This window comes from Gymnoscopelus microlampas (genome assembly GCF_963454915.1).
Source record: "Gymnoscopelus microlampas genome assembly, chromosome: 15".
NCBI lineage: Eukaryota > Metazoa > Chordata > Actinopteri > Myctophiformes > Myctophidae > Gymnoscopelus > Gymnoscopelus microlampas.
Window position 1 is genome coordinate 6,516,100 of NC_139952.1, and position 69,012 is coordinate 6,585,111.

Here is a 69,012-nt window from a genome sequence, read left to right on the forward strand (position 1 = left end):
CATCAACATGGTGTAAATGTTCACACAAAAGAAGCTTATTCAGCTGGTTTGGGTGCAGAGCTTAGTGAGCTATTTGTGAATAATAATTCTAATAATATAAAACAAATGAGCTCTCAGGGGGTTGGAAACCCCTGTTAATGTCTAACCCACATGTTCCTAACATGTGTCTGTCTCAACAATGTGTTTTATGTTCCTCTGGTGTTGTAATAAACGTCTACAGTAATGCATTTCCTTGACTGATAGTTCAGTCATTCCGCCAGGCATTCCAATCAACAGAGAAACAATGGTTTGTCTTGTTTCCCCATTTTCCAGCAAACTAAAAAAGAAAAACTGTATTTGTCCTCTTTAGGATTTGTTTTATCAGGAAGAGATGAAGGGCTGCTGCTCTCACACACAAAATGAAAAGAAGAAAATAACTGTGTATTTACAGAGTAATTTCTCTCCATGTCAAAGCCTTATTGATCCTGGGTTGAGAGAGAAGGAGTGGAACGGCTTGGAAAATGTCTTGTGGAAAGCCCTGAAGCTTAGCCGTAGCATTCCCACTTGAGAGGACAAGTCCTCATGCAGGAAACAGTGAAACTATGACTGTTTGTCAGTGCAGAGACCTGCAGGTGTAAACAGGCATCTGTCTGCTGCATTGATGACGTTCTGCTGTCACTACAAATGATGTACGGCAGTGATGTGTCATTTATATCCTTCCATCCTACGATGGAGTATAAATCAGGCTTTATGCCTTGAAGCATTTACAGCTAAATATTTATTTCTCCTTCTCTGTATCCAGTAGCTATGATACTGCGGAGGGAGATTGTGGAGGAAGATGTTCATAGTATCATATAACTAATCAGAGACAAACTATTTATATATATATTGGTTAATGATTATGAAATAATTTATAATAACATTGTAGAACATTTAAGAATCATTTAAACATTATTTAAAACACATTAAAACATGATTTATACTCGATTTTGTTCATCATTAAATAATGTCGTGTAATAACCTGCTGCAAACTACCTGGCTTTCATGAGTGACATGACACAAACATTGTGGAGACAAATGGCCACCATCAACATACCCCCTGGTCATAATGCTACTTAATGTGTGTAAGATTAGCCATTTTGTTACCTCGATCACCTGCAACAAGACAGCTAAAACACATATAAAACATGAATTAGACATATTTCTTGCCTTTATTTATTTTGTGAGGGAAATCCTGTCACTAGCGTCAAGAAACGTGTCTCTGGGGTTTAAAGCGAGTGGCAGCCCGATGGCACAGAACTTGGGCAAGTGGGGTTCGGGTTGGTCAAATTGATGAGAGGGGGAGCATGACATTCTGTAGGACATGTACAGAGTGTGAAAAAGTAGCGCCAATTCGCAAATCAGATCAGGGACTGTTGCAACCTTTACCATATGGCTTCTTGGTGGTGAAGATGATGGTGTGTGTGTGTGTGTGTGTGTGTGTGTGTGTGTGTGTGTGTGTGTGTGTGTGTGTGTGTGTGTGTGTGCAATTACATTGTTTCATTTTGATCAGATACTGTACATCTCCAACTGAGATTACATTTGTACATTGGATCCGTCCGTCCGTCCGTCCGTCCGTCCGTCCGTCCGTCCATGTGTGTGTGCATGTCTTGATTTGTCCTCCCCCGACAAATCAAACTCAGCTTCTTCTATGCAACGGTCTGTTCTCTCTTATATGGCAGTGAATGCTGGAGCCTGAAACCAACCCTGCCGAAGTCTCTAAACAGGGGCTATACCAGAATGTTGCGTGCAGTACTTAACATCAGCAAGATTGCAAATGTTACCAACAAGATTCTGTATGATGGAATACCACGGGTGAGCGAGAAAATAGCAGCCAAGAGAATAAGACTAGCAGGACATTGCCAAGAGAATGCACTGTCAAGAGCTGCCAGCCATCAAATTGGTGCTGTGGGAACCAACACAGGCCCCGGTCACGAGGGCATCCCACATTAACATTCGTGGATGTACTCAAGAAAGATGCAGAAGCGCAAAGCACCAACAAGCTGGCCAGATGTATGGAGAACCGGGACGTCTGGAAGCGACGATGGAGGGCTCGTCTGAGGACGGCTTAGAGAGACACCCTTGAGATTGTTGTTGTTAGATTAGATTTAGTAGAGAATCCCACAACAGCTTATACTCTAGGTGAATTAAACCTACTAGACCATACCCGCGGGGGGATATGCGCACATGATCTGGCAACCCGGGAGCCAGCGAACACAAAAACGCGTATAAACAGCTGAGATTTGGCAAAATTGAAAAGCGGGCTTCGCAGTTGTGTTCAGATGGTAGGCCTAATGGTCAATGGCTGTGTGCAAATGCAGATCAATGGCTCCAGCCACTGAGGAGAACCGGGCACACATTTTTGCTCTCACATTTTTTGCTCTCATCACGGTCGACTGACTACAGAGATTTGTGAAATTATAGGATGAGGATCTGAAAAGTAATTCTTAAACATTTTGTCATTGGGCTTATAACTTCTGGGGACTCCCTGGAACGCCCTCAAGGACCAAACCTTCCAAGTGGGCTGAGTTTGCACATAAAAATCCTGTCATTAATTTCATTAATGGCGGGCAGTGCTGTAGAGCTTTTAAACTTTAATCTTCCAAAGAAAAACTATGAATTGATAATATAATGGTGTTTCGATGAGCCTCCAGAGGCCTGTTCCTCAAAAGGTGAATAAATTAAGCCTGGGCTTAAGCCAAATCCAGACTTGACAAAGTCGGGTCCATATAAGCCTCGTTCATTCCGTTCCTCGAAGCAAAGCCAGGCTGAAAAGGAGCGACTTTGTCGAGCTAGGCCTTGTCAAGCCAGGCTATGTCCAGCCAGGATAATGAAGCCAGGCTTCACTATTTCTATAAAAGACCATGAAAGTCGATAGCAGAATCCTTGAACTTGGCCAATCATGGAGTCCAAAACCAGAGCGGCGTTGCTCTCTGTGGCTGAACAGCAGCATTGCAGCAGCTCATGAAATCATACAAGGAAGTAAAATGTATTATAAGCGAGAGGAAACGCGACCGCAATAAATAGATCCAGGGAGAAAGCGTGGCAAAGTACAAGCACACACAGAGTGTGTGTGTGTGTGTGTGTGTGTGTGTGTGTGTGTGTGTGTGTGTGTGTGTGTGTGTGTGTGTGTGCGCGTGCGCGCGCGCGCGACGGGACGGGACGGCAACGGGACGCACGGGACGGGGGGTATACCGCGACAGGGGGCCGCGACGGGACGCACGGGACGGGAGGGGGGGGGGTTGACCGCGACTGGGGGCCGCGACGGGATGAGCGGGGGACGGGACACGGGACACGCAATAACCCCACATTTGCAAGACCACTTTGGTAGAGGTTTGGGTTGTGTAGTTACCTTGCCATCATGAAGTAACTCCAAAGGTGGACAAGAAATAAAAAATAATTTCTCCATTGACTAGAAATTGATAATTTAAAATATGCTCCTCATTGACTTAATTACATTCAGTGAAGAGGCTCTTTTAAACCCGTAACTAATAATGTGTATATATATATATATATATATAGACATTTTTTATAATTTTTATAAAAAAATCTGTTATATATTATCAAACATCTAACAACAATATGAACTATAGTGTTAACAGAGTGACAATGACATCACATGAGTCATTGTGAAACAATTATGATTCATGGTCACACACTATTTCAGTAATATAATTAATTTGATTATATCTGATTGTATTTATTTCATTTTATTTGAATGCAAGGTCATTAAAATGAGTCCATATTCAAACACATGTGTTGAATTAACTGTGGAAAAACTTGAAGAACAAGGCACTGGATTAAGTAAGCTTGGCTGTTAGCCTGCTCCTGACCAGGCTAACTTCACAGCTAAATTGCCATGGTAACTAAGGTAGGCTTGCTTCAATTCTCTTTTGAGGAATCGGGTCATGGCTAAACTTAGCCAGGGTGAACTGGCTATAATCTTCAAGCTAATTCAGCTTTTGAGGAACCGATTCAGCCCTAATCCTGGCTAAATTAAGCCAGGATAGGTGTTAAAGCCAGGCTTAAGCTCTAATTCCCTTTTGAGGAACAGGCCCCAGGATTCATTAAAATCATCCCAAGACTCTTGAAAGGTGCAGGTATAATTATGAGTAAAAAAAAGTAAGTAATTTAAAAACCCACTCAAACTGTGCAGCTTTGAAGAGCAGAGGTTCTTCCCTGCCACTCTGCTGTACTGAATGCCTCATTAGAATGTATGGTCCAGTTATTTTCTTTCCATTTTCCTCCAAGTAGAAGAAGCTGCACAAGGCAGATAAAGTTATGAAAATGACACTTGCGTCTGCAGGTTTTCTTTTCTCTTTGCTTGAGTGAGAGTTATTATAGTGTTGCTTGCCAGGTGTCAACAGTTTTTCAGGATAACTGCTGTTCAGGATAAAAGTTCCATTGTCAGAGTACTTAGTGCAGTACCTTTTTTATCATAGTACTTGCAGGTCATCAGCACTATGACGACAGACAGACAGACAGACAGACAGACAGACAGACAGACAGACAGACAGACAGACAGACCCTCGGGTCCTCAGAAATACAGGCCAAGTTTGTACGACACATGCACACGCCCGCGCACATGCACACGCACACAGACAGAGATTCAATGTATTGTTTAAATACAGGAGTAATAATGGTGAATCTTCGTAATTTTCTACCTTCCGATGATTTTGATTTTGTAAAATAAATGTAACCATTCCATTTCTCACTGTCAAACTGTATGTGAACACCGTCCTGATCATATTGATCATCCTCTAACTGTAGTTGGAATAGCCATTCATCACATCTTAATATTATGCTGTATTGGCCTCTGAGAAATCGATAACTGTCATCCAAAGATTAATTCATATCTTTTTGATAATAGCTACTGTAACAAAGGTCTCAGCTGTAGTGGAGCTCCCACTGCTGAAGTATTGATCATCCCAAGGCTGTAAGAGGCATCTCTCTTCTTGTTTTTTCTTATTGTTCTTATCCCATGGCCATCTAACTATATAAATGGCGACCGACTTCCGCACCCTTGGTGGCGACACCCCACAGCTCTGTTATCGAATAAACAACGCACCGCCAGACCACATGTCGCCAACTGACTCGCCACGGCGCCCGCACTGAATTTACGCCTCGCGTAGGGGACATCTCACTGCTCACTACACCTTTTCCACCGCGCAACATAATTAATTCTACTCACCAAATGTCGGACAAAACGGAAGGGGAGGCAGCTTCGTACCGTTTACCGTGCGCACGACCTAATCACCACAACAGCAGGCAGCCGGTGCGGGGGCTTTTTCCTTTTTTTCCCACAAATTTTTTTGGTCACCATTTTCTCCAGGAACCATTTCTGGTGTAACGCCACCGGCAGCATGCGCTGGGTTGCCAGGTTTGCACAGCCAGCGCCAGAAACAAGCAACCACCTTCATGAAAAAAAAAAAAAACACCGAAATGGTCCGCAATGTTCCAGGGGTGTCCCCGCGCGTCCCAACACTCCACAGGGGGTCAGTGGACCAGCAGGGGGTCCGCGGACCCCCTGTGGACCCCCTGAAACATAACAAATATAATTTCTTCAAATGTTTTCCTTTTTCAAAAAAACTTTTCCACAGTTTTACTCCGGCGATTTGGGTCCCCCAATCTACACACGGCCACGCTGGGCCCCGTGCGCGGCTGGGGTTGAGGGGGGCGTAGCCCCCCGAAACTCTAGTTATTTATATTGGAGAAAAACTTAGCCTCTGCCTCATTAATCTCTCAAGAACAGATTCAGAGCTCCGCAATCTGAATCTGTCGGGACGGTCATTCAGAACGTATGCACATTGGCCTACAAGTGGGCAGGCCTTAGATCCGGAAGCAAGCCGCGTACGAATGTCCAACCCGGCGCACATTACATGCACGTCTTGTTGGCTCCGGCCCTCGCAAAAGGCCGGAGTCCCTGAATAGGCGTAAAGTAGATAGTACTCAGACCTGTGTCTTTGATGGTGTCGTATATTTTAGGTGCCAAGATGCGGGTTACCAGGCTGGTAGGTTGTATTAAAGTAGAGGAGAAGAGAAGACGTCCGGAGTCCATGTTCATGTTCATTCATTTATTCAGCATCAACAAACAGCATCATAGCAACAGCAGAAGTAGCCGAAGCTCCCCCAGCCTCACGGCGTGGTCAGTACTAAGTCACAAGTCACATTTCAGTTCACCTTTATACTGTAGGTAGCTCACATTAGAATACAGGCGGGTGGGGGTCAGAGAATCCCCCCACCAGTCGATCAAGGAGATCAAGGAACATCTTTGAAAATTGTCTCTCTAGCTGCTTCCTGCATCCTGCTCAAGGTGTGACCAGGATGAGAAGACAAAGGCCAGGCCTGTTGTCTCTCCAGTTAACAAAAGAGATGCAAATCGCCATTCACACCTAGCAAAGTCCCTGATTAGCAGACACTTCCCTTCATACAGGGAGCATGTGTAGACAGTAAGATTTCCCTTAATTATAACTCAAAGATGGCAACAGCTTTTCTCCTTTAAGGTGACTTCTTTATCGTGCAGAATTGGTTCCTTCTTCCTGTTTTAAAGCCCCAAGGCAAGGCCATGTCTTCAAATAAATTAAGGCTTTTGTGTTTCAACGGAGCCTCCACTGCTTTCCTTCAGAGGGAGTAAATAATGAATGCTGTTTTTATCCAAATGCAGGAAGGGTTTAAATGTTTGTTTTCCCCCATCCTCTTCTGGAAGTGATATCAAACATCTTTAGCTCTGCGTCTCTATTATCTGAACCTAGAGATGCAGGCAGTTATCAGCCACACTTTACATAAGTTATGACACTGGCATATATAATATATTCATTTAGACTGTACAATGTGCATGTACGCTTTGGTAATAACGATCAATTATATGATCATTCCCATGATTAATTTCAATTGGACTGATGTTTCAAGTCAAGAAAACAAAACAAAACAACTGTACCATATATTCAGTACAGTAGAGTGGCAGGGAAGAACCTCTGCTCTTCAAAGCTGCACAGCTTGAGTGGGTTTTTTAATTACTTAACACAGTTTCGTAATTACACCTGCAGCTTTCAAGAGTCTTGGGATGACACTTAAGAATCTGAGTCAGAATCAGAATCAGCTTTTTTGTCACATCACAGGTTTACAGAATTAAAACAAGTGGGTTAAATGTGTTTTTTAATCTCTCACTGACGCACACACGCACGCACGCACAGTCGAAAATAGCTGATGTCCATGCTCACAATGCCGGAATAGGGACGCTAGGGTTCATGTGAAATGGTCTTTGTTTGATGGTGACGTAGGTCTGTATAATCTCTACAGAAGTCTGCTGTCCCCATCACAAACATAACAGAAGCTCTCAAGCAGAACCAGAGCTGTTTGCTGTCTCCCTGCATCACAGCGCTGTCTCAGCGCAGACATACAGTGATATGATAGAAGCTGATGTTCATATGTGAACAGGTTGATAACTCGTTCAAACAACATTTACAGCTGTACTGCAGTATGTACTGTTCAGTGTCGTTACTCCTTCCATCACAGTGAGACCAACCATTCAAATCATGTCTTCATGAGGGCTTTCTGCAGAGGTCAAGCACATGACCTACTGTGTATGTTGCATGTTTCTGCAACAAACAGGTAGGTAGGTACTTTATTGATCCCGAGGGGAAATTAAGGTGACATTTGTATCATTGCTGCCCCTCCCTATGGGTGGAAGTGAAATCACTTTTGGATCTGTGTTGTTTAGAGGCCCCTAAATGTGTGATAAAACAATGGGGCAGATTCAGGATTTGTGGCAATTTAAAACAGGCCTCACCTACACAAGTTAGAAGCCAATCATAGCAAATGGGAACTGAATATGAAACATCTAGTCATATTGATCACATGACTCAATAGATGTGTACTGAGTTGTGAGAGTTTTGGACAAAATCTGTTGGATTGTTGTAAAAAGTAAGTTTAGAAAATCTAGTCAGATGGGCATGGCCTAAGAGGAGAATTGTGTCATGGTCCAAGGAAAATAAGGGGGAGGATATTTAATTGTACATATATGGTTCAAGAGTTATAGGCAAAACTGTGAAGCAGCCTGTCATAGTGCCACCATGATCCCGATTTGAAACATTTGGGCGGGAGGTTCTTCACTATACTGGGGGTGTGCATTCAAGGTTTCACACATATGGTCCAGCGGTATCTGAGATTAGCTGCTCACAGACAGACAGAGAGATTCATGGAGCGAAAACATAATCCCCACCCATTATGACCTGGCGGCAGGGCCGGTGCTAGGCAATTTGGCGCCCTAGGCCAGTGGTTCTCAACCTGGCCATTTTTTTTTGTGAATGTGAAAATAAAAATAAAAAGAATTAACAAAATATTTTTTATGTTATTATTAATTCATGTTTTATCAGTTAATTTACTAAATTCAAGATAAAAATATTTCATTATTAACATTAGGAAAACATTTTTAATGTAATATAATAAATAATTATCAAATAACCTATTATAATTAAATAACCTAACCCAAACCCTAACCCTAAAACCGAAATAACTCCTTAAAAATTGAAATAAATAAAAGTTAGGAACGGGATATTTAAATATAAAGAAGCTAAAGTGAAAAACTTAATTGGATAAAAAACTAAACAGCCCATATAAGGGTAACTTAAAATAGAGATAAAAAACAAATAAATAGACAATAGATAATAGACAAAATAGGAGCTTTTAGAATCAACACTTTGGTATGCGGTCTAAAGTGGAAGGACTCAGGGATATGGACGCCCCTGCCATGCACAGCCTAGTGAACATACAATTCCCAAAATATAATCCACAATATAACTTAGTCTTAGACATTCACTTAAACAAAGCAAAACCCTTAAAAACAGACTTTCTTTCAAATGAAGATGGCGAATGCAAAAATTCTTTAATCTGTTTTTTTATGTCAAGACGCCTTGACTGAAAACATTTTACTGAAGTCCCGGCGAAGAAGTCCTCCGCTAATCCTATCCTAAAACCGAAATAAAGTAACCAAAAAACGTGAAGAAAACAAACCCAATCCGCCCAGAACCGCAAAAAAAAATCATGTTTTATCAGATAATTTACTAAATTCATGCATGCGGGGGTCGCGGGAAATAATATCATTATTTTGGGGGTCGCGGCCTGAAAAGGTTCAAAACCCCTGCCCTAGGCAATATGTTTGCCCCCCCCCGCGCCACCGTTTTCTGCCACAGCGCCACCTAGAGCCTGCATTAGGCCTACTCTGCCTAATGGGCGCGCCGGCCCTGCCTGGCGGAGATAACTAAGATGATGCAGAGTAAAATCCAGGGTGCTGATTTAACTCTGAAAGAAAGTGTAAAAAGTCTCATTAAAGAAGGGTCTACAGGGGCACCATCATCACCTCCAGACCAACATGCGATGGCCCAGGTACCGTACAGCACCACGGCGCAAAGCAGAGGATGCTGCTCATCATTACTGGGATACAAGGTTAAGTGTTGCTGTGCTGCCAGGTGCCCTGAAACCCTGTAAAGAAGGAGGAGGAAGGAGATGTGTTTTAATGCAGAGCTAACAAAATGTAAGATAATGAACGAGGGACCTCAGCACTCAGGTCTCTCAGCCAATCAAGCTCAACGTTAAGCAGTGGATATCAAATATTAAATTTAGCCTGCAGGGTGAGAAGGGGGAGAAGCCGCTTGGCAGAACAATATGCATTTAAAGCAGTTATATCTCCTATTTGGAGGCATCTCTGTTTGATTAACTCTTGCAGAAGCCTGCAGAAGAAAAGACACTATTCATTGGACCCCAATGGAAATAAGCTCTCAAGCTTTCTTGTGTTTCAGCTTTTGACAGATATGTATTAAACTATGTGTGCATTAACTCGGGCTAATCAATTCATGGACTAAAAGCTAAAAATGTTAAACCCATTTTAATCAACTTCTCATGTAAATCTGGGTTCTTCTAACACACACACACATACACACACACACACACACACACACACACACACACACACACACACACACACACACACACACACACACACACACACACACACACACACACACACACACACACACACACACACACACACACACACACACCATTCTCCCTACTACTGCTATGCACTGAGAAAAGGAGCATATTTTGGACGTATTTAGGAATGGAGATTAATCATAATTATCTGATTAAAAGTGATAATTGTATGACAGCTCCAGTACAAATATATGTTTGTCTATATATGTTTTTGTCAATAAAAATATCAGTTGATGCCATGACTTCATTTTCTAAGGCCAGACGGTGGTGGGAGTAAAGGAAGATTTTGTTTTGTCATTGAGACTGTGATTAGAACATGACATTCAGTGTTTTGATGTAACAGTGGCAGAGAGACGACCCACCACAACAGTAGGAGGTTTAAACATAATGTCTGTTCTATTTCTAGTAGTGGACTGCTACCCACATGATTCAGAGGATGATGTGGTGATGTGTGAATACAATAAACATGTATTTATTTAACCACTTTCAACAAGGCAAACCTTGGGCATTTCATTATAGGAAGAAAAACAATTTCAGACAATTGACAGAAATAGTAAAAAGGTGAAAATAAAAATAGCCAATCTACAAATAGCCTATCTAAAAAAATATTGTGATGCGATGCATTGTGAGCTTAGCTTGTAGATAATATTTTCACAAACAACAAGTATACATGGTTCAGTGGTTAACTAGCAGAAATAGGAGTGCACTGGGCTGTGTGATTATAAGGAGAGTAGGAGACCAGCAGTGTTCACACAGATGTAAAACAACAACAAGCTACAGTCTAATTTGATGTGTGTTAAACTGGGCAGAAAACCAGGCTTAATGTTTATCGATTGACAGCTAAGCGATCACTTGGATTGGTCGAGCATGGATGTATTCATCAGAGTGCAAGACTAATACACACACACTTTCAAGTGCTTCATTAGATTACATTTGGACAAGCAGAGGTCAGGAGCTTCTTCTTAATTACCTCCAGCCATTTTCTAGGTATAGCATTAACACACACCTGCATGAGTAATTAATCTCTCAGCGCTCAGGTGTCACATGGGTGTAGTACCTGTCCACAGTCTCGTGGTTTGAATCCACCACGGTGCATGTGACTTGGACGAGCGTCTACAGTATATGAATATGAACACAATTGGTCGTGTTCAGGGGAGGGAAGCCGGACGGGGAGCGTGATCTGTGTAGTTCCATGAACTCCTACAAGCTGCATGTCAGCGGGGAATGTTGAACAAGAGGAGTAGGACAGTGCAGACATGTGCTCACTGAAAGAAGTGAGACATGTGCTCACTGCTCAGCCCACAAGTGGGCTGAGCAGTGAGCACATGTCTGCACTTCTTTCTAATGGCATGAACACAATACCTACCGGAGGCATTGTGTTTTCAGGTTGTCTGTGATCTCAGGAAGGCCTCGGGGGAATTTCCTGACATTTGGCACAAATCTCCACTTGGACTCGAGGATGAACTGATTAGAAGTAGGAGGTCAAAAGTCAAGCTCACTCAATTAAAATCCTTCAAGGTCTTCATTCACCACATAAATAGACAGACACGGATGTAAACAGCAACTGTGCACTCACACCAGTATGGACACGCACAACGCCAATGTCATCATCAAGTTACGTCACAACAAGCTTGGCCTGATCCGACAACAATGACGAGTCTCCCTACAGGGACGAGGTCTCACTGACCCTCTGGTGTCATTCTCAACATCAACAAAACCATGGAGCTGATCGTTGACTTCAGGAACATCCACCTTTACGTCAACGGCGCCTCATTGGAACGGGTCAGTGACTTCTAATTCCTTGGAATGCACTTGGACTTTAAATTAAGTTGATTTGCATACATATTGAGAGTTTGCACTTCCCTTTAGCAGCACCAGGAGAAGAAAATGTAAAATAGGGCCATGGTAGAGGGCTCATTATCAGTGCTACTCTACATGATAAAGGGAAAAAAGAAATAGGGTGTGTGTGTGTGTGTGTGTGTGTGTGTGTGTGTGTGTGTGTGTGTGTGTGTGTGTGTGTGTGTATATATATATATATATATATATATATATATATATATATATATATATATATATATATATATATATATATATATATATATATAAATGTTCTGTCATTTCTGGACTGGTGCCAGGATGAAGTGGTTGATGGTTAAAAAAAGAAAAAAAGTAAGTTATAATCCTGCTATCCCTATTTCTGTTTTTTTTTATCCAGCAGGTACTGTAGCAATAGCGTTACCACATAAAATTGGTCTAGTAGTGTCAGGAATCCTCTCTAGACCTGCCCTTGTGTTCACTCCCCCTAGCTAATTGTCTACTCCTCACAGGTTGCTACTCACCTGCTGTGTGTTCTGTGATTAGTTTGAGGGTATATATTTCAGTGTGCTTCAATATTATCATTTGTCAGTTTGTCTTAGTAATGCCTGTCTTCTGTTCCAGCCTTAACCACCGCCCTTTACCTGTTTTGCTCCTGGACTAAGAAGTTGACCGTCTGTTTTTGGATTTCATCTTTGCCTTGCCCTTGCCTGCCTTGTTTGCTGTTTTTGATGACATACCTCTGGTATTGACTTTTGTTCTGTTTAACGGGAATTAAGTAAAGACTGAGATAACTTCATTCTACCTCTTGCCTGCTGTTTTCTGCGTTTGAGTCCACCTGAATATTCTGACAAGTAGGTTTAATGAAGGCTCTAAAGGCTAAATAACAACTACCGGTAAATCAAATATTATTTCACAGCAGTGGTGAAGCCAGTATTAAACCTGACCTGAAAACAGAATGCAAAATAATAGTTTAATCGACAAGATGATAGCCAACAGCATCAGGGTCATTAAGTAAGAAGACGGAAAACGAGATTATGTCTTTTTTGTCTTTCTGCTCATGTTATGCAGTGGTATCACTCTCTCCCCCACCCCCCAACCAAAGCTTAACTTCCCTGTATTTTCCATTCTGTACTCTGCTACAACGGAACATTTTGAACTGGGACCAGAAACTTCTATTTACAACCATGAAAAGCAAGCCAGGCTGAACTGAGGTGATGTGTTCTGTCTGTCTCTCCTTCACTCCATTCAGTACCAGGGACACTGAGCGCCGTGGGGCCCTATTCAAATTAATGTCTGCAATAATATGCCAAACCAGCAAGAAAATATACCAACTAAACTTTGTTTTACCTTTTCTGAGTACAGTTGCAGCCTCTTTGTTTTTTTTATTGAGTGATTGAGTGATCATAAATACAACCGAGAGGGCAAAGCCCCCCCTTTTTTTTTTTAAGCCCCTGGTAGTGTGGGGTGCTTTTGCCATGGAGTCAAGGTCCAAGGTCAAGGTCAAATATTTGTCCCAAGATGGGTAATATGTGCTACAGCTACATGTAACGAATATAAAAAATCAAACTGCACCAGCACTTAAGTGTCAAAACATCATCAGCTCATTTTGTTTGCAAGTCATCTGCCTTCACACTCTATTTTTCAGAATTGTCAAAAACTGTGAAAAGAGTCGATCTGCAAGGTCACAATGAGTCTTGATGACACGTTGTGAGCTTGTAGATCTTCCATTTCCACTATTCATTGTATGACAAAGTATATATAGTGCTTAATTTATCCCCTGAGCAAGCAGGCGGCCCCATTAGCTCAAAGGTAAAACATTCAGCACTTGAAAGTGCAGGTTCAAATCCATCCAAAGTTACATAGTGCAGCTTTAAGTGGTTGAAAGATATTCCATTCATTTATCACAGTCTTTGTGTTTGTGAGGTGGTGCATTAACTGGTAGGCAGCCTGGCCAGGAACAATATGGCCTAATACTAATTTGGATCTCAGGATCCACATGTGAATGGCGTGGTGCCAATGTAGATTTCAGACTTCATGCATCCAGCCTGTGACGTCAGTCAGACATCTATGACATCGTAATGTATGACATATGACTCCATATTTGGCCAAGGTTACAGCCCGATCAGAGCCCCATTGACATTATAAAGTTTATTATATTAAACTAGAGGTTCGGACGGGCCCGAACACCTTCAGTATGTCGCACCGCCAATCCGACTGATATGCCCATATATGGAAATCCAGACAAACACACAGACAGACCGACAGACAGACAGACAGACAGACAGACAGAATCTCCCATAGACGGAGAGCCACGCTGTTAAAAACAAAAGCAAACCCAACGCCCCTGATACTCAAATATTAGATTGCAAAATTGCATCTTGGAAGAGTCAATCCATTACAGCTGATCCTATCAGGCAACGATTAATGAATGCCTCCATTACTGATAAGAGAGCAATGTTACTCCTTTCTAAAAACTATTTGCTTCTAAATATAACTATATAGTTTTCTTCAGTCCCACCCAATTACACTGCAAAATCTAAATCACTGGTCTGGTTCTCAATGTGGGTTCTAGATACCCCTGTGACCCACTAACCCTGGGATTCCAGGTGGTTCCCACATAAATGATTGATATTTAGGAACCAAATGGACCCTTACATGTCTGTAACAGCAACACTGAGAGTGTACACTCTTCAGAGTTAAGATTGGGGACCCAGAGATAAAACTGGTATCACTGCTCTAAGGCAGTGTTTCCCAGCTCTTTATTTTCAGATAAAGAAGAGACTCTCATCTTTCCCCCGAGATATCTGGTGTTTAAATCGTCATAGAGGAAAATGTTCTGTGATCTCGAAAGATTAGTAAAAACGCTGGCACTGGCTGACTCAATGAATTAACAAACACATATTGTATGTAGACACAAACAAAGCAGACATTTTCAGGGCTGCTTACAGTTTCTCTGGCTCTACTAGTTTCCAGAAATTATGTGAATGCTGTTGACATTTTTTAGATGTTTATATCATTCATCTCTATCTCCACAGGACTGACACACAACAGTTCAACTATCAGTCCTGAAAGCTCACTGTCAACTCAATTCAATGAGTTGACAGTCACTGAATCTGCATGAAAACGTCCTGCCCACACACGAAGAGCAGGTCTCGACCCCCGTATGCGATCAAAACTTTCCAACATCTTTGAGACTGAGGGGAAGAGTCTGAGGGTACCTCTTGGTTTTCACTTGCTGAATGTAAAATGACAGTTTGCTTTGAACTGTAGAAGCAGAGAGGAAGTTTTGACAACTTCACCTACTTCAAAGGTGCATGGAGAAAGGCAAAAAGAATGAGGTCAAACCTCCAGCAACACTTGTAGTAGAGGTAGACCTTTGTTGATCCCACAGGGTAAATCGAAGATTTGCTTTGAAGGCCTTAACAGTGCTGATCATGTCATATCATAGCTGTTGGGTCCAAACCGTTACTTTTCAGGAAATGGACAAAATAACCTGTGTTCCAATGGATTCAATGTAGTTATTATTTGGTCAGAATCTATTGTTCACTTCTCCTAGACACACTTTCACTTTAACAATTCTTCAAAAATAGCTAAAATAGCAGATCTACGGAGGTCAAAACGCATTGCGATGCACACGTGTAAACGTGTAGATTGTCTATTTTCGCTTACAACACTGTTGTATGACAAAGTAGTACATCAATTTATGGAGGTGAAAAAAAGGAGTATATGGAGATTATTTTATTTATACCTATTGTGTGTTTCCTTTGGGGGGGGGGGGGGGGGTTCTCAAACATTTTCATGTCAAGGACCCCCATATGAATGTGCATTTGCCTGCAGACCACCGAAAAGACCCCCATACTGTCAAATGTTTCCCTCCACATTTGGGTTGTGGACAAATACTGTAGGTTTCCACCCGGCAGCGATGAGCTGTTCAAGTGAGTCAGATTGTCAGTTCCATCCATCAAGAAGCACCGTAGTACCTTATCCCTGTTAAACACCTGACTGCAGTGTGGAGAAGGAAGGAGTTCCCCATCTTCAAACATGCCTCCAGTAACAGCTTAAATCTCCTGTGGCTTTACTCCAATGGAATTCATCATCATAGCAACAGGTGTCATGACAGGATCACATCCCATAAGCTTTGCACATAGAGCCTGTTGATGAATGACATTTAGCAAAGTCCAGGTCCACTCTGCAGTGGACAATACATCCTGAGTTATGCCCCCTGTCATAGAAAGCACACACCAGCTGGGATTGTTTTCCACCAAAGCAGTCCTTTCAGCATGGTAAATAATGTTCCTTCACATTGTAAATACCATAATTCAGTGGAAGTAGGGTAACAAGCGCATTTGGTGGAAAGATAATACAACTAGCACATAAAACAACAGGCGCTCTCCTACCATTTGTCATATTTACTAAATCAATGAGCACTACAGTACAGTACATACATCACTGCTGCTCACCGATAGACTAGACGCTAATCCAATACAATACAACGCTACAGCGCCACGCAGTGGCAAGTTTAGTTCAACTAAAGTTCAGTTCAAAGCAAATATCGTAGTGTAAAGTACTGTAGTAGTGTATTACAATTTTCAGGTATTTTTTACTTTAATGGAGTATTTCCAGTTTTCAGTACTTTTATTTCTACTCCACTTCATCTCAGAGCCAAATATTGTTCAGACAATTTATAAATTTGAAAACTTGAAATGGGACATTCTGCATAATGTTAATGCTTAATGTCCGTTAAAAAATATTTAACCACCGCCCCCCATGAATAGCCGAGCTACAAGCTCACAATATGTCACATTGTGGTTTTGAATTATAATATTTTATGTCAAATGTTTTGCATTCATTCATTTATTACTAAATTCATTCATTCATTCATCCTGATCATTAATGTTAATTTCCCCACTGTCACATTGGATGAGTTGAGAGGTGATGAACAGACACAGACATTGCTCTAGAGACAACTCCTGTGTGATCAGGGTGGGAGATGAAAGTGAGTGACAGGCAACATCAAGACAGAAAGGCTCTGCAAGCTGCTCTGCTTTGTAGACTGCAGAGAGAAGGAGTTTGCACTCCCCTGTATTTTTCAGCCTTCAAACAGCAATGAACAGTGAAACCAAATAAAAGACCATACGGCATGGATGTTAATAGAAGTGTAGCCAGTACCAGAGCACCGGCCAGACTCTGTTTCCAAGTGCATGATGGGAAACGGGGATGTAGCTAATGTGTCTCGACATCTCCCATTTCATCGTCCATCTGCTCTGTCTGTGCGAAACCTGCTGCCATTGGTCAGCAGGGAGGGCATCAAAACCTGCTGCTAATGGTCAGTAGGGAGGGCAGTGCCAGGACATGGAACATAGCTAACTACAAGGACACTCAATGAATTAGTAGCTTTGTCATGTGCTTGTACTTTTTTTGAATCATTTCTCAAAACTCAGTATTTGCACTTACTTTGACTTTATTTTGGAGCAAGTACTGTACTCTACGTTTTGGAAAGGAAAGAACTACAGAGTAGTAACAGAGTAGCCTACAATTTTGATGTTATGAATTTTAATAGTTTTTGCTTTGAACCCTGTTTTTTAGATAAAAACATATTTGGAGAGGGATTCCTTAAGAAGGGTGTATTCATATTGAAATAAAACATTAATGTTTTATCTTTCACTGTGTGGCAGCACAACAAGCATCGACAACCAAGTGAGACGAAATAGTTTCCTCGCAGTCAATGTGAGAAATTGTTCTTCCAAGTCTTGATCTAAACATCAGCAGTCAAGTTACAGTTTGTGAATTAATTGAAAAATATAGTGATCAGTTTTGAATCCATAATGAGATCTATAGCCTTCAATGAATCTCCTGACTGACTCTGACATTCAATTCAATTCAATTTTATTAAAGTGTCAAATCACAACAAGTTGTCTCAAGACACTTTACGTGTAGAGCAGAGCCCCGACATCCCACCCTGAGCAAGCAATTTTGCAACAGTGGTGTGGAATAATCTATGATTATGAAAGATAATTGTGGATTATTATTAATGATATAGTAATGTACTTTATTTCAACTGTCCTGTTGGACTAATTTAATGTCCCTTCAAGTTGAGTCTAGCAAGCCCACTGTAGACCCCCTGCTAAGGAAGCAGCCTCAAAGGGTTCTCCTTGCATACCAGCGGGGGAAGGGTGTGAGATAAGAAACAATAGGTGGACAGGGCAGAAGGCCAGAGCTAGCCAGCCCTTGTGTGATAAGAAGCAGTACATGACAAAGCGCAAAGCCTTGTGGGTAACCAGAACTTCCTGTTGCTTAAGTTCTGCCCTAAAGGCGGACCTTATGTGTGAAGTTGATATAATAGGCTGTCTGAGCACAGGACCTCAGATTCAGAAGGAACTGTGCCGTGGGTTGCTCAAGTAACTTACCGAGATCCTGCAAGAGAGTGAGAGACCAATAGTGAGTAACATTGTAATTTTGTACTTGTGATGTGTGCGTCTAATGTGAAGTCATATCCTTAATACTCTGTGTGTTATGTGCTTATTCTCTCTCTCTCAGGTTTTATTACCTAACCGTAGGTTAACTAACTAACCACTAGTTGGTAAACTAACCGTTGGTTATTTATCCACTAACCGGTGCCTAAAGTGCTAACCGTTGCTAACTGGTAACTAAGTTGTAGACTAGATTATGTTTGTAATGTTTGTATAGTAAATAAAAACCATCAAAGACACCAGGTTTGAGTAATGTGCTTACAACTCTCTCCACTCTTCTTAAACCCTTTCAATGGGTCTAGCGATTGTAGCTTAGCTGCATCAAACGCAGAAAGTGCGATTTGCTACAAAATTGAACAGTAATAAAACTATTGATGCCTCCGGAGGAGGCATATTTGTTTTAAGCGTTGAACTACGCAGTTATTAAACTTTAGTAGTCTCCGGAGGAGACTTTTCTACTAAGTTTAGGCGGCCTTTACTGTGCTGACCTTTAATAAGGCCTTCAGAGTACTAGTTTGTCTATTTGATTACACAGTCATTTATCAGAGTTTAAATGTTCATAGTAATAATCGCTAGTGTGCCACCTAGTTTCACAGTAATTGATCACTAGTGTGCGATAGTTGCAAGGATTGATTACATAGTCGTTTAACAGAGTTTAAATGTTCACAGTAATTAAATTAGACCACTAGTGTGTCTAAAAGGGACAACTAGTGTTGAATGAATCACTTGAAAAGTTATAACCCGTGGTAGCCTATGAAAGTATTAGGCCCTGGAAGCGGATGATATAATTGAGTGATGCTGTGTTGTTGTAAAGATATGACACAGATAAAGCCGTGGTAGCCTATTAGGCGCTTGAAGCGGAACGTATAACTATACTGTCTCTTTAAGATGAGGAGTTAGTTGCAACAAAATAATTATTTGGCCTGGTATGGGACAGGTTTAAATAGGCTCACAGAACTAACGCTGGCTTAATGAACCAGTGCTAGTAGTGTGTGAACTAACACAGCCACAACCGAGAGGAGTCGTCTGAACCACGGAGGCGAAGGGGGATACACGGAGCCGGCGGCCTACACGACGCTAGGACCGAGGCAGTAATACCGTACGGGCCCGAGGAACCTACCGGGAAGAGACTCACTATCAGGTTGCTATGAACAAAGCCCCACAGTTCTGCGAAGACCGTGGAGAACAAAGACTTTAGAGTGAAACGCTGCGTGCTAACTATTCTATTGTCTGCGCTAAGATAGGAGCTAGGAGGTTTAGCAGCAAGCTAACCACAGGGTTTGTAGCTAAACCAGGGGTGGGTTCAGCAGTCAGCAAGCTAAGTAGCTCTATTGTCTAGCATAAAGTGCTAGCTGCTAGCTAACTGCCACTTTGAAAGAGGGGTTGCTGCCCCTGGCTAGAGGGTGGGGGAGTGAAATTAGCATTGTCTTTGTTCACTTACAAGACAGTGCTAAGCTAACCGCCAAATTCTAACACGCCTTGAGAGGAGAAGTAGTTAGGTTTGGTTAATAATCTAATCATAGATGCTTGCTTTAAGCTGATTAGACAAACCTTAAAATAGTATTCATGGTTTAACTAGGCTTTATGAGAGACCAGACACTGCAATATAGCTAAAAATTAGACTAAATGACAGTGATTAGGAGGTGATCTTATAATCGGGAGTTAAAGGCCATTGTTCACTGAGGGGTGGGGGGGTTTTCTACCACTAGTGTAATACCATGTTCAACCAGACTTTATGATAGACTAAAACTGTGAGCAACTACATGATTAGTTACGATAGCAGTGGATTAAGTCATCATTGTGGGTTAAATGCTATTATTTACTTTGGTAGAGCTAAATAAATCCTGCCAGTATTAATTAACAAAATAACTCAGGCTTCTTGCATGCTATTACAGGTTAAACACAGTGTTAATTAATTATTGTTGTTATGAGCTAAAGGCTGAACAACACTACTACTTGCTAAAAGAACTGACGATAGCTTTCACAGCCTATTGAATTAAGACTAACCGAAAAGCCTAAACCTAAAGTCCTATAGCCAAGAAGGCGAGGTAAAAAAGGGGAATATGGCAGGATTAGCTGATTTGATGGAAGGGGTGAAGGCAGCAGAGTCAGACTTTGGGTGGGAAGCAGAGTTGGCTGAGGACCAGATGTCGTACCTTTGGCTCCAAATATCAAAGCCAGAGCTAGCCACGAAGAGAGAGAATCTGAGGACGGTTTTTACCAGACTCTATGAGATTACAGGTGATTATATCACCAAGCTAATAGAAAGTTGCAGCGACACATCTGAGGTTTACGAGATGATAGATGCTTGTGAACAGAGGTTTGTAGAAACAGACCAGAAATTTGAGACCTACTTTTGGTCCCACCATGTGGAAAAGCAAATGCACGATCTGGTCCAGGAATTAGTGCAAGCTTTAGATGAGGCTGAGAAAATAGGCGCACTGGCCGTGTCCAGCACAGCGCAAAATAAGAAGGGGCGTGTGTTATCTAGGAGACTCGGTTATCTTGAGGAAGCAGTGCTGGGGTGGAAAGGCCATATCTCTAAGCTTAAGGAGACAGAGATGTGCAATAAATACCAGCAGCTGAGGGAAAGAAAGGTAGCCCAGTTGACCAAGTGGTCAAAAGCCAGATTGTGTGAATCCCCTGCTGTGAGTGTAGAGCAAATGTCTAACCCAGCAGCAGTCCCGGTCGTAACTGGAGAGGGGGTTGGAGTCACCAGTCCTACAGATAAGCCGGTCGCTGCAAAGGGGGGTCGGAATGTCACACCTACAGCTGGATCAACTGGGCCAGCAGTCCTCAGAGCCAACCCAGATGGCACCACTCCAGGGGGGAACGCAGGGTCCTGCCCGGGGGTCCCATTCTACGCTGCAGAGGGAGGTGAGAAAATTACTCCCACTGTACAAGCAGCCATCGCCGCTGCTGCCATGGAAGTCGTTCTAGATACTTCCACTACTGCACCAGGAGACGACGCTGAGAAGGTTCCGGGGGGAACCGTGCCGGGAGTCGACGTCGCAGACGAGCAGGCGACCAGGAAGGCAGCTTCAATGGACGTCGCCACGGCGGAGAAAGTCTTCACCGACCCAATCAACGCAGAGGGGGTCCTTCCAGAGGGCGCCGCCACGACGGACGTTGCCACGGAGAAGGACGTCCCCACCGAGCTACTCATCACGGAGGAGGTCCAGGGAGTAGCTGCGGAGAGTCCACCACTGGAGATCGCGAGAGCCGCAGAGGAGATGGTCGAGGGAGCCGCGCAGGCGAGGGCGTCAGAGGACGTCGCCACCGAACCAATCAACGCAGAGGGGTGCCAGCCACTGGATGTCGCAACTGGAAATGCTTCACCAGGAGAGGCGCTGGCGAGGGCGTCGCCACCGAACCACTCATCGCGGAGGAGGTCCAGAGAGTTGCGGCCGGAGAAGGAGCCATGGCCAGCCAGCTGGGTGGTCCTACGGAGCCCCCGGCTAACCAAGGTGGCGGGCTACCAGCTAAAAGCGGCGTTTCCTCTGAGCCTCCGTTACACAACGGTGGCAGGGGGAAAGCCTTGGTTTGCAGACCAGTCGAGATAAAATTATGCGAATGTGAGAACTGCAAACCTCCTGTCCTCTTGAAAAAATGCGAGTGTGAAATATGCAAGCCTCCTGACCTCATCGCTCCAGTCCGGTGGGTCATGAGGAAATTGCGGAGGGAAAAGAGGGGCGGGGTGCTACGTCAGCTCACTTCAGTTCTTACCGCCAGGATCCAGGCAAATAGAATGCTTCGTCCTGGTGGGGCTGGAATAATTAGAAAAAAGAAGGTGAAGATAAAAGATAAGCCTTCTTCACCCTCTGCGGAGGAGAGCAAAGCCCCACGCTCTTTCTTGGCAGCGGCCGAAAAAAACCTGCAGGCGGGTGCTGCTGGAAAAGCAGTCCCACTGGCGGCTGGTGGTGCCAGCAACGTGACACTGGCGAACGAACTGACACTTGCGCTGCCACCCTCAGAGTAAGGGAGCAGTGCGGACGAGGAGCGAAAAGACGCCATGCGAGGTGTCTAAAAAATCGAAATGTCTTATTTGAGCGACTGTTTACATAGGAATTTCGAGATATATTTTGTAAATGAATGTATCATTTCTAGGTTCGCAATATACCACAGAAGAAAAACTTAACGCATAATGAAATGTATTAAGCTACTTGTAACTTCCAAAACTATGCCACTAAGTTCATAACGCAACATAAGTTGGAAAGTTCTTCCGCACAACAACAATTATTCTGTACTGATGTTTGACTCATGGTATGAGCAATCAGACCTGTTTGAATTATTATTTGTTGATTGTCTAAAAAGCATTTTAGGATGTGTGCTTGAGGTTAAAGTTAAAATTTCTTAAGGTGAAATTGTAGATCAACTATTTTAATAATCTTTTAACCCTTTTGCCCATGCATGTAGATAATAACTACAATTAAAGTTAATTTGTCCTGGGATTTAGGAAAAACCTCAGGGATAAACTAGTGGAAAAGAATTGTTGCTAAAATTAAATTGGTCATGATTTACTATGAAGTAAAGTCAATTTGAGATCAAATATTAGCCACAATGTCCAGAAAGTATTTCAAACAAATTGAGAACATTAAGTTGAACTGTTAATTGTTTCAGTATATGGGTTTAGAGCCACTTATGAAATGTGTGTTGAAATGTAATCTGTATGAGTATGGGATCAGAGTAGTTTACAGAGAGCCATACTAAACAATTGTTTTACCGAGCCGTTATCTAAAGAGCCAAAAAGCTCACGAGGAATGTTCTGTGTGTGTCCTGGATCTAGATCAGACACACAGGTGGCAGGTGTGGAATAATCTATGATTATGAAAGATAATTGTGGATTATTATTAATGATATAGTAATGTACTTTATTTCAACTGTCCTGTTGGACTAATTTAATGTCCCTTCAAGTTGAGTCTAGCAAGCCCACTGTAGACCCCCTGCTAAGGAAGCAGCCTCAAAGGGTTCTCCTTGCATACCAGCGGGGGAAGGGTGTGAGATAAGAAACAATAGGTGGACAGGGCAGAAGGCCAGAGCTAGCCAGCCCTTGTGTGATAAGAAGCAGTACATGACAAAGCGCAAAGCCTTGTGGGTAACCAGAACTTCCTGTTGCTTAAGTTCTGCCCTAAAGGCGGACCTTATGTGTGAAGTTGATATAATAGGCTGTCTGAGCACAGGACCTCAGATTCAGAAGGAACTGTGCCGTGGGTTGCTCAAGTAACTTACCGAGATCCTGCAAGAGAGTGAGAGACCAATAGTGAGTAACATTGTAATTTTGTACTTGTGATGTGTGCGTCTAATGTGAAGTCATATCCTTAATACTCTGTGTGTTATGTGCTTATTCTCTCTCTCTCAGGTTTTATTACCTAACCGTAGGTTAACTAACTAACCACTAGTTGGTAAACTAACCGTTGGTTATTTATCCACTAACCGGTGCCTAAAGTGCTAACCGTTGCTAACTGGTAACTAAGTTGTAGACTAGATTATGTTTGTAATGTTTGTATAGTAAATAAAAACCATCAAAGACACCAGGTTTGAGTAATGTGCTTACAACTCTCTCCACTCTTCTTAAACCCTTTCAATGGGTCTAGCGATTGTAGCTTAGCTGCATCAAACGCAGAAAGTGCGATTTGCTACAAAATTGAACAAGTGGCAACGAAAAACTCCCCCTTAACTGGAAGAAACGTCAGGCTGACCCTAGGCTCTAGGGTGGGGGCCTTCTGCCTCGACCGTGTCGGGGGGAAAGAAGAGAGAGAGAGGGAGAGACAGAGGAGAGACAGAGAGAGATACAAGTAGTAACAATAACAATAGTAGCAAATATAATAGTGTAAGATAGTATTATATCTTATATGATAAAATAATATTGTACAATAATGTGTATACAGTATATAATGGTATAAGAATGTTAAGATAATGTGTGTATAGTGTAATGTAGTAGGAATCCACGGTCGTGCTCCATGGAGAGGCCCGGTCCGCAGTCACACTCTTGATCTGCAGCTGGGGGTCCGTAGTGACATTCCATGGAACTGCGACGTGGGAGATAAAATAACCTCCGGGGAGCGGGTCCCCGGGTATAGAATTAGTGGCAGGCCTTACTAGAGCGTGAATCCGTACAGTCTAAATTACAATTGCACCAGTGGGACACAAACCCACACAACCAAAAGGGAGGACGAGAAGAGAGAGGACGAGAGGAGAGAGGAGAGAGGGGGGGGGGGGGGGGGGTGGGGAGGGAGAGGGGATGACTAGGGTGTCTGAGTACTGAGAAACACTATACAATTAAAATTCACAATGTAGGTCAACAATCACCTGGCATCTGTCTACATCTATACACTTCGGCTATAGGCTTTATCATAAAGAAAGGTTTTTAATCTAGTCTTAAATATACAGAGTCTGTCTGCTTCACGGACTGAGACTGGGAGAAGGTTCCACGGCCTGAAACTTAAATGCTCTGCCTCCTGTTCTAACTTTTTTGGGGTTTCCTGGAGCCGTAAGCATTTTTTCATACTGTGGACGCAATGGTGTTCTGGCTGGTTTATAGGGCTCGATGAGTTATTTGACATACACTGGTGCCTGTCCAGAGCCTTGTATGTGAAGAGGAGAACCTTAAACTCTATTCTGTATTTAACCGGGAGCCAGTGAAGGAGTGATACGAGCCAGTGAAGGAGTGATATGATCTCTTCTTCTGGTTCCTGTCAGTATGCGCGCAGCGTCATTCTGGACTAGCTGCAAGCTTTAATACGATGTTGTCTTTGAGGTACCGGTAATAATGCAAAGTCTGAAAGTAATCCATCCAACGCAATCTTTGCCCTTCTGTATTTAAATGTGTCAGATGTTATTTGTAGAGTGTGCTGGAGAATGAATTAGTGCTCGACTAATCAGTCAATGTGTGTAGGACATCTTTGTTAGTGGTAATTAAGAAGTTTACTGAGTGTTGAACTGATTACTTTCAGGACAACCTCTGGGTTAAATGTGTGTGTGTGTGTGTGTGTGTGTGTGTGTGTGTGTGTGTGTGTGTGTGGTGTGTGTGGTGTGTGTGTGGTGTGTGTGTGTGTGTGTGTGTGTGTGTGTGTGCGTGTGTGCGCGTGTGCGCGCGCGCGTGCGTGCGTGTGTGTGCGTGCGTGCGTGCGTGCGTGCGTGCGTGCGTGCGTGCGTGCGTGCAAGTGTTTGCTTGGGGGGTGGGAGTGTTAATCAGTGCAGCAGTTGAACTATTACATAAAAAAGTTAATCCCTCATGTGATACTGTGGCGTATGTTTATGTATTTAACAGGGGCCATTATACACAACAGAACTGTTCGACCAGAGTTAGCTTTGTAGCTAATTTGCATCGTTGGTGGCCTGTAAATTCCCACTCTGCTGCCTCTTTCCTTACGGCCTCAAATTCTTCAACTCTTAAAGGAGTAGTTCACCCAACAAATGACTTATTTTCTATCCATTACACACCCCATGAAGCATTGAATTCATGGAGACTATTTTGTTTTTGTCACATTCCTCCAGGAAAGGACAGAGTCATCGGTCAACAGGAGACTCAATGGAGACGGTGGAGTCTCATATCGGTCAACAAAGTATTGGCATAAAATAAGTAATTTTTTGGGTTAACTACCAACTAGGTCACTGAAACATTACTAGAGTTTGGCTCAGAGTCCTGTTCCACTACTTCTGTCGTAGCAATGTCCCTAGGCCTAGTCCCTGGCCTAGCAGTGTCCCTGGGCATGGTGGTTTGGGTCATACTCAAAGACCCTATGGTGTTTAATCCATCTCTGTATACTCTCTGTATCTCTCTGTAGCCTTATGTGGTCCAATAACTTTGTGTGTGAGTTGGTTTACTCAAATAGCACTGGAGCAATGATAAATAATTTAAGATGCATATGAGTTCTAGCCCAACTACCTAACAGTAAACATCAATATGAGCTTTCAGTTAAAACAAAAGAAAGAAAAGAAAATCAACAAAACTCAGTTGGAAACTGTGACCAGGTTTCACCGCAGCTGTGCAGCCAATCTCTATTGTGAAAGATGAGGGACTGAAACAAGCCTATGGCTCATTTCAACAGTGGTGTAAAGTAACTACATACATTTACTCAGGTACTGTACTTTACAGTTACATTTTGAGGTATTTTTTTTACTTTACTGGAGTATTTCCAATTTCCAATTCCACTACATCTCAGAGGCAAATATTGTACTTTTACTCCACTATTTGACAGCTTTAGTTACTAGTTACTTTGCAGATATAAATTATTATATTATAAAACATACATTAACCACTTTAGCCCTATTTTACAAGCTCACAACGCGTCGCATCGCGACGTGTTGTGAGCTTGTAGATCGGCTATTTTCAAACATTTTAGTACTTTTACTTTTGGTACTTTAAGTATATTTTGATGCCAGTACTTTTGAACTTTTACTCAAGTAACACTTCAAACACAGGCCTGTTACTTGTAACAGAGTATGTTTATATGGTGGTATTACTACTTTTACTTAAATAAAATATCTGAGTACTTCTTCCACCACTGCATTCCACTCACATGATGTTTCTTACTAACACCAGTCCCTCTGTGTGAGTGTTGAGACAGAGACTAAAGTATGAACCCACGGCGTCTGACACAAAACAATGTGTTTGCTGCCCTCACAGACATTTACACATGTTGCGGAGAAACACACAGAATACAGAGCAATGGGATTTTTTTCAGTTCACAATGTGAAACGTTTTCCTTCCAAAATAAATAGCTTAGGTTTCTCACTCAGAAGCTCTTCTTTCTTGAGCCTGGCACTCAGCCTGAAATTTCATTTAATTTCACTCCATTATCCAGGCTGAAAGCCCTCTTAGTGCAGCTGTTTTCTGAGATGGGGGCTTTGGCGATTCACACTGGGTCATCCCCATCCCCATTGGCCCGGCTACATTTACACCGGAAAAAACCCTGCCTTTGGCAGCGTCACCAGACCCTGAATTTGTGGCTAGCGATTCAGGGCCCACAATAACATCACTGAATGACTGTCTGTTTTGCAGTGGTGGAAAAAGTACTCACATGTTTTACTTAAGTAAAAGTATCAATACTGCAATGTAGAGATGCTAGTATTGGGATCAAAATATACTTAAAGTACCGAAAGTAGAAGTACTCGTTATGCAGAATGTCCCAATTCAAGTTTTCTAAATGTATACAAATATTTTGAAAATAGCAGATCTACAAGCTCACAATGCGTCGCATCGCGACGCATTGTGAGCTTGTAGATTGGCTATTTTCATATAGCCGAAATATAATATAGAGCTTAAGTGGTTAATGTATGTTTACTAATAATAATCTAAATCTACAAAGTAACTAGTAACTAAAGTTTTCATATAATTGTAGTGGAATGGTTTTTAATGAGTTCTATTAAATAGATAATTTCCGCAAAGTCACCTTGCATGTCTGTGTGATTGCCTTGTAGTCTGATCCGTTTAACACAAATGTCATCTTCTGAGGGATTGGATATTGTGAGTAAATCCAAAAGACTGGTCAATTCCCTTGTAATCTTCTAATCCTGTTTATCGACAATTACAGTGAACTACATTCACGAAAACCCTCTATTTTCTGGTCATATTCGGTTCATGAGCCTGCCTTGTGCATCTCTATTATCTGTTTGTCCCCACCCCGACCCCCCTCCTAAACACACACTGTTAATTGTGGCTGTGTTGCTTGTTGCCAGGAGAGTTCATTCTCTCTCTTACTCTCTCTCTCTCTCTCTCACACACACACACACACACACACACACACACACACACACACACACACACACACACACACACACACACACACACACACACACACACACACACACACACACACACACACCTGCCAACACTCCATATTTCTCCTGCTGTAATGTCTCAGTGATACAAAATAAAAGAGCATGATTGATTGCCACCAGGGCCCCTGGACCTGCTCACAGAGGGCCAGCCTTGCTGTCATCAACAGATTGTTGCAGCAGGTGGCAGACGAGGTAGACGGCCTCGTCTACCTCGGCCAGTTATCATTTAGGAGCCCCCACCCCACCAGAAAGCCTACTATACCCACAATGGCCATTCAACTGGTCAAGGAAAAAAACATGAAAAGCATAGATAAAAAGCATAAGACCAGTTGCTGCCTAAAACAGTTAGTATGATCAACATATAGCCTATCAACATAAACAATATGAATACCGTTGTTTCTTGTATCTCCATATTCAAAATGTGTATGTTTTTTGTGAATGAACGCCATACTTCATACAAGAGTGTCGCACAACAGTAGGCCTACACTATTTTCACCGTTTTGGACGTACAAGGTTTCCACCCGACGGCAACGATATAATAGTCCCTTCTATAACTTCTGGAAGGAGCTTGAACTCTGCTATTATTTGTTAGTTGGCTCTATTATAGCTCCTGGTGCTCAGAGGGCCAGGGGGCCCTGCTAATGTCAGCGTGTTTTAATCCCATCAGTCATTACAATTATAATGACTGATATGGGAAAATTGTCAGATGAATAATAAATAAATAATAATAAGAGATGAGGGGCTTTGTGCAATATATGTGAGAATTAAGCCCCCCAGCTGGGGTTCTCAGTGTGAGAAATGAGGGCCGTGGAGTGAGAATTCCATCAAGGCCATTTGTGTTCGTCACACGCTCAGTGCACGAGAGCTGTGCACGCTCAGCGCACGAGAGCTGTGCGCGCTCAGCGCACAACTGAAAGCCAATGAAATGCCATGAGAAATGTGAGTACTTTTACTCACATACTGTGTATCAATCTTAAGCCAATGCTTCTGTATACTTGCAACTGGTTGTGTGGGGTGGGGGTGGGGGTACTGGTGTATTTGAATTGCTTAATGCCTCTTCCTGATTCACTGAAGGATCCAGGTAGTATATCACTTAGCAGTGTATTTTCCCATGGGTGATAACAGAACCATCAGACAGTGTTGATGAGCACGTGCAGCTCTCCCCACATCGATCAGCATTGTCTTTCCAGGAGAGCAGGGTGTAATTATTATCTCCCTGGACTTCTGACTGCATCCATGATCAATCCAGCCTAAAGATGGACGTGTTGGACACTGTGTGCGTAATGGTAGAGGCTGGAGACCAACGCACGTGGCCATGGAGCAGACTGTTAAGCATCTCAAAGCTAGATGTATAATCCACAGTACTATGGTGTTGTTTGCAGAACAGACCTGCTAATAGCACTTTGCATCATGATTTGTTGTTAGCTTGTAGATCTGTTCTATTTTGGAACATTATAGTATAAATTAAGCTGATATTTAGCAGATAGCTTAAACAAAAGGTATAGCCTATATATTATTTTGAATGTCAGGTAAAGTGTTATTGAAATTATTGGCACAGTTCTATTCCTTTCGTAGTCTGTTTTATTCCATAATTTTTATTGTCCTTCTTTTGTTTTTATTGCATTCTAATGGCCTGTTAAAATGTGTTTCCTTTGCTTAATGTTTTGTGTGAAGCACATTGAATTAGTGGATTTTTTATCTAGCACTCATCTTTTATTGTTTTTTCTTCTTAATAAAGTTGGTTCCTTCCTTTTCTTTATGTTAAGGGTACATAGAATGGGGACTTGCTAGAAACGTGCTATATAAATCTGAGCTATCATTATTAGTATTATGATTACGATTATTATTACTACAGTACAAGGACCAATTCATATCAAACTTAACTAAGTCGACATGAATGACCGCTTTCAAGAGCACATAATCACACTACACCTCTTGTCTTGTCCTGTGGAATTATCATTGCTGTACTTGTCAAAGAGATTTAGAAGTTAACATTTTAAAATTAACTTATAAAGATTAAATGTTTTTTTTTCTTCAGTTATCTCACGTTTTCTCACTTTTGTGCTGTGAGACTCCACCCTGCTTCTCAGACGGGCTGGCACCTTTTAAGCATTTACATGATTTTGTCATCATGCAAGTTGATAAGTAAATTAACCTGTCTTTGTCGGGGGTGGCAGGAAGGGGCAGGAGCAAAGTGTTTCATCTCTATGTGGGACAAAAGGCCTTTTGATGATGAGGGAAGCTTTTGGTGTTACTTGTATATAGGCTACAAGCTGTCAGTGTGTGGTTGAGTTCAACCAAGGTTGTTTCCATGCGATTTTGTACTGCTGAATTGTAAGTCCTGAACTCCTTTTGGTGCCGAAATGTAATCACTCATTCCTCTGAATTGTGAACTGTCGTCTTTGCCTTATCTATCTTATTTGACTGAGTCCCCATTCAGATTTCCACCACAGCCTCATAGTTTCATCAGAACCTCATCAATTTGTCTGTTTGCTGGCAACTCGCTTCATTATTTTCGCAGTGAACTACGCGGCATGACGTGGACAAGCAGTCCCAATCGTGGCGGCGAGGTGGTTCTTGGAGAGGCAGAGAGCATGATCACATGAACCTCGTGCACAGACAGCTGCTGCTATTAGGATACGTCAAAGGTCCTGAGATACATTTAGGAATAAGACAAAATGACGGAGAGCCCACTACTCTGAAATCTGACAGCTTCTGTGCAAATTCTTTATGTATTTGTGCTTGTTGTTGGAAGTGCCGGGGCGCCTGTAGCTCCCCAGAGCTCTCCTCTCCTCTCCTCTCCTCTCCTCTCCTCTCCTCTCCTCTCCTCTCCTCTCCTCTCCTCTCCTCTCCTCTCCTCTTCCTTCAGAGCAACAGTCCAGCAGTGCTGAGTCTTTGTGTAGACAAACACACCACAGTGCCTCCTCCTTTGCTATTTCAGCACCACAGCTCAGCTGGACAGTGACAGGTTTCAGCACCAAAGAGCGCTGGACAGCGACAAGTTTCAGCACCACATAGTGCTGGACAGCGACGGGTTTCAGCACCACAGAGTGCTGGACAGCAATGGGTTTCAGCACCACAGAGTGCTGGACAGCGACATGGCAACGGAGCTGTTCTCCTCTACAGCGCCCAGGGGTGCTGATCTGTCTGACCTGTACTCTGTGATCCCCTTCAATGTCACCTTCCTCCCGGACGAGGACCTGGGCTTCATGAGCAACAGGCAGAACTACACGGAGCAACAACAGAGTAGTCCCGTCCAGAGCTCTGGGGGCATTATTATAGCCATCTGCATCACGGCTCTCTACTCCGTTATCTGCGTGGTGGGACTGCTGGGAAATGTTCTAGTCATGTACGTAGTGGTGAGGTGAGTTTATTAAAACCATTACTCAATGTTTCATTTACCTTTTTATTAAGTCTGTTCAACTTGTTTTGATGTCATACGTTTTCCACTGTTAAAGGAACAGTATATGTTAGCCTAATTGATTTTCTAACTTATTTACATGATTTTGATTTCACTTTCATGAGTAGAGTGCATACCTTATCGCACTGTAGTGTGCGGGCGGGCGGGCGGGCGGGCGTGTGTGTGTGTGCGTGCGTGCGTGCGTGCGTGCTGTTGGCTCTATCTAATATCCCCTCATGAAGCATCCTCCTGTAGGCCTATACACAGTCGTTTATAATAATCTGCGCTGAAATCAAGTGAACGTTTTATGTGAAACATTCACGGTTCATCAGATATATTATCTATCATTCACATTGACTCAGCGTGGCTGCCTCAGGCAGAAACCTGCCATAATGTCGCCTGGCGACAAGATCTGTTCTTCGTCTTTGAACTTATCCCCTTACATCCTGGAATTCAGTCGAGTGTCCTAGTTTTATCTGGAATGGATTTTATGAGAACACATCTAACTAGATTGAAAAAGGTCATACTAGTCAATGGTTACGCCATCAACTACCTTTCGGAACCCTGTATACCTTTTTATATTTGGGATATCGTCCTCCCAAATACAAAAAAAGGTATACAGGGTTCTGAAAGGGGCTGTGTGTCGTTTGGACATAAATTGAATTCATCTTCAACATTTCTTGTTTACAGCAGGCATTTTGACAGCAGCAGGTAAACACAGCTGAAGGTAATAATGTTAGCTGTGGCCACAGCTAACATTGCGTGCGAGCGTGCGTGCGTGCGTGCGTGTGTGTGACAGGATGAATGCATTACTCCTGGCAACACACAAGACAGTCACAATTAACATCATTACCTTCAGCTGTGACACCTGTTTGTCTGGGAAAATGTCTGATGGTGAACATGGTCTTGGTGAAGCACTGTGACATCAGTTTGGACCTAAGATTTGGTCATTTATTACAGATAGACATTTATTCAGAAGAGTGACGTAAAGTCTCAGCCCCCTCAAACGTAACATGTAGAATACAGTAAAAATGTTAGTAATGACATCTGCTTCTCCAAGCATTATTCTGTCAATTCACAAAATGGCCTTTTCCTCAAAGGTAACAGTGCAGTGCAGTAATGCTGTATATGTTCATTTGACTGGAGTTCTACACATTACCTGCCATTTAGTGGTTTCACAGTACTTGTTTATACTGTGTGGTATGATGTTGTATAGCTGACATTAAACACAGTAAAGAGTGGTTTATACTCTGTGGTATGACTTTGTATAGCTGACATCAGTAAAGAGTGGTTTATACTCTGTGGTATTACTTTGTATAGCTGACATCAGTAAAGAGTGGTTTATACTCTGTGGTATGACTTTATATAGCTGACATCAGTAAAGAGTGTTTATACTCTGTGGTATGACTTTGTATAGCTGACATTAAACACAGTAAAGAGTGGTTTATACTGTGTGGTATGACGGTTTATAGCTGACATTAAACACAGTAAAGAGTGGAGTATACTGTGTGGTATGAAGGTGTATAGCTGACATTAAACATGATGACTTCTCCTCTCACCTCCTGGGACAAAGCAGCAGCTGCTTCATAGCTAGTCATCATGCATTGAACACGGAACGCGCGCGCGCACGCACGCACGCACGCACGCACGCACGCACGCACGCACGCACACACGCACACACACACACACACACACACACACACACACACCTTATTTTCTGTCTGTCTGTCTGTCTGTATGTCTCTCTGTCTCTGTCTGTCTCTTTCTCTCTCTCAGTCACTTGCTTTTGTTTTGAGTGAGGGAGGGCGTATTAAGGACTTAAACTACTATTTTATACTTTAAATAAAATTGCAAAAATAGTTAACTACATATTGCATTGAAGGGGGATTGGGAGACAGAGAGACAACCCCTTTGATGTGAGCCATGTTCTGTAAGTAACCTTCTAAGGATGTTAAACGGAGCCACTTTGACAAAAAACTCACAGAAAATAACTGCTTGGCAAACATGGAGTGAAAATGGAGGAAACAAAATGGAATAAGCAGGTGGACGAGTGTGTTAACATGGTGCTGAATAAACATTGATACACCGAGAGAGAATAATGTCACACACTCCATGGAGGAGTAGAACCAGTGTTGCATTGGTCATTGCACGCGGTAACACGTCATCCCACCTATCTTTTGAGCAGGAGCACGCACATGAATCGATTAAAAACAACTCTTAAATTCACACCTCAACAAAGTTTACAAAGGCTGCCGTCTGCTGGGTGTCACACCAGCATAAATTAACATAGGAATGAGCCTAGATGGACATCAATTGTCCATTGTGTAACCTGTAGTGTAGATGTTAGGCGAGGTGCGCATGACGTCTTTAAAATAGCGTCCCACCAGAGATAGATTCACCAACCACCAGTGAGTAGAACCAACACTGTCTCACTCCCAAAAGGCATATTGTGACTTAGTGACCAAACGACCAAATGTGCCTTGAAGGGGGGGCAAATAAGGCACATGTTGACTTTTCGGGACTTCTGCATTAGCAAACGCAGAAGTCCAGTTCTCAGCGTTTTTGACGGTCCAACAAAAAACAAGCTGAAAACGTCGGAGGCGCGCCGTCTCAAGCGGACTTGAGCCACGGGAGGCACCGGCGAGCGAGCTAAAGCGAGCGAGTTGCCATGCCGAGCGTTGCACTGCAACTCAGTTTATTAAAACCATTACTCAATGTTTCATTTACCTTTTTATTAAGTCTGTTTAACTTGTTTTGGTGTCATAAGTTTTCCACTGTTAAAGGAACAGTATATGTTAGCCTAATTGATATCCATGCATTTTCTAACTTATTTACATGATTTTGATTTCACTTTCATGAGTAGAGTGCATTATGTACGTTATGAGCACACTGAAGTGTGCGTACGTGTGCGTGCGTGTGCATGTGCGTGTGTGTGCGTGCGTGCGTGTGTGTGTGCGTGCTTGCTGTTGGCTGTTATCTAATATCCCCTCATGAAGCATCCTCCTGTATACACAGTCGTTTATAATAATCTGCGCTGAAATCTTTGTGTGAAACATTCACGGTTCATCAGACATATTATCTATCATTCACATTGACTCAGCGTGGCTGCCTCAGGCAGAAACCTGCCATAATGTCGCTTGGCGACAAGATCTGTTCTTGGCGAAGGACTTCGTCTTTGAGCTTATCCCCTTACGTCCTGGAATTCAGTCGAGTGTCCTAGTTTTATCTGGAATGGATTTTATGAGAACACATCTAATTAGATAAAAAAAGGTCATACTAGTCAATGGTTACGCCATCAACTACCCCCTTTTGGAACCCTGTATACCTTTTTGTATTTGGGATACCGTCCTCCCAAATACCCAAAAAAGGTATAAAGGGTTCTGAAAGGCCGTCTGAGTTATGTCACGATAGACACAACATTGAAAAACATATGAATCACCTTTACATGTTCAGTAAGAATTACAGTATGGATGTTCTAAATCATATGGTGACTCACTGGATTTAGGGCATAATGGAGTGGGGATTGGGCTCAAAACATTACAAGCAGTTGCCAGTAGACATTGTGGTGTGTCTGTCGCTGTGTGTGTGTGTGTGTGTGTGTGTGTGTGTGTGTGTGTGTGTGTGTGTGTGTGTGTGTGTGTGTGTGTGTGTGTGTGTGTGTGTGTGTGTGTGTGTGTGTGTGTGTGCACGTGTGTGTGTGTGTGTGTGTGTGTGTGTGTGTGTGTGTGTGTGTGTGTGTGTGTGTGTGTGTGTGTGTGTGACTGTGTGCGTGCTTGTGTGTATGTGTTTGTGTGTGTATTCCAGGGAATATGTCAGTTTATGTAGCATTACATGTTTATTGAACATTGCATTGTTGTGGCTTATGAGGAACCAACCGTGTTGAAGAGAGACAACCAAAGATATAAGGAATAAAGTAAAACTCCAAGGCTCTGTATTCCGTTTTAAAAGGTCTTTATTATTTTGGTTTAGCCAATCCAGTATCGGCTGCAATGGATATTATCAGATTATTGAGTTTAAACCATTCATTCCAATCATTCTCGTTTGTCTCTCTAATGTTAAATGACATAAGGAGTTTCCTCATAATCCTAGTTAGTTTAGCATAGAATCACATCTGATGAGCTTCCAGCCACATTGCATTAGTAGCAGACTGAATGACAAACCAGCTGAGACTGATAGATTAGACTATAATCCATTCTGCTTCATTGCAGCAATCAGGGGAACGATCACTTTCTCTCTTTGGTCGCTAAGAAACTGATTTAGCACAGTAAGCCAGCCTATTCCTCCATCTGTTTAAGAATTTAAGTCACAGTATATGTCAGGGTGCGAGTTCAGAGAGCCCAAAAGCCGTACGACACAATTCAATGTCCGGCCAAATATTCAGACAAAATCACACCCAGTGTGAAGAGAGTGGTGCCTATCACTGACTTTTACGTGTTTTTACTCATTTTAACGTCTTTTATGTATTTTTACTCATTGTAAGTATTTTTACTCTGTTTAAGTATTTTTACTCAAAAGTGTGTGTGTGTGTGTGTGTGTGTGTGTGTGTGTGTGTGTGTGTGTGTGTGTGTGTGTGTGTGTGTGTGTGTGTGTGCGCGCGCGCGTGTGTTGCACTCCTGTTTGTGTATAATTAGTGTAACTGCTTGCATCTTTGTGTTGCAATCAGCCGCAGCTGTTGAGGTCATGCTCAGGTCATGCTCATACGGACACCCGTGAGGCCGTGCTCATGCGGACACAGAGCTGTTGAGGCCGTGCTCATACGGACACACAGCTGTTGAGGCCGTGCTCATACGGACACAGAGCTGTTGAGGCCGTGCTCATACGGACACAGAGCTGTTGAGGCCGTGCTCATACGGACACAGAGCTGTTGAGGCCGTGCTCATACGGACGGTGTTACGTGTATGGTCAAGGGGAGACTGTATGTTTATGGGGAGACTGTGTATGCTGTTTTTCTCCCTGCTACACTCTGCCTGCTGCTCTGTCACTCACTCTCAGGTCCAGCCCATTCACTCAACTCAACTCCGCCTCTCACCACCGGTTGGTCCTTCCCTTCATCACTCCACCAATCACCTCCATCGTCATCATAGATAAAGAACCTGTGACGGCGGCCATCTTTCTCTTTCCCCATCATGCTTCCACCAGCTCATTTGTTTGTTCCATGCCTATGTCCTAACTAAATCACCTCCAGTCTCTTAAAGACGTTTTGACCTTTTGCCAAACGTTTAGTACAGGGGGGGTAGTTTAGCTCTGGGGTACCCTGTACATATTGCACGTAGGTAATTCCCGTGTTTAATCCCACTAGTCTAGAGGTGAGTGCCACCCATTGTATTTTCTGTTTATTGTTGGAGTAGGAAGGATTTTTGTTTCTCTTTAGTAGGTAAGATCTTTATTTTATCTAGACAGTGAGTTTTTGTTTTACTACATTCTTTCCTTTGGCACCACCTGACCCTCCCTGTATTTGTTACTTGGCATCTATTTTTGTTCACGTTAGTTGGTTAATAAACAACTTTACTTTAACCTCATCCTATGTCTGTCTCAAGTGTATAATCTGGGTATATGTTACCGTCCCTTCCTCCTGGACCACCATCTGGGACGTAACAGACGGACACTCATACGGACAAAGTCATGTATAGGGAGTGGTTGGCACCACTCAAAAACGAATTGGAGGAGTACAAAAATAAGTGGAAAAGGAAATAAAAGCAAGGAAAGTGTGGACATTTTGAAGAGATGCAAACGACTATGAAAAAAATGAAGTTTATTTGTGGAGGATCCCAAAGGACAAGAAACAGGAACATATTCACATTGCCAATGATGTGATTCACTCCTCCACTACAGACCTAGACACAACCTCAGAGACCAGCGGACCCACATCAAACAGGGCCGCTTTTTTAGAACGGGGCGCCGGCCACAGCGGAGGAGGAGGACGAGGAAGAAATGCCGCAGGGGGCAGAGGAAGAGCCGGAGGCCAGAGGACGTTCTACCTCACCCGGAACTCCATGAAATGATTAACATCATGAACCTGAGTGACAAACCCTTATCTACTGCATGTGAGTCAGCCCTTAAAAAAGGCCTATCCTTTGTACCAACTACTGACTGTGATGAATTTAACACAATCATTGACTTTCATAAATTTGTTCGATCAATAAGACTAAGAGAATTCTTTAAGAGCAATAAGGATGATACTGATACACCAACTGTAATGGATTCAACAAAGAGAATTCTAGATTTCGTGGAAAATCCACTTTTATTCCACCGAAACATAGAAATGCATCTGTTGACACCTATTGCAGATTGGTAGAACAAGATGTTAAAAATACTCTTAAGAATAGAAAAGAACATAAGGTGTATAACAACCTATCGAATGAAGAAAGGGAAGCATTGAACAATCTTTCTAAAGATACTTTGATTGTGAAAAATGCAGATAAAGGAGGGGCTATTGTTGTTCAGAATAGGAGTGATTATGTAAAAAGAAATACACCAGCAAGGAGATGCTAAGAACTACGGAAAACTTTTTGGCAATCCAACAGTGACTTATAAAAATGAGATCCATCATCAATTAAAGAACTGGTTGGATAATGGCCTCCTGACCAAAAAAGAGTACGATTTTATGAAGATAGATCATTGAATCACTCCAGTTTTCTATTGTCTGCCAAAAGTTCATAAAGATCCTGTTCAACCTAAAGGTAGACCAATAGTGGCAGCAATAGGATCTCTCACTGAAAATATCTCTTCTTATGTGGACTTCTTCCTACAACCAATAGTGAAATCTCTCCCGTCCTTCACACAGGATTCAACAGACCTAATAAAGACTCAGAAGTTCGTTCAGGATCCGACCACTGTGACCTACATGGCCTGTTTGGATGTCGAATCCCTGTACACCTCAGTACCCCACACAGGGGGCTTTGGAAGCTCTGACACTGTTCCTGAATCAGCGTCCACCGGATTCAACACCAGAAACGCACGTTCTTATAGAACTGACAGAGACTCGGCTCACACACAATTACTTCATGTTCCAAGACGAGAACTATCTACAAGTAAAAGGCGTGAGTATGGGCAGCAAAGCGAGCCCGTCCATAGCCAACGTCTATATGGGTCTTTTTGAGCAGAATTATGTATTTAACTCAACAGAAAATATGTTTTTGCCATACATAAAGATGTGGAAAAGATATATAGATGATATTTGTATACTGTGGACAGGGGATGAAATTACACTTTCACAGATTACTATGGAATATGACCAACACCAAGTATTTTTTTTGATATTGTAATCAAAAGAGAGAATGGTACATTCCAAACAGATGTATACAGGAAACCCTATAACAGAAATTCTTTATTGAGAAGTGACTAATTTCATCCCACTCCCTTAAAAAACAGCTTACCGTAGAATCTGCAATGTGACGAGTTATTTCAGGAACAGACAGATACTTTAAAAAAAATATGTTTAAAACAAGAGGGTACACACAGGACATTATAGACAAGGCAGCATTGAAGGTATGCCAAAAAACCCAAGAAGAATGTTTACAATCTACGAAAAATAAAAATATGTCTGTACAACCTATACAGTGTGTCACACAATACTCACCTCTAGGTAATTGTTTTCAGAAAACTATACAAAAAAAAAAACACTGCCATCGTCTTAGTTCTGATCCAACATTGGACAAATCTTTTCAGATCCCCCTAGACTACTATACAGGAGAGCACATAACATCAGAGACATTGTGGTAAAGTCAGATCACACTTTCCTAGATGACCTGCCAGATGGTAATCGACGTTGTGGTTCATGTGCTCAATGTCACATTACAGAAAAAATGCAACTTTTTCTATCACCCGTCAACAGGGCAAGAGATGAAAATAAGAGGCAAAATAACACGTACAACGAATAATGTAATCTATCTACTCAGATGTCCATGTGGGAAAGCCTATGTGGGTAAGACAACACGTGCGTTAAAAACACGTATTGCTGAACACAGGAGTACAATACGTAGTGGGGATGAAAAAGTACCAGTAGCTTTACATTTTAAAAAGGCACACCACAATGTCTCATCTTTAAGATACCTAGGAATAGAGAAAGTGCATCTTCAGAGACGAGGGGGAGATATAGACAATCTCCTATTGAGGAGGGGAGTATGGTGGATCCATTACCTTAAAACTATGGCACCAACATGACTCAATGAGGACTTTGATATTAGGCCTTATTTGTAAACAAGCCAACCTGGGCGTCAAAATGGACCCCCGCCTCAACTATGAGACCCACATCAAACACCTCTGCAAAACATCCTTCTTCCACCTTAGAAACATAGCCAAACTCCGCCCCACCCTCACTCTTCCTGACGCCGAAAAGTTGGTCCACGCCTTTGTCTCCTCCAGGTTGGACTACTGTAATGCACTTCTCGTCGGGATCCCTAGCAAGAGCCTTCAAAAGCTCCAATACATACAGAACAGCGCTGCTAGGATCCTGACGAGAGTGCGAAAATACGAGCACATCACCCCCATTCTCAAATCACTGCACTGGCTTCCCATCTCCTCCCGGACAGAATATAAAATCACCCTGCTAACTCACCAATGCATCTATGGAAATGCCCCCCCTCCCTACCTCAAGGAACTGATTGAACCACAAACCGCCACCCGCAGTCTCCGCTCCGGAAACACTAATAAACTCAAAGAACATCACACCAACCTTTGTACCATGGGAGACCGAGCTTTCCATGCAGCTGCCCCCTGGCTGTGGAACTCACTCCCAGACCAACTCAGAGCTCCACAGTCTGTGAACACTTTTAAGAGAGCACTAAAAACCTACCATTTTAACAAAGCATTCGGTTCGCTTTTTAAGCCGGTTTTAATAACCCTGTCTCTCCTTTTTAAACTTGTTTTTAAACATGTTTTAATCCTGCTTTAGACTTTTTGATTATGATGCAAATGGTTCCTCTTTTTATCTGTTTATTATGTACTGTAGCACTTTGAGGTTTGTTTCAAATGTAAAGTGCAATACAAATAAAATGTATTATTATTATTATTAATGAAGGGAGCTGCTTATATGTAGTCTGTAAAACTTTTCAACTTTTCTTTTTGAAACTCTTAAAAATCAAGAAAATGTTCTAACAATATTTTGTAAAAAAATGTAAAATATGTGTGTCATTTGATCATTTTCGCCCCTGATTTGACCAGAATCATACATTTCTGTATAAAAAGAAGTAATTTCCTGCTTTCTTGTTTATACTTGAAAAAGACCGAAAGGGTCGAAACGTCGTATCTGCTGTTTGTTTGAATAAAACCTTGGAGCATAAACGTGAGTTATGAGGAGCCCTATCTTTGTTACATTATCGGCTACAATCAACGTTGAACTCTTGGCTCAACGGTACCCTCGGTGGCTCGTGGTAATTATTAATGCTTTGATCATCTCATCAATTGTAAGTCTAGAATGACAGATGCAATGAATACAAGAGTATGTCACGTTATATGTACAGTATTATGCTACAAGCAAGCAGAGCCATAGTTGAACAAAGTTGTCTCGGGCTGGAGTCGAACCTGTTCTCCCGGTGCATGTGGTTTTCTCTGATTGGCCGAACGTTGATATTCTTGTGTTGTGACCTCGACAATCAGGCGCTGTCGGTAGCGCTGTCGCCTCACAGCTAGAAGGTCCTGGGTTCAATTCCCGCCGGGGACGCTGTGGGGTGATAAGAAGGCTTGTTATCTCTCATGCATTGAAGGAGGCATGAGCTCGGCTCTGGGCTCCCTAGGCTGGCGGGGGAGTGTAGAGCCCAGGATCACTTAGACAATTGGCACTGGGTGAAAAGAAATGGGGTTGCAAAATCGTGAGATAAAAAAATATATAGAAAAAAAGAAATGGCAATACCTCGGTACCTCCATGTCAACTTCCAACATTGCGTCGGAGAGAGATCCAGGTATTAAAACCACTGATTTCGAACACTGGCTGTACTCTGCTTCAGTGGCTCAAGACCGACAGAGCGAGACGCAGTGTTGCTGGGCAGATTCTTTGAGCAGATAACTGAGTGCTCGGGTTCTGGCGTTCAGAACACAGAAGCGGTTGGTGGCAGTATATGTATTGATATGTGTCTGTCCAAGGGTTTATCAGTTCGGCCATACAAAAAAAAGTCATGGTTCAGTCTGACTTTGTGAAGTGTGTAGCCATCTTTACCTTGCAGCCATCGTAGTTGCTACTTGAACATGAGACCATGTTTGTGCTGTGACCATTTCTATACACCAGAGGGTTCTGGTGGACAGAAATGGTCACAACACAAACATTTGTGTCTGGTTTCTATTCAGTGTGGATACACTTGTGTGACTTCAGCATATTTGAATGCCTGAAACTCTTTTCACAATGTCTGCAATAGTAAGGCTTTTCTCCAGTGTGAATCTGCTGGTGTTTCATCAGATTACTACTCACATTGAAACTCTTGTCACACTGTTTACAGACGAAAGGCTTTTCTCCTGTGTGGATACGCTGGTGAGTCCTCAAAGTACCTGAATTGTTAAAACTCTTGTCACACTGTTTACAGTGGTATGGCTTTTCTCCAGTGTGGAGACGATGGTGTGTCTTCAGGTTACTTGACTGACTGAAATTCTTGTAACAATGTTTACAGTGGAAAGGCTTTTCTCCAGTGTGGACACGCTGGTGAGTCCTCAGATGATCTGAATTGTTAAAACTCTTGTTACACTGATTACAGAGGAAATGTTTTTCTCCTGTATGGATACGCTGGTGTTTCTTCAGAGTACCCAGCACATTGAAACTCTTGTCACACTCGTTGCAGTGATATGGTCTTTCCCCAGTGTGGCTACGCTGGTGTGACTTCAGATGATCTAAACGTCGGAAGCTCTTGTCACATGGTTTACAGATGTGGATTGTCTTTCCTGTGTCGGTCAGCCGATGTGTCTTTACTTCCCCCGCATGACTTAAAGTCCTGGTGAGCCATTGAGGAGATCTTTGTCCCTGGCTGGTCACAGAGATAGGCGGGATCTGTCCATTCTTCATTTGATGTCCATTCATCATTTGACAGTGGAGGTCACTGTCACTTCTCTTCATGCTATGATGGCGGAATACCTGAGACATGAGGGCTTATGACCCCTAAAGAACAGAAGACAGAAGCTGAGAGAGTTGGCTTTATATGGTCTCTCAATTCTCTCTCTCTCTCTCTCTCTCTCTCTCTCTCCCACTATCTATGTGCTGTTCTCTGTATTGCTGCTCACTCTTTGACCTCTATGTTTTTCTATCTCTCTCTGGTATGTATGTCACACTCCATCACTCTTCTTCACAGGTAAACAGTAGATTCCTAAAAGCATCTCTACTCTTTATATAGGCTGAGCATATGGTCTAATGTTACACACAAGACAAACCATTGCCATGCATGCAAGCATAGCAACCACAATTTGTGCAGGTGCCACTGCAGCGTCCCTGAAGGACTTAAGAGAAAGATTTGTAATCTGTCGTTCTCAAAGAGGGTCCGGGCACCTAAAAGGTTCCTTGAGGGTGTTCCAGTAGGTTCCCCAGCAAAATGAGGAACAGTTTAAACACTTCAGCCTATACTTCGCCTAATCAAATGTGTTACATTTGTGCCCTTGGGCACAAATGTAACACAAAGCTTAGCCAATCTGTATAGCCGATTGGGTTGAGTTTTCCAATCAGGGAACCCAGGGACAGACACACAAACTGAAAGACTTAACATGACATCTATCACTTTATGCATAATATATGCATAAAGTGACAGATGAGAACATTTTATACTACTCAAGGATATATGAAACATCATCATCTCCAGATAGACAAACTGCCTAGGGAAGTTTGTACTCACGACGGCCGACGAGATGGTGGCTAGCCTGTGCGGAAGTGCAATGCACACCGGTCCTTTAGAGGTGCCGGCCAAAGGTAAAGACACTAAAAACATCAAAAAGTCGCATCACACTCGTAGCTACCAATATAAAGCTTATTAAGAACCCAAGAACCATAAAAACAATACGTGACACCAATGTTTTCAGAAGAAAAAGAACAACAAGCAAACAAATAGAGTATAAAACAAAACAGAACAAACAAATACATATAAAAAAAGTAGATTCAAATAAAAGGGTCACCTCTCGGAAATTGTAGTTACTGCTGTACAGACTGCTCACACGGATATTTCATAATGTTCACATAGACCGTATCTGTAAACAGGCTGCCTACATGATATAAGACATCTGTATACATGGTTATGCCCCTTTGCACAACTGAAAATGACCAAACAACACCCAAATTCACATTCTGTAAGGTTCCTTTGTCACACAAGATTTGTACAGGGTTTTCTTTTCACTTTGCCGCCAACCTCAGACACAACACCTCTGTGATAAATTGAATATAACCACAAGTATACCTCACAGAATATTGCAGGAGTGTCTGTCCCCCATAACTGAATGGGCATTCCCACTGTCTGTCTGTCTGTCTGTCTGTCTGTCTGTCCCCCTTACTGAATGGACATTCCCTCGTGAAAAAACACTATTGAATCACTACTCATAACTACTACAAAATGTCTACACAAAAACTACCATTTCATTACTCAATTGCTATTGCGATTAGTAGTGATTTATGTAGTGATTTCAATAGTAAAATGTGGAGAAATGTCCCGTTTCAGTACTTAATCACTACTGATAATTACTACATAATTACTATTCAAATCACTGCCTGGCTGCTACTTAATTACTTCAGCCTCACTATAGGCTTTTTGGAAAGAACTATACAATCACTACACATTCATTGTTGAATTACTACACAATGCTTACAGATCTACTGCTGCAGCTCTACACAATCCCTATGGAAAATATTCATGTAGTGTTTTATCACTACTGATCACTAATGAATTACTTTGTGTTCCTACACAAACCCTTTTGATTCACTTTTTAAACATTACACAATTATCATTCAGTTACTACTGTCTTACTATTAAACAAACCCTTTTGAATTACCTCTGAAATTCTACAGAATGCTTACACATTTACCGCTGTTTCTCTTAACAATCCCTACTGAATCACTCCATGTTTGTGTGTAGTGTTATGTAGTGTTCTATCGCTACTGATCACTAATGAACTACTTTTTGTTTCTACACAAACCCTTTTGAATCACTTTTAAAACATTACAGAATCATCATTCAATTACTTCTGTCTTATTATTAAACAAGCCCTTTTGAATTACTTCTAAAACTCTATAGAATGCTTACACATTTACCCCTGTTTCTCTTCAAAATCCCTACTGAATCACTCCATCTTTGTGTGTAGTGTTATGTAGTGTTCTATCACTACTGGTCACTAATGAATTACTTTGTTTCTACACAAACCCTTTTGAATCCCTTTTAAAACATTACAGAATTATCATTCAATTACTTCTGTCTTACTATTAAACAAACCCTTTTGAATTACTTCTGAAAGTCTACAGAATGCTTACACATTTACCGCTGTATCTCTTCACAATCCCTATTGAGTCACTCCATCCTTGTGTGTAGTGTTCATGTAGTGTTTTATCACTACTGATCACTAACAAATTACTTTTTGTTACTACTTAAACCCTTTTGGGTCACTTTTAAAGCTCTACACAATTGTCATTCAATTACTTCTGCCTTACTATTAAGTAATGACAACATCTACTCATTACTTGACCACTGCATATCAGCAATTTCTGATGATGAAACTGGTTACATTACCATTTATCAATTCAGAATCATGCTCAGGTTCAGTTATTCGAGGGGACATGAAATCAATCAATTATAACAATTATATAACATTTATATAACAATAACAACAATAACAATACAAATATCAATACAAAATATATTATCTGTCTGGCAGTACATTCATTGCTGTAGTTGGACTCCATTTACAGTGGCAGCCAAGTTCAGTTTGAATCAGATCTGGGCCACATCCAGATTGGAATCCGATTGGTTTTAATGGTCACGTGATGTTAATACCGTTCGGATTCCAATCTGGATGTGGTCCAGATCTGATCAGATTATCCAGGCTGTATGTTTAACAAAAGAGGAATAAAAGGTGCACTGTAGCCAGTGTGCATTAATTTCTTATCAGGTTTGGAGTGAATAATAGGTCTGACTCAACCTGAGCACAGACAGGCACTCACTTTCACTAGGACAGCGACCCCATTTACAGTGGCGGCCAAATTCAGTCTGAATCAGATCTGGGCCACATCCAGATTGGAATCCGATTGGTTTTAATGGTCACGTGATGTTAATACCGTTCGGATTCCAATCTGGATGTGGCCAAGATCTGATTACCGGTGTAAATGGGGCCTAAGGCATGCCCTTGAACAACAACAATATAAATAAAAATAATATATAAATCAATACAATTAACACACAGAATTGTTCTGAGGGGAAACTTGATAACGATTCTTTGTCTGTCATTTGGACTTGTGATGGTGTCCCAGTTTTTCGTTCGTCCAAATACTCTATTTGGCCTTTACAAACACAACTAATTGAGCTGCCGCCCAAACTGCGGAAACAACATATAATGGTGACAGCCCTTTGGTTTGGACCGAGTAAGCCAAAAATGAACAACAATATAAATAAAAACAATACATATACATATATAAAAATAAAAATAAACGGGGACCCCATTTACAGTGGCAGCCAAGCTCAGTCTGAATCAGATCTGGGCCACATCCCGATTGGAATCCGATTGGTTTTAATGGTCACGTGATGTTAATACCGTTTGGATTCCAATCTGGATGTGGCCCAGATCTGATTATCTTTTTTTTTTTTCAGCTAAGGTCTAGACTTCATTACGTATATTTGGAGGTGAACTTCTGTGATGTCTTCTTTTTTGGCCCACCGGTCTTCTTGGGACGTTTTGGCTTCCCTACCTTGTCCTCGTAGTTAAGCTTTGCTGTCACCACCTTAAGAACTTTCTTTTTGGGAACGCCGCATTTCTCCATCACGTAGGCTGTATGAGGGAGAGAAAACAGATTAATGATTAAAATTGAATTCTGGGTAACAGACTAGAGCAATGCTGAACCATCATCGCCCAGTAGTGCCATTCAATGACCAATGGGAGAGATAACAACCGCTGGAACACACCCACCTTTGTCAGGTTAGGATTGTTTGGGCTCCGAGGGTATGATCCATAAGACATAGATATTAGGGCTGTCCCGATGACACAATTTTAACCGTGGTGTGATTAAGTGTCTCAGAAGTACGGTATGCGACAAAAATTGCAATGGCCCACCCCACCCTTTTTTAACCTCATCCTTTTTGTGGGGAAGGCAAATGTGTTTAAAGCGTTGTAAGCTTGTACAAGCGCTGTAAGCTTGCCAAGCGGCTATTTTCAGCAAAAAGCTTTCAGATATGCATTAGAGGCATATAGATATGCCTCTAATGTAGAGTCATTATGATCCCAAAGATTTTTAAAACCATCCTACTGTGTGCTCTCGCCCTGTGTCTCTATATCCTTCCGAGTGGGAGGGACATCGCGACAGACCCTTGTCTGTCGACCTAAAGTTGTGTCAAATGTTAACATTTCAGGTCATGAAGCAAGAAACAATAATTTAAAATCTCACCAACAACAGCTTGAAGCTTCCGCGGGTCAAGCATGGGCTTCGGGGTGGCAACGTCTTTCTGGATGTTGCACTTCTTTCCTGTAATTAGGGGTGGGCAATATGGACAAACATTGTATCACCATTATCAGCTAATTATCAGGATAACCATAATTATCACAATCACTTTTGCTATTATTTTAGGATGATCATCATTATGATTGGCATACAATGATTAATTGTATTATGATTACTAATTATACACACAGGCCGACTCAGTATAGGAATGAGATATATGCTGCTAATAGATAATTTCCACTAAAGTGTATTAATTACATAGTCCCCATCCAGAATTGAAGTCAAATTATTGTTTTAGACATGCGACAAATACAAGAACATATTATTGAACTCAATTCTCTGTGGCATGAATAATCAATAGAAAAGGTCATTTTGTGGGCTCCCGCTGGCCTACTGCGCAGATCACAAATGTCTCTGATGTCGCCGGTTCGACTCCCGATCCGGGCGACCTTTGTCTCTCTCTCTACCAGTTTCCTGTCAGTATGCTGTCGTATCAATAAAGGCATTAAACCAATCCCGGGCTCCCCCAGAGTTAGTGTCGAAGAGTCCTTGAGCAAGACTCTGAACCCCTGGTTGCTCCCAGTGAGCAGGTTGGTGCCTTGCATGGTTTCCTCCGCCATTGGTGTATGGATGCGTGTGTGAATGGGTAAATGTAATGCAATATTTGTAAAGCGCCTTGGATTAACGGCGCTATATAAATGAACCATTGAGACCATTGAGCACACCCCTACCTGTGATGCTGCATTGTGCTAGTTCAGTTCTGCTGAACAGGAGGGTCAGGAGACCGTTTGTTAAGGCTGAGTGCTTGGAGTGGTCGATGTACCGGAGGGAGTGCTCTGGCACAAGAACCCCTCCTCCAATGTCAGTCTGAAAAAGAAACAGAACAGTGTACAGAATAACTTCAGAAATTATTGAATATTACTAGTAGTAGTAAGCTATTTACCACGAGAGAGAGTGGGTTATGCAAGTGCAAAACAACCCAGAAACAGTGGCTTTATCAGACCATAACACACGACCCTCAAGTGGTAAATTGCTTTTCTACCACTTCGACCATATAAATGAAAGAAAACATGCAAGGCTATTGAGTTACAATCCTTAATTGTTTCAGAATACACTCAGCATGGTAGGGTAGGCTTGCCCATGTGACTGCTATAAGCCAATCAGAATGTCTCCTTGCAACACAAAAGTGGGCGGGGAAAAAAACAGAGGGTTGTTAGCCCACAACCTTTTTTTTTAAGTCAATCAGAATCCAGTATCCAATCATGTGACCAAAAAAAGTGGTAGAAGTTATAGTAGTTATCGACAACACTGACAAATGTCTAAGGTTAGAGCTGGATAGCTGAGAAGTGGCACGTGACAAAAACAGTCAAATTAATACTGGCTTTAGACCACGTAGATTAGGACATTTTCTATCAAATTGGGGGTTCTTGAAATAAATAAGTAAATATTATATTTACTTATTTATTTCAAGAACCCCCAATTTGATAGAAAATAAATATAATATTGTGTAACAACTACCTCTTTTTGTGCAGCTTGATTTTGACAGGGCCTCAGGGTGACCCCTGTGTCTAAAGCCCCCGAGAGAGCTTCAACTCGGCTCAGAAGTTCTGGGAGATCTGTAAAGATGTACAAAAACAAATCATGTAATTTAAATCAGAATCATTTCTGAATATTTGGAATTCAACAATATATATCACTTCTGTAAGTTTAACCTTAGATCCTAAATGCTCAGTAAAATACCTGATGACATCTACACCAGATCACGAGATCTACAAGCTCACAACGCGTCACATTGTGAGCTTATAAATCGGCTTTTTTGGGGAATGTTCCCCCAGAATAGGGATGCTAAGGTTCAAGTGGTTGAACGTCAAGTATACATTTATTTGCAGTCAGTACTGATGCAAGCTGATGGACATTTCATGCTGTGGAAAGATGGGGATATTTACGTAGTGTAAAATGATACAAGATCCTAAAAATGTAACAGTGTAATTCAGGGGTACCGTGAATGAAAGGTTATGGTAAACTAATGGACCCTTATATACCTTTTAACTCTTAAGATGCTAAAATGATACGTTTCATTTTACGCTCTCAAGAGTTGAACTATTGTTGAAAATCTGCATTGCTAAAATAACTTGAACTTACTGTCAAAGAGCAGCATACTGCTTCTCAGCTGAGAGTTCTCTTTAAATTAATAAATTAGTCATAATCCCGTTATCAAGACAATTTAAATAACTAAACAATGTGTAGAGTTGGGTCATTGACTTCAAAAACATCAGCCTACGCACTTATTATCAATACAGTAATAGTAGGCTAAAAAGCCTACACAAACAGTATTTCTGTGTGTCAACACTCACCTAAAATGTCCGCCGCTTCTTCTTCATCCTTTTATCTTCTCTGAAGCCGGTTTATAATTCTTTTTGATGAATCCAAAGCAACGCAATTTATCTAACTTTCTATTGAAGTGCTGCAGGCTCGAGACAACATTCATTCTCGCCGCGCAGTCGCGAGCATGCTGAGACATTGTTGCCAGATTTTGTGAGAGAAATAAGCAGCCAGGTCTGTGAAAACAATTAAGTCCAAAAGAAGCGACATTTGCAGATTTGAAAATAGCCGATCTACAAGCTCACAGTGCGTCGCATTTGCAATGCATTTTGTGAGCTTGTAGATCTGCTATTTCTACTATCAAAAAGAAGTGAAATCTTTTACTAATATTTACAAGCAATTGAAGCAACTTTACAGAAAAACAAGCCCAAAGTCGCTTAATAAGCAGATATGGCAACACTGCTCAGGGCCCATAATGCACTTCTCTGTAAAAAAAAAAAAAAGAATAGATGTACAAGCTCACAACGCATCGAATTGCGACAAGATGTAGATCTGTAGATCTGTTCATTTTGGTAACCATAGCAATAAAAAGTGTTATTTAGAATCAAACTAGCATATTATTTGCCAATTGCGATAAAATAAATATATTATCTATGTCACATCACAAGAAAAGGACAAGAAATGTAAAATAAAATAAAATAAAATAAAATAAAATAAAATAAAATAAAATAAAATATACTGTATAGGCCTACTGTATACTGTATATACTGGGGGGGGGGGGGGGGTATTGTAACAGAAGAAAAACTTCACAGTCTAATGGCAGGTATGATGTATGATTCTTAGATTTTGTATTTATTTATTTTTTTATTGATGAAGATTTTCGATTTTTGGGTGGGAAATGTTTTGAAATAATATAGTAATATATTTTTGTAAGAAACAAACAAAGGGATCTTTCCTTGTGATGTGTCCATGACCCACAAATGGGCCCCGACCCACTGTTTGGGAAACAGTGATCTAACCCTGTGGTCCCCAACCCTTTCAGGCCGCGACGTCCCAAAAGAATCATATTTGAGCTGGGGACCCCCCACCCTGATAAGCACTTGGAATGTAGGAGTTGATGCATTTACGTTTAGTTTGACTCTATTGTGAAAATAGCAGATCTTCAAGCTCACAACGCCTCGCAAGGAAGGTGTTGTGAGCTTGTAGATGCTATTTTCAAAATGTTTTCTTATATTATTATTATTGTTAGACAATTTGGCCAATGTTTGACCATTTTTATATTATAGTTTGTTACTTTTGATGGAGTAATGGTGTTTTGTTTTTTTAGGTATTAAAAAGGTCTTAAAGGTCCTTAAATTGTCACTTCACTGTCATCTGGGGACCACCCCCAAATCATGTGGGGACCCCCCTGGGAGTCCCGATCCACATGTTGAGAACCACTGATCTAACCAAACCTGACCAGCTGCTGAGCTGGTCTTTGCTGGTCTGTCCAGTGTCCAGCCATCTGACCAGCTAAGTCTAGCTGGTAAGCTGGTCTTTGCTGGGCAGTCCACCCATTTGACCAGCAAAGACCAGATCAAGTAGAGTAAGAACTCTACTTGATCAATTACATGGCTTCGTAGTAAAGCAGTAATGTTTTAATAGCTTTTTCACTACTCGACTTCTGTAGAGGATTGTCGTGTTTTTACTATATCTTCACTACACAATCAAGTAGTAAAAACTCTACATAATCACTATTTGAATGCCCTTGTAGTAAAGCAGTAATGTTTAACAGCTTTTTCACTACTCAGCTTCTGTAGAGTATTATATAGTGTTTTTACTACACGTTCACTACACAACCTAGTAGTAAAAACTCTACATAATCACTATTTGAATGCCCTTGTAGTAAAGCAGTAATGTTTTAACAGCTTTTTCACTACTCGGCTACTGTTGTGGATTCTGTAGTGTTGTTACTACACATGCACTACACTAGCAGGTAGTAAAAACTCTACTTGATCACTTTTTTAAATATTTGTAGTGATTCTGTATAGTAGTTACTGCATATTCACTACACAAGCCAGTAGTAAAATCTCTACACAATCTCTATTTAAATGCCCTTGTAGTAAAGCAGTAATGTTCTAACAGCTTTTTCACTACTCGGCTTGATTACTACTGGGAACACTACTGTTTCACTAAGAAACTCTACTGATGTATTGTGAATAGTGAATAAATTACAGATTTACTACACAATTGCTACAGGTGACTATACAGCCACTACTACACAAGTAGCTTTTGTGTAGTAATTCAGTAGCAGTTTTTCATGAGGGTTCCCACTGACTGTCTGTCTGTCTGCCCTTACTGAATGGACATTCCCACTGTCTGTCTGTCCCCCCTTACTGAATTAACATTCCTACTCCCAATGACCTTTATTTTTAACTGCATGGCAAAGGAGAGCTTGATCAAACTTCCAACTTCCATGTGCTCCAATGTAAATCTCTTACTCTATGAGAATAACTCCTTTTCTAACTTTAACTTTGATGTGTCCCTTTCTAATGCTGTCTCACACTCTCAACCTTTCCTGCTCCAACTGAAATTGTATAGGCAGGAATCAAAGTTCTGGAGGTTTCTTTTCCAACTCAAACTCCCCATTAAATGGGGATATCAAAACAAGGACTCAAAATACAGATGGCTTTCAACCTAAGTACAGAATATAACACACTAACACTGAACGACAGCCTGCCGAAGACCTAAAGAAACAGGGGCATTTATATCGACACAGGGGTAACAGGACACAGGTGCACTCAACTGACAATCAACACTGGGATAGGCCGGGGGACTAAGAGGACACAGGTGGAATTACAGACAATTTTCACAAGACTGACAAGGCAGGTACAGAAATACAGGGGCAGACAGGAAGGCACAGAACATACTACAAAATAAGGGTACAGAACACCAAGGCAAAAGGGTAACAAAGTAACAACAATAAAAATACACAAATAGACCCCTTAACAGACAACGTCACACTGGTTGCAAGCATCATACTGCGCAAGCGTCGAACCCATTCTGTCAGGTCTCGCTAGGGCGCGCAGCACTAGCCAACACACAAGAGGGGGTTGGGGTGTGCTGAAACCAGCGCACCCCGAAACAACAGGTTGAGAATTGATTGTAACATAACATGACATCCTGCAATGAAGGCTGATTTCATGGCACAATGTGACTTCTACAAGCCTTTATAACAGCAAAACGGAAACAAAAAAGCCTCTCCTTTGTGAATTAATGATGTTCACTGAACCTTGAATTGCTCTGTGCTCTGTGGCTGGCTAATTAAGGGCACGTGCTGAGCGTGACGTGTAGGAGAGAGCTGCTGTTTCTTCACAGCTTGTGTGATTTATGCATAAACATCTGTCAGCCTCCCCCTCACTAGGAATTAGACCATCGTGTCTCGTCGCAGCAGGATTGAGCCGTGCACCTGCTGAGGTCGGCCGCATGCTTTGCATCAGTGGCAACAACCTGCAACTCTCTGCCCAGAATCCCTGCAAATCACTTTATTACCATGAACAAGAGACCCCTGCAGCAAGTTCTACTGTTGGCTTTTTTTTTGTCATGCCAAGTGTTGTCATGGTGTCATCTAACCATGCTGCCACTGTGCATGTTGACTGTAACCCCTGATTTATACTTTGTTGCATGCTACTGTCTACGAAAATCTATAAACTCACAGTGAGCTTGTAGACAGAGAAACGACTTAAAGAGGATAAAATCCTAGGGTGGTTTTGTAGTCTACACTGTGACATAGTGCAGCTAAGTTAGATTTATGTGTGTCAGTGTGCACTGTGCATTGACCATACTATTGACTACCGTCTATGCGTGCACATTGGAACAACATGGTTCAGAGGACACCTAAATCTAACTCAACCATTTCATTAAATGCTATTTGTTGCTTATTAGCCTGCCATGTTTTTAATCTGGTGTAGTTTTAAACCTACATTGGAAAATAAACTACAAAATCAGGGTTTCATCTAAAAAAAACTCTTATCTCTCACCCACAAGATCAGTATCAACTCCTTCTGTGTCCACTCGAGCCCTTATAGGCACTTCGGGAGGCATCGGGGTGGCACAGATCATGCACAGTGGGATATTGAGGTGGCACACATAGTGCACGTGGGATATTGGGTGCGTCATGCCAGCTCAGATTGGAAGAGGGGAAATAACTTCCTTTGAATCACAGTAGAATCATGAACGTAATTTGCAAAACAAATGTAATCCTCTCCCCTGACAGTTGACAAGGCTGATGGGCTGAATCAAAGGGTTGGAACAGATAGAGTAAGAAATCCCCATCAAGGGCAGTATTACAGTACAGTACTACTACAGTACTACAGAGATTACTACAGTACTGTCCTACAACACTCATCAGTTGCTTGCGTCCGCTTGTTAAAGACGCACTGAAGTGACATTTTCGGTCATTTTATTTTGAAGGTTCAGCCTGAAACGTCGGCTCAACGACTCTAAACCAATCAGAAGGTCCCATCCCTTCAGGCTATGGGACGTTGGATCTCAATCACTTCAGCCGTGCGGCACACGGCTAGTGTTTGTTTACAAGTGAGAGAGAGACGGCCAGTGAAGCACGTTTGCTACTACCTGGCTTATTTCTAACCTATAATGTTTTCAGATACATATTTTAGTGTGCAGATGAAGTTTAAAATGAGTAATACACTCATCTTCAATGAGATTCAAAACGGAGTATCTCTGTAATTAAAATCAGCTGTGTTTGAAGAACGTGCAGCTATGGGAATCAAACAGGTGCATGTAATCAAGATTCATTTATTTTCATGAAGGCTGTGTTATGTCATCACGCAGCACGTTTTCGTTTACAGGAAGTAATTAAGATTGGCTTTTTAGGGACTTTAGATGTAAAAATACACAAAAATGGGTTTTTTTCATTTTTTTTGGCATCTATTGGTAGGTATGCCCATATGATGACCACGGATATGCTCTAAAAGTGTGAAAAACATATTTTTCATTTCACTACACCTTTAAGGGTGAACTGCACAAAGTTCAAGTCTATTTATGCCCTTAAGATCTGACTACTGGTGCTGTCATATCCAATAATTTTCTCTTTCCCCGAGTATAAATATTTCATTTATTCTCACAGACGTCACAGTGCTACGGTGATGTATTTTAAGTCACAGACAGTTCTTACGGAAAGTTGAATATTAAAAGCTTGTTAGTCACAGTCTAAGTAAAAAAAAAGAAACATTCTGTTCCCACACTTTGAAGATATCATGTTCTTCCCTAAAGGCCTACTACACACACACTTTATTTTTGTGTTCAGTGTTACATCATCTAGGGACAACTGCTAATCGATGGACTCACACAAACCTTGGTGAAACATTTGAGGAGACATAACTTTAATAGGCTCTTCAATAAATCAAAATGGCTAAACCTATCCAGTTAAAAAGGCTTTAGAAAATGTGCATATGAATGTTTTTTATTTTGTAAATGGAAATACCCAATAATGTATATTAACAGCTTCTTCAGAGGCACAACATGATGTATGGCATTAAGAGCTGCTGTGAATAATTCAAGAATAATGACATAACCTTTATTGTCTCCGCCAGGCCGAAGGCATGGTGGAGAGTATGTTTTCGTTCCCGTCACACTGTGTGTCGTCGTCCCCCCCCCCCAGCCAAGCAAACATTGGTCAAGCTTCACGTGACACGTGACAATATGTTGTCACCAATACTTTTGATTGGCTAGCGAGACACGTGACGAAATAAAATCCTATACTGTACATAGGTGTGTCACTTCCAAAAAACATTTATGTTTTTGGAAGTGAGGTAACATTGGTCAAGCTAACGGGATCAAGCTAACATTGGTCAAGTGACACGTGACAATATGTAATATAAATAGGTAAGACAGGATTAATCAGGAACAGTACTGGCGGAGACCTGTGCTCCGAGGAATACATTTTCTAGTTTATAGAGCACCTTTCAGAAATAAATGCAGTTCAAACTGCTTCACATCAAAATAAAAACAATGGACACTGGACACAGATAATGAAATAAAAGTAAGGATCTAGTAAAGAGTGAAATTTAAACTCTAAATGTAAGGAAGGATAAACTCAAACTCAAAGTTCAATTAAAAGCAAGGTCATAAAAGTGTGTTTTTAGCTGTCTCTTAAAACCATCAACCAAGGTTGCCTATCTAATATGCAGAGGAAGTACTTACCAAATCCTTAGTGCAGAGTAACTGAATATTCCAATCCTGACCATGGCATTGCTTTAATTTGGATTCTTCACTGCATACTTAATCAGATAGTTTGATTGTCTGTATGAAATAGAACTACCTTTTATCTCTGCTAAAATATTCATGAGTGTTCTGTTCTCCCTTCTTGCAAATCATCAGAAGCATCGCTGGAAATTCTCAATTCATTTGGAAAATCATGTTTTTTTGCCACGGCAAAAAGACCCCACAAATCACACAGAAAAAGCCATGAGTGTTTAACTCTTAAGATCCTCACTCTAAGTGAGGTCATATACACGCATACCTTCATATACAGTACTTTATATAGGTATATAGTGACAAATTAACCATTTAAACCCTAGTCACTGTGGTCCCCCAGGCCTCTAGCATTTCCCCTCTACACCAAAATCTAAATACATACCATATCTACAAGCTCACGTGACATGTTGAGAGCTTGAAGATCTTCAATTTTAACTGAATGTTCAGCCCAGAATAGGGATTGCATATGGTTCAAGAACAAACCTGAAAAATGAGTGGAGAAACATAACAAATCTGTACAGGCATGATGCAATTAAGCAATTAACACCCTCATGCTCTGTGGCATAAATATATACATGCTGAGCAGGCCCAGTGGACTGTGATTTAGATCAAGATAGCAAGATGAAAATATTTGAGGCAGGCAAGAAGAAAAATATGTAAGTGACTATGGAAGAGGTTCGTTGTTGGGTCATGGATGGCATGGATGAGCTTCAGTCACAAAGAAGACTGCTCAACTGGCTGCTGTTTAAACAGTGACTAAAGTACACAGCTCATTACAAACACTAATGCACATTAGAGAGTTCAGTGGTGCAGAAAACCATAGACTCTGGTCTACAGAGATGTGGAGAATGGTTTTATGGTCAGATGAGTCATCCTTCACCAATATTGTCCACTAGTGGGCAGTTGTGTAAAGCAACAAAGTACATTTACTCAAGTACTGTACTTAATACAATTTTGAGGTATTTTTAGCGGCGCTAGCCGCTCTATACCTTTAGGTATAGAGCGGATCCTGCTCTATACCTGACTTTATCCGTGTTCACCGTCAACGTTCTGATTGGTCAGACCCGTCAACGCTCTGATTGGTCAGACCCGTCAACGCTCTGATTGGTCAGACCCGTCAACAAAGTGATTGGTCAAGCTTCACGTGACACATGGCTATAAACACATTATAAACAAATATCGATGACAAAATGTATCAAAGGCGCCGCTACCTTCACACAGGGTGTGATTTTTACTTTACTGGAGTATTTCCAATTTTCAGTACTTTTTACTTTTACACTTCAGCCCTATATTTATTTTGGCCATTTGAAAATAGCCGATCTACAAGCTCACAATGCGTCGCGACGCGACGCATTGTGAGCTTGTAGATCTGCTATTTTCAAAATATTTCTATACATTTGAAAACTTGAAATGGGACATTCGGCATAATGAGTACTGACCCCTACACCGAGGTGATGTAGATCCTTAACATGTTGAGGATAACTGCTGTAAATGCATTGATCGATCATATATTCAAACATTGATGTCCAAGTCTCACCACTATTAATTCATAAAGCACCCCTAGGCACCACCACCTGGTTTCATGACATGTATGTATGCATGCATTAAGAATCCCATGTAGACTAAAGTTATTCAGATCAATACAAGGCATGTGCATGTATGCTGTCTTGTATACAGTAGAATATCTAATCAAGTCATGTGAGAATACTTTCCTTTTAGGAGGCTTACTGCTGTGAAGTAGCATACATACTGTATATATAACATACACTACTGTACAGTAAGCATCCCTGTTGAGAATCACTGACCCTGATATGTCAATATTCATATATTTAAAAAAGAAAACTACTGTAAAGCACCAAGAGACTTACAGTAAAGAAAGTAAAGTGAAGTTAAAGTCAAGAATATTCACACAAACACAGACTCTATGCATGAACACACACATGCGAGCGCACACATGCGCACATGCATGCATGCACACGCACACACACACACACACACACACACAAACTGTTTTTAACACCCGTGTGTCTTCCCGGCGAGTATGATGCTTGATGAGAGAGCAACAAGCCAGTTGTATCACATCGTTATCTCAAATCACTCATTTAGAACTAACTAGAGCTAAGCCATGGAGAATTGGCATTACATGGTGTGTGTTCTGCATATCTCTAACATGAGGCAATTAGTTCTCATCCAAGGATGTAAAAACACACCACACTGCAAGCATCATTTACAAATCCCTGTTCCCACCACACGCTGTTAAGAAACCCTGAATCTCCATCTTTCATTTATTTTTAATTTGTGAATGAATTAAATCCACTTTTAGGGATTTAGTACAGTATATTTCTTTTATAATTTTCTGTATGTACAGTGTACGTAAAAGTAGCAAAAATAGCACATCTACAAGCTCACAACTTGAGCTCTCCTCACTGCTGATCCCAACACTAATGTACCCTTTGCTCTGTGACCCTGAGCAGATACACCAAGATGAAGACGGCCACAAACATCTACATCTTCAACCTGGCTCTGGCCGACGCCCTGGCCACCAGCACGCTTCCCTTCCAGAGCGCCAAATACCTCATGAACACGTGGGCCTTCGGCGAGGTGCTGTGCAAAGTGGTCATCGCTATAGATTACTACAACATGTTCACCAGCATCTTCACGCTCACCATGATGAGTGTGGACCGCTACGTCGCCGTGTGTCACCCCGTCAGAGCTCTGGAGTTCAGAACGCCCGCCAGAGCTAAGCTGATCAACGTCCTCGTCTGGGTGCTGTCCTCGGCCATCGGGGTGCCCATCATGGTCATGACAGTGACCAAAGTGTCAGACAGTGGTGAGATAATAACCCATTTTTGGGCGGTGTAACCGCCCCTATATGTGAGGTTGGGACATTGACATTTGCTGCACTGTGATTGGCCACCAATTGTACCCCCCTAACCCTGCACTGTGATTGGCCACCCATTGTACACCCCTAACCCCTACACATTCAATGCAAATCTATACTTTTCTTTAAGTGAGCTTCCATCACTGTGATGACCACTAGCTGCACTGTGATTGGCTGACTCTATTGGCTGACTCTATTCAGCACTGTGATTGGCTAGCAAGACACATGACACATGTGCATAGTTTATGTTTTTTAGCGGCGCTATAGAGCGGATATTAGCCCTCTATACCTGGCTTTTGCGTCAACGTTCTGATTGGTCAGACACGTCAACAAAGTGATTGGTCAAGCTTCACGTGACACGTGGCTATAAACACATTATAAACACTTATTGATGACAAAATGTATCAAAGGCGCCGCTACCTTCACACAGGTGTGATTTTTTAAGTGAGTCATGGGTCTGTGATGAACACTGTGACCACACCGCCCACTTCACACTGGGTGTGATTTTTATGTTATGATACGTCATGACTTCATTGCAGAATAAATTGTGTCATGGTGGTGGGAACCCTGTTAAAGGAGAACCCATTTTCAATCTGATCTTCATAATAATTTGTCCTCACTATGATCATTATGGGCTGTGGACAGTTCAGAAACCTGCCTACCATAGTGACATCATTGTTGAGGATTATATAATAGAAACTACTGAATAGAATAGAAACTTTAGCCTCTATCTTCCTGGAAAGTTGGCCTGCTGAAATATAAGGATCGAAATAAACTAAACTAAACTAAACTAAGCCATTGTTCTTGACTCAAACAAAATACATTTAAAAGGTTTAAATCTTGTTTGAAATGATGTTTCTGAACTGAACCCTCCTCTGAGACACAGAGTGAGTAGACAGAAAAGGTGCCATCTTATAATTAGCATTAGTGAGGACCAATTATATGATGATAAAGTAAAACATGGGTGAAGTGCTCCTTTGGTTTAATCCCATGTAAGAGAAATAAAAGCTTTCATCACCCAGCCTTCATTAGCCCTGGGTGAAGGGAGCGATAAAAAAGTGTCCGACCGCAGCGCTTCTCAGCGTCAATGTACAGCTTTACTGTAATGTTATTAACTGTTAACAGCCCATAGAGCTGGTATGGTTACCATAGTACACTGTGAGTGACCTTACTACAGAGAGAGCTCAAAGTTGCTGTGTTGATTAAATGCTAGTTTCTCGTGACCTTTGTGACTGAATAAGGCTCTCTCTCTCTCCAGGTAAGGCATGTTGAAGTTCCCTGAACCAGACTGATACTGGGACACAGTGACTAAGATCTGCGTGTTCATCTTTGCGTTTGTGGTGCCGGTGATGGTCATTACCCTCTGTTAAGGCCTGATGATCCTGCGTCTGAAGAGTGTGCGGCTGCTGTCCGGCTCCAAGGAGAAGGACCGCAGCATGCGGAGGATCACCCGCATGGTGCTGGTGATCGTGGCAGCCTTCATCATCTGCTGGACGCCCATCCACATCTTCATCATTGTCAAGACTGGAGATCGACAGCAGGAACCCCTTGGTGATCGCCAGCTGGCACCTGTGCATCGCCCTGGGCTACACCAACAGCAGCCTCAACCCCGTCCTCTACGCCTTCCTGGACAAGAACTTCAAGAGGTGCTTCCGGGACTTCTGCCTGCCCTGCCGGCCCATGCCGGACCAGAACAGCCTGAGCAGAGGTCGGAACGCCACCAGGGAACCGGTGTCCGTCTGCGCCTCGTCAGAACCCGGGAAGAAGCCGGTATGACTAGGCATGGAGCGGATCCCACGCGGCTCTCGTTCTCGGAGGATCCAGCACGATCTGCAGTCAGAGGTGACACAAATCTCTACCACAGAGTTCTGAGAGGGCCTTGGTATGTCCAAGAGTGAGTCTCTTTTGTTCCCCAGAAAGACGCTCAACAAACGTTCAGGAGCGATCACCTTGTGTCTCATTGAAAATGTACTACACGTTAATCCCTCCCCATGTAAAAAGCCCTTAAACAAGACGTTTATTGGCTGATAGGTTGGATCATTTAAAGAGAAATCAATCGACAGAAAAGACAAATACATTGTCAAACATTAGCCTTACTGCTTCAAAGTCCTCCATGTTCTCAACAAAAGTGCTCTCAAGCCCTCATTCAATGACAATTTTGATTATGCTTGCACCTCTTGGTTCTCCAACATCACTGAAACATCACCAAAACAAACTGATACGACTGCTTCTCGGCCGTAAGCCCATATTTACACCCTTTGCTAGTTTGGGATGGCTCAGGGTAGAAGACAGGGTTAAGCAAATATCAATAGGATTGGTATTTAAGATACTCAAAGGAACAGTGCCCTCAATACCCTCATACCTGTCTAACTACTTCTCCAAAGTGAGTGACACCCACAGCCACAACACTAGAGGGACCATGATCTGGTACCCCCCACATTTAGAACAAACGTGGGAGAATATTAATAGGCTCTATTCACAGCAGCCATATTATGAAGACATTCACAGGTGATACCAATGATACTAATGAAGGCTCTGTTCCATTCTGGTCAAACAGAGTCAGGGTGCTGATATTGTTGCATGTTGGCTCACTGGAAACACTCTGCTACACCAGTGGGTCTACAGTTGGGGTCCAGGGACCCTCATGGGCTTCCAAATGGCCCCTTGCAGTTACGGGTCCATTTGGTTCCATTTGTACACTCTCAGAGTTATGGGGCTCGTGGAAACCACTGTGCTAGACTAAATGGAACAGAGCCTTCATTAGTACCATTGGTAACACCTGTGAAGGAAGTGATAATATGGCTGCTGTGCATAGAGCCTATTCTACTACTCTCTCATCACTGGTTTCTTTCAAAACTGACCTGAAAAAAACATCTATGAGGGGACCACAAGGGGAGGTAAAAGTACATTCCCATCGAAAGGAGGTGTCCATCAATGCCGTTTTTTCTTTTTTTTCTTTGTACATACAGTAATAGTGTTTGTATTTGTTGATGACATGTAAAATGTATGCTACGTTGATGAATTGAATACATAGGACCACAATGGAAACAAGTCCCCAGGACTTTGTCTTGTTATCCTCCTTTTAGCCTTAATGTCTACTGTACCACATGCTGTTTACATTTCTGACTAATAATGTATTCAATTAATCACTAAAAAAAAAAGATCCCCAGCTCTAAACCTTGGCATCAAACATTCAAAGTTGTTCCATTGTGGAAGAGCTTTTTCAAGGATGTTTAACACAACCTGCTTTTCATCTCTGTCTTCAAAGCATCACAAATCTCAAAGTCTATTTGACAAAAGAACGATGTGCTGCGCCTGCTGGACGGTGACTTTCTGAGTGCTTGCCGCACAACAAGGTTACAGCGCTGAAATTCATAGAGAATGAGGGAATCTGGGTTGGTATGCAGTACGCTACACTCCAAGAACAAACCTCTCCTTTGACTGAGAATATGTCTGCCATGAATAGATGAATGTTTAAACGCTGCCTATCAATGATGGTCGGCAGGTTTCTGAACTGTGCACAGTCCACCATATGAGACACATAGGGAGTAGACAAAAATTGAAAATGGATGAAATGGTCCTTTAACATCACTATAACATCAAGGGACAACATAGCCCATGACGTAGACCATGAGTCAGGCAATCAATTTGCCTTCTAAATGAGCACAGCACTGTCATCTGTCCAATTGAATATCTCTGGCCCACCGACAAAGTACTTTAGTGTTAAGCATTAACGGCCATTCATTGTCTGTGACAGCTCTTGACACTAATCAAATTGGAGACTTCAATCAATGGGGCAGTGAAGTTGGTAATCACACCGTTATTGTATCACACAGTTATTGTGCCAAATATGTCAGAATAATCGAGAAATAATTGACAGAAAATAATTATTGTTCATCTATTCTATTTTGTAAGCCGACGCATGCTTGAGACAAATTGTGCCATAATTCTGATATAGCTTCAAATATATTGTGATATTAACGGGGCACTTCACAAATGATGTTCGAATGAAGTTAAGTTAACATAATAAACATGATTTTGGAGGGTTTTTCTTTTGGTTCATTTATTTAAATTTTATTTTGAACGTGATTTCCAAATCTGTGACATCACAGACTTGAATTTCAGTTCATGCTTCCGTAGTTCCAGTCAGACCGGCCCCTAAAACTGATCAATAACCTTATTAAGACTGTCTGTCAATTACCTTGTCAGGCTGTACCAAGTGGAGATAATTGTTTTGTTTGTTTGTTTTAGTTTGGCTTTTGTTTGGTATTTCTTTAGTTTATTATGCATTTGTTTTAACATGTATTAAATGTGATAAATAGACATTTGTGTTGCGTCTGCATATATCTTAGATGTTAGAGGGTGTTTACATCTTCTAAAGTTATTGTGGGAGTGCAAAAGAGAGAACGCTGGAGCAACACGGAGAGTTTAGGCCTTTTGTTTAATTCGGTGCAAGTAACAGATAGACTGACGTTTCGGTCTTTCGACCTTCCTCAGAGTCGAGGACTCTATCAATATCAATATAAAACAGAATAAAACATAAACACTAGTATGAAATAACTTATACAAATTAATTTAGCTTAAAGTTATTCCTTCTACTATGGTCATCTGCATTACAGTAAATACCTCTGCAGCCGGGTTGAAATTGCAATAGAGATCCATGCTTGGACGTAGTCGTAGTAGCGGCATGAACAGATTGTGGCTGAGGTGAATGTTCTTAATGATGTGGTGAGCTGGCTAGTCACGGCCATTCATTTTTTTGTATATATTTGTGGTGATTCAAGGTTCTGATGATGCAGACATAGACGGGGTTTGCCGTTTGAAAATCAAATCGGGCCAATCAGTGTCCTTTCAATGCGATGACATCACACAACTGTGCTAGGCATTTCAAAACAACAATGGCAGCGTGCTTTAAAGCAACAGGTTGTAGAAATATTGACGACATACTTTTACAGTGTCGGATTAGATGGTTAGTTTTCTCTCAGCGCTACTGCCTTAAACATGTAATGCTGTTGTTAGTGGGAATAAACACAGAAGCACCCGGAAGGAACCGGACTGAAAAGGGGAGGACCCAAACCCAAATTATTGTTTAACACAAAACGTGGCCCAAGAGGAAAAACTAAGAAACTAATTAATAATGGAAAATATGAATCTTCCGCAAAGATGAAGGATTGACAAAGTTTTATTGAAAGATCATGATCAAACAGAACAGACTGGCTTGCTAGACCAGTCCTTTCTCCATACCCTTGACAGGGCATATGGGCTCAAGCCATGTTGTCTTCAACACCTCTTACACGAGAGATGCTCACCGTAAATGGTGATAAATATGAACAGGCTCTACTAAGTGACAGTACAACATATAATCATGCTGACTGGGTAAATTAGGGACGTCCATGTATCACTTAGGACAGATTATATGCTGACACAGAGAGTAGAGTAGAAGTCGCAGTCCGTGGGGGAAGTCAGCTGTTGGATTGACAGCTGCAGTCAAATCTAGATTAGTACTTTGGTGAGAGATTTGCTTTAGACTATGTTTTCTACAAGGTGGAATATAAGTAGAATAAATACACATTTGACAGTCTATACATCTTGCTACCACAAAAAAAGGTTATCTCTTTTTTTTTACCGCAGGGTTCCCAGATTGGATGGTTATTAACAGGTTAGCTTTACTATTGTGATAGGTTTGAGGGTGAACCAATCGCAGAAGACTCCCTCTTTGGCAATGCCCATCTCAGTAAACGTCTGCAATGGGAAGCACTTTCAGAAAGAATAATGGAGTGAAATTAAATGTAAATTCAGGCTGAGTCTCAGGCTAGAAAAGAATGACCATCCTTTAATACTATTCTCTTTATTTTAGATTACTTTCTTGACAGGTCGGAGAGAGGAAGCTGTTTGCAAAGAGGATTGACGTGTTTCTCATTTGACAAGGGATTGATCTTTAGTTCCATCTGTAATCATTGTTTGGACTGATGAAACCATAATGGAGGACAACATGTCACTTCCGTCCTGTGGGGACACAGTCGTCACCCCTGCAGTGACTTCCACTGCTGTAACTGCATCGTCATCATGACTCACTGTGGCTGCAAGCTGGCTTTGTTGACAACACTAACTACTACAATCGTTGCTGTCCGGCAGAAAGCAGCTAACTAAATGTTTCCGCTTTTGCATTTTCTTTCCCATATATCAGTGCTATTGAAAACCCTTTACGTCTGTGTGTTGATTAAAACAATATTGAACCAATTAAAAGTATTAAAAAGTGATTCTGACAAAAGCAGCAAACTCCATTGGATCCTCAAACTTTCTGCTAAACGAGCTAACTCCAACAAAGGGGGTGGAGTTAGCTGGTTTTGCTGACTCCAGGCTCCACCCCCTTTTGACCTCCAACCTCATTGTGAGCTTGGAGGTCCATTCAGCTGTTATTATCAATGATGAACAAAACCTCCTAACTCCACTTTTTGTCATTTCCTGAAAAATGAACATTTTGGAGTTAGCTGGTTTCTGCCGGACAGCAGAGACATAATATCATCTCTGTGGGGTGGAAACCTTAATTGTATGTGCAAAACGGTGACTTTCCAAAACGGTTACTTTCCATGAAATGGGGAAAAAAGAACCTGTGTTCCAGTGGATCCAATGTAGTTATTATTTAGTCATGAGCTCTTGTTAATACTTTTCATTGGCTCAATATTTATAAAACCCACAGACTTAACCACTTTAACAATAAAAAAATGTCTAAAATAGCAAAAATACAAGCTCACAACATGTTGCGATACGTCGTGAGCTTGTAGATCAGCTATTTTTTACTACGTTCTTGCGCGAAGAAGTAAGGCATTCATTTATGAAAAATATAAAAAGTAAAAGATGGGGATACAAGGTTTCTTCCCGACAGAAACAATATGACCACTGTGGTGCATGCTTGACAAGCTGCCTGGAAATGTATGTGCTCGACATAAAAGGCAGTGAATTTCCTAGAAACATTAAACTATAGTCGCTGACTGTGTTTCCATCTCTCTAACTGTCCACCAGGAGGCTCTTCTTCTTCCTATGATACATGGAAGAAGAAGAAGAAGAAGAAGAAGAAGAAGAAGAAGAAGAAGAAGAAGAAGAAGAAGGGGGCTCTGATTAGCATATGTCAACAGGTTATCCGCACTGGAATGCATCATCTACACAATGTATTGTTTAATTCATGATGAAGGTATCCTCCTTTCCTCTCATCTTTCTTTCCAGAGATTTCACGAGGGAGGTTCTTGTGTCAGAGCAGCCATCAAAAAGCCATTTTGCTCTAATGAAAATGGATCATAGATAATGTGCGAAGGAAAGTGGCCGTGCATTTAAATTACGGAGGTGTGGAAGCTCACGTCAGGATTATAATGGGAGCCTGAGGCTGTTCTTCACTGTTATGAATTCAGACATGGAGCTAAGTATCTGCTGGCCTTCTACAAGTCCACTGCAGTAACCATGAAGAAGGTGGAGGAACAGAAAGAACACACAGAGATTTTTTTTTCCTGTGCTTTTTAGCCTTACCTCCCCTGTGTGTTGTCATTGCTGTTGTATCCTACTTACTCACCTGCCCGGGGGCTCCTCATATACTTTTACTTCTACTCCACTACATCTCAAAGGCAAATATTGTACTTTTACTCCACTACAATTATTAGAAAAATGATGATATTATAAAACATACATTAACCACTTTAGCCCTATTTTATACCTATTTGAAAATAGCCGATCTACAAGCTCACAACAGCTTGCAGATCTGCTATTTTCATACCAATACTTTTGTACTTTTACTCAAGTCAATTTTGAATTCCGGAATTTTACTTGTAACAGAGTGTTTCTTCAATGCAGTATTGATACTTTTACTTAAGTAAGAAATGTGAGTACTTTTTCCACCACTGGTGAGGAGCCCCCACCGGGAGGATGTATAGAGCCTTCGTCCTACTCCTCCCACCCAACACTCCCTGCTGACAGGCGCCGCCCCCAGCCTGTGGGATTATGTGTAATAATCGGCTTCCCTCACTCGAACACGGGCCAATTGTGTTTGTAAAGACGCTTGACTAAGCTGGATGCACCGTGATGGATTCAAAACAACCGGCCTCTGTTGTGGGTGGGCAGCTGCTTTACCTCTGCGCCAACCGAGATCTTTCTGGAGATTTACTAAAGTAAGTACAATTCAGGGTACTTTTACGTTAGGGTTAGATCTACGTGTTTGTAGATCTGCTATTTTCGGCAACGATATTTGTTGTAGAGGGACAAAAAGGTTTAGGGTTAGTTTAGTTTAGGGTCAATGAAGGAGACTATAGAGTTTAAGTGGATAAACACTACATAAGCACCGTAACCCTATATACTATACCCTATGTACTTCATTGACTGTATTGCGATTTTCTTGTTTTTGTCGCATTCCTAAGCCAATAATTTGATGACCGGCGGAGTCGGAGCCAAATTAATTCTCCATGAATACAAGGCTTCATGGGGTGTGTAATTGATAGAAAATAAGTCATATTTTGGATGAACTACTTCTTTAAGTCCTGTTTAGGTTTATCTTACATAGAGCCAGCGTTGCATTTTTAAGATCATAATTAAGCACGCACGCACGCACGCACACACGCACGCACGCACGCGCGCACACACACACACACACACACACACACACACACACACACACACACACACACACACACACACACACACACACACACACACACACACACACACACACACACACGCGCGCGCGCATGCACGCACATACATACATACATACAATTTGATGTATAAATAATACCTCAATTTAATGGGTACTGTACTGTACTGGCCCCGACAGACCGACCTATGATATACAGCATACAGTTTATGAAGAAAGAACATTTTATGGCTAACGTTAATTATGTTGCATCTGCAGCATGTGAGCCTCATTCTTTGGGGAGATGAGAGGAATGGCTGGGTGGTATTAGCCTGAGGCTCCAGTATGGCAGAATGACAGCCCAGTTTATGACGCTGTATAAGGCCTGATTCATGCCTCGCTGTACGATGGGGTCGCATGGCGAACGTTGCCGATCTGCGACAAAGTATAAACCGCGGGGCTTAAGGCTGCAGAATGCTGACTGTGGACCCCAGCCCCACACGCCACTTAGCAAACTGATTTACTAACAATGTGACCAAAACCTGGCCGTGTCGTTAGCAGCCTGCAGCCTTGTATTTAAGTACCGTAATTGAGTAAATGTACTGTTACTTGCCACAACTGGCCATTAGCAGCAGTCTGCCAACTCTCTGCTGCACATCTCTGGCCTCAGCTCTCATTTATGTGCCGTAGAATGGTAGCAAGGCCATCAAAGCCCCATAAACACTCCACTAATGCTTTGTTTTATTCGAACAATCCTTAAACCTTTGATACGGGGCTCTGCTTATCATTGGCACACCTCCAAAAACCTGTGCAGGTTTAAAGCGACGCTGAGCAGATTCATTTGAGGACGGCTCCGCTCTTCTGGGTCCAATTTGGGGCAGAGTTGTGTTTGTGCCATGCAGCCTGTGAGTCTGGCACCTGGTATGGCCAGTGCTGGGACGGGGGCTGATCCATGTTCTTTATCTTTATCTGACTGCACCTCTATTGCATCTGGGCGCCACTTAACAGCACTGATTTCTCCCCCATGTGTCTGAAACCATTCTGTTACAGCCGGCCAAAGTAATCAGACTGTCTGCTGAGGCGTATTGAATTGATCTCTGTCCTGCTCCTCTGGTGAAAGAAACACAGCAGACACTGACAAGGTAGAAGGTCAAACAGACAGAGACAGATTTAAAACTATGATCATCTGCCAGTTCATCAAAAGTTTCAGGTGGTGTCGTATCACACCACACTTCCATTCTGATTAAACGGTGTGCACTATACAGTGTTACGTTCACACTGGCTGTCACGGTCCACTGAGCCCTCGAACTTTTGACTGTCCTTATTTAGGTTTTGGACTTATTGAAAGCATGTTTTACCCCATGTCCGTCTGTCCGCGTGTCCGTCCGTCCGTGTGTCTGTCCGTCCGTCCATCTGTCTGCGAACGGCTAATCTCCGGCACTGTTGGCCCGGTCGCTGCGAAGCTGTGCACACACACTCCCTGGATGCTAATTCAGAACCACATGGGCCTGTTATAGCGCCACCAGGATTTGTGAAAACCCATTTTTGGAAATTACTCCTACAGAATTTATCCACATATCAAGCAAATTGGTACACAGAATCTCTCTAGTCATGTGATCAACACGGATCTGTCCGATTTTCCATATTCCATCCTGATTGGCTAAGGTTGGCTTCCAAAGTTTGCAGGATTGGTCCGTTTTGAAAATGCCTCAAATCATGAACGCAGCTTGTGATTTCCGTGAAATTTCACATCATGCATGCAGTGTCCGCCACCAGGAGACCACAATAACCTACCTGACCTGGCGGAGACCTGTGCTCCGAGGAGCACTTTTTCTAGTTAGGACTGTTTCTGTGTGTTCA

The 69,012-nt window shown here is 41.9% G+C and overlaps 1 pseudogene across 1 annotated transcript; it reads left to right on the top strand.

The window, feature by feature from the left end:
* Positions 1 to 28,181: 28,181 nt before the first annotated feature.
* Positions 28,182 to 60,314, top strand: LOC311061604 (delta-type opioid receptor-like; annotated as a pseudogene). Its single transcript has 4 exons — positions 28,182 to 28,297; positions 31,021 to 31,443; positions 58,132 to 58,487; positions 59,802 to 60,314. The product of its transcript is annotated as a delta-type opioid receptor-like (transcript).
* The last annotated feature ends 8,698 nt before the right edge of the window (positions 60,315 to 69,012 follow it).